The sequence below is a fragment of the Gastrolobium bilobum genome, unplaced genomic scaffold (genome assembly GCF_033153095.1).
Source record: "Gastrolobium bilobum isolate Gb01-03AN ecotype WA unplaced genomic scaffold, APGP_CSIRO_Gbil_v1 utg36856, whole genome shotgun sequence".
Lineage (NCBI taxonomy): Eukaryota > Viridiplantae > Streptophyta > Magnoliopsida > Fabales > Fabaceae > Gastrolobium > Gastrolobium bilobum.
Genome location: NW_026896491.1, coordinates 68486 through 131436, shown reverse-complemented (window position 1 = coordinate 131436; position 62951 = coordinate 68486). Strand labels below are relative to the sequence as shown.

Below are 62951 nucleotides of genomic sequence, written 5' to 3'. Positions count from 1 at the left end.
GCAGTGATTGCAAAAAGCAACACTTTACAACAGAGACAAGAATGGGCCTCAGCTTTTTTTTAAAAAAAAGAAAAAGAAATATGCTTTCATCAACTGTTGCTGCCAATGTAGTCAAAATTAAGTTTTTACATATAAATAAAAGGGGTAGTAGAAACATAATTCGTAAAAACGACACGAAACGTAAAATTTTTACTACTTAAGGTCAAGATACAAAATTATATATATATATATATATATATATATATATATATATATATATATATATATAGGAAAATTGTTTATCCTTTTAAATGACACAATTTTTATCTTTTCACTCTCACAAAGAGGTAAGACCCACACCTTTATTTTTTTTGTCAACTCTATCTCTTAAAATGACACAACTTTATATCATTTAAAATGACACACACTTTTTCCTATATATATATATATATATATATATATGCATGTAATTTTTTTCTCACATAAGTCACTATCAAAATTTAATAAATAACTTCATATTTAAAAGATATAAATTACATAACTATATAAGATATAAGTCCAAAAATATTAAAAGAAAAAATTGAATTTAAAAAAATTAAAATAGGATTTTTTTTAAAAAATTAAGTTTAAGTAAAAACGGTACAAAAACGTAAAAACCTGCATTTCTACCGTTTTTACGTTTCTACACAGCGTTTTTACCCGTTTCTACTAAGGATCATTTCTACTTACGTTTTAAAACATTTTTACACTGCGTTTCTACATTTTTAGATTAGTTCTTGACAACAGTGGTTGCTGCACGTGCAACAACATGAGAAGTTTTTTTGCCTAATTATTTTTTGACTATATTTGTTTAATATCAATTATAAAATAATAATAGTTATAGAATATACTTTTAGAAAGTGAACACCAATTTTTAAAACTAGTAAAAGCTTGTGGAAGAGATGATTGACAATGAGAACTATAATATCTCAATCCAAAGTATGATGGAAAAACTAAAATAGGGTGTGTGTATTTATAGCTCTAGTGGCGGACCCACTTGCGGGCAAATTCATAAAATTTTGGAGTTTTTTTTTTCCCTTCTTTCTTTTTTCTTGGTTGCATGTCTTTATTTGTCTTTTGGTTCTATATATATTAGGAGTAAATACCCTTATAAGTCCTTAGCAAAAAGCATGGTCCCCATTTTAGTCCCTTGCAAAAAAAAAATAGTCTCGAGGTCTCTAAAATATTTAAAGTGGATCAATTTAGTTAAAATCGTGATCCCTCTCAAATTCAAAAAAGACCTACATTAGTCTCTCAAAAAGACCAAAATGGGTCCACTTTGAATTTTGTAACACCCCGTGTATATCTGGAATATTAACATTACAACGTATTAAGCTGCACTTAATTAAAAATGCGGAATATTCTTTTTCTTTTCAATTATGACGTCATTATCAATTACCAACTTGATTACTTAATCAATTAAATATAAAACCAATGTCTGTATGTAAATTGCAAAACCACTAGCTGAAATACCTAAATATATAAATAAAGTGAGTATCTAAATCACGGAACTACAACTCGTAGTTCGGACAATATGTTGTTACATTATTACAACTCCGAATAAAACTAAGACATAACAAGTCTATGTGTTAAGGACAATCCCCATGCTCACCAAATCAACAGCGTCTCAACAAGATAATCATAAATCATAAATGAAGTTAAAAGCATAAAAGCAGCATGCATATCCAGCATCCAACATGTCAGCATAAATAACAGCAAATCTAACTCAGCTTCGGCCTCCTGCCGCCTGAGGTCTCAACCCCAACATTACCTGAACCTGAAATAAGCGCCCCAAACGTGGGGTGAGATCTCTAAACAGAAATCTCAGTAAGACAAGGGGTCCTCAAGGATCTTCCACCCCAAGCTCACTTACATGTGCAATATAAGTTCTAAAAGTAGTTATTCAATATAAGTTCCAAAACTATGCAGTGCAACAGATATCTATGACGTGTGTAATCACTATTCTACTGGCCAGAGAAATGCAGGAATATGTCTATACCTACATGTAATACAAGGAACACAGCTTGCACCTCACCCACAGCCTCACCATCTTGTATGTACTACATACTCAGGCTTACCGTATAGGTGGAACCCCACATGTATATCCAAAAGGCACTAGCATATAACAGCTCAACAACATTTCCAAAACATCACAAGCATGTAACACAGAATGCATATAACCATACCCCAATGGGACATGGTGGAACCACAACATGGCTAAACTGAGGACACGAAAGCTTACCTTGCAAGCTCACTATCCAGTGCCAAGAGTCCTCACAACTCAAGTCCAACACACAGCAGATCACAATCTTATTTAGGACCAACAAGTATATCAACATACATAGCTCAAAAGCATTAACATAAAGACTATGTTTTCCTTTTACGTTTTACATCTTAAGGCTTCCCACAAAGCCATAAGCCCTTAATCACATGATTCTGACTTAGTCCACAAACCCCCAATAGCCTACTGTTCACACAACACAACTACTATTCTACGAAATCCCATAATATTCGGATATTCCTCGGGCATATCCGGATATGCCATATCCGGATATCTCACTGACCATATCCGGATATACAATATCCAGATTCCCATATCCGGATATCCAATATCCGGATACCATATCCGGATATCAATATCCGGATATTTCACGGGCAAATATCCGGATATTTCGCAACAGAATGCAGTTTCTGCATTTCGCGAAGATATCCTTCCAAGGTTGGGTTTTTACCGATTAAAGACACTTAAACATGCATTTCTAGGTGTGTTTGACATTTCCCAACGTTAGGTTATCATCTTTTAACCATTACATGCATCAAGGTTCCACTTTTAAGCATAAAAACTTAAGTTCAAGTGTGATGATCATATCACAAGCTCAAAACAGAGGAAGAAGTGCTCTTGGAGCTCACCAATGGCTCCTCACGGTTCTGACTTCCAAGGTAAACGAAAATGATACTTAAGGTAGCTCTTTTACTCAACAATGAAGCTCCTTAAAGCTTCAAAACACCAAATAAAGACTCCCACCCCTCAAACACCAAACTCAGAAGCTCAAACACCCTTCATACAGGTTCTCTAACTCAGAAAGGTGACTCTTTTCTGCTCACAAGGCTCGCACCCTCAAGACCAAGTGTTTAGGAAGAGGTATCAAGGAGGTAGAAAGGTCACAAGGCTCACACAAGAGGGAAGAAAGCACTAAAACAGTGCAAAACTGATCAGCCTCCAAGGTATCCGCGCATAGAAGTCTTTTTTCTAGGGTTGTGTGCCTTTAATAAGAGTATTTATAGCCAAAACACACTTAAACACACAGTATTAACTTTAATTGCTACGCATATCATTTTAATCTCAAACTCATGATTCTTAACCTAATCAATTTTACAAGAATTATCATATTTTTATTATATTTTTTTGAGTACTTTTCCGGTACGCGCTTTTTCATAGCCAGTATCAGTTCTGGCACCATTTCTCATTATTTTAACTTGAAACTCATTTTACAAGTCCTATATATTATTCTAGTAATTATCATGCACTTATTATAATTTTCTGAGATACTTTTTTGGTACGCATTTATTCCGACTAGCAGAACCGGTATTTGCACTTTTCTTCCGAAAAGAGACTTTCAACATTCTTACTCACTTACTATAATTATTAGAGCCTCATAATAATTATTAGGGTCAATTATGGAATCATTTCCTATTTTATCATATTTAATTAATTAAATTCCTTAATTAACGGTGCAGGTTCTTACAAATTTCATAGAGACCAGGTGACTAATTTTTTTTTATAATGGGCTAAAGTGGGGACCAAATTTTTTGCTAGGGGGAAATAATTGGTCAAACTATTGCCTGCAACTTGTTATGGAAGCAACTAGATTATGAGCGGGTTTAAGCGTTGATTTAAATTTTTTTTACAAAAAAAATTTCAGGGGCAGCCCCCGCCACTAAATGTGCGGACATAAATTTTTTATCCTAAGTCCGCTACTGTATAGCCCCATGGATTAGTTATTGTGAAGGAAAGTGACCCTAAAGCAATTATCTCACAGGTGATAACCGTGAATGTAGAAGAGAACTATAGAATCGTGGGCTGTAGATCCACATTCTGAATTGGTGGGCGCATGCCTTGGCCGATTGGGCTTCCTCAAATACGAAGCCCAATTCAGTCTTAGGTTCACCAACGACATTTGAAATCATCCCAAAATATTTACAATCTTAATTATTATTTATAATGCTAATTAATATTTATGAACTTGAGAAAAAAGAATGAAATTTCAACAAGACAATCAAGTTGCATGACTCGATAAATATATTCTCAGATTTAGCATGGTATTTATTAGGTGCTGCAACGTGGACTTGTTACCGTGTTTTATCTCCGTTAAATTAGCAATTAAGTTGCAAATCTATTGAAATTTATTTTCTATTAATTTTTTTCACTTGAAAGATCAAATAAAAATAAATACTATTTGTAGCCTTGCTAACAATTATGCAAGTATACGCGAAAACAAGTAATATAGGACTTTTGTGAGTCCCAGTTATCGTTCCCACAATGATCTTTGGCGTTTTTGACTTTGAATAAAATTGTAATTGCTAATCAGAACCTAAAATAAAATAAAATGCTACTGATATTCTAAACTAAATGCAAGGAAAATATTTTTGAGAGGATTTTCTTTTTCAAATAGAGACTCATTGGTGAAAGACTTTTGAACTATTGACTAGAAAATTAATTAAATGGAAAACTTGTAAATTTTTTTATGATTTTCTCTTAAAGTTTTAAAACAGAAGCTTTAACTTGTGGTTTGACAAAAATACCAAGTGACAAAAATTGATTTAAAAACAGGGTTTGAGAACAAGTTGGGTATTAATTTCTCCTTCCCTCATTTGCTATTAAGTTGCTTTGACAGAAAAAATAAATGTTGCTTTTCTAACGAAAATATGAATATAATCATTGTTTCCCAACAACAGTTTTTTACCATAAATAACAAATGACACATCCCTGTATATCTGTTATTACAAGACCTTGAAGCACCATTTCCTTAAGTTACATGGGAGTAACTTCATCCCTGGAGCCATACCCATTGAGAGATCTCTCTCTCAACTTTCCATGTGCTTACAGTGAGGTCTAGTGTGAGTTATTTCCCAATAATCTCACACCACTAGGAGTAGCCTATGTGTGGCCATCACATAATAAACTCAGAATGAAAAACACACAGTAAACAAACTGGGAATTAACCTTTAAGCATCAAAACAACAACTAATAACAGATGAGTTCCGGGTACTCTTTCAACCCAACTCTAAGAAAATTAGCTCATCACCACATGTTGATGAGCATACAAACAACAAATAAAATGAAAATTAAAGGGAAAATAAATTGCAGAAAACATAAAACACAGCCTGAGTCATATTCACCAGAATAGCCTCGGTACTGTGCTGACAGGTTCTAATCAAAACAAAGTAACATCTATTTACAGTACCAGAAACAGAAACGTAAAAGAAAAAATGGAAAAAGAGAAATGAAAAAGAAGAAGAAGTCGCTCCTAAAGCTTTTACCCATAGCTTCTTTATATCTTCTACCCTTGCAAGCAGCAGTGACATGAGCCCTTAGATCAGAATCCATGTGTCTCTCTCTTCTCATAACTTGATTAGTCTTCCTTTGCATGTGCCTCACCAAGAGATCAACACCCTTAATCCGCTCCACACATGCTCGTCCTTCATACTAATGACAACTAGGATTTTGTCTCTTTGCAAGTGTGGGTTGGTTTGGTTCTCAATGAACCGTCGGTGAGGCTAAGGTTCGATGGTTTTCGACCGCAAACAAGGGACAATCTGGCTTGGGGGTTCGATTGTAGAAAGATTAGTCTAGAGGGATGGTGTGGGATAAGGATTGGATGGTAGAGATTTTGTGCACACGGTAGGTGTTAGGGTTTGCACGTTTTGCCTCTTTTGGTTTTTGTGTTTTCGATTCTTTTTTTTTTCTTTCCTTCTTTGCTTTGCTTTTCTTCAAGTTGGGCTTCTGATCAGCCTTCTCAAAGGATCAGCCCATTCTTTCTTTTCTTCTTTTATTCTTTTCTTTTCCTTCTTTGCTCTGGGCTCTTCTGATTTATGTTGTAAAGGTTCCAACCCAATTCTTTGTTCTTTTTTTCTTTCTATTCTTTGCTTGGACAAAATCAATAATTAGGCCTAAAAAATACAAATACCAGCCCATTAGCACTTACAATCAGAATCATTCATTTTTTTATGCAATTTTGGGGTTTATCTTATACACAAAATATTCTTTTCATTTCCATTTTAACATTAAACCACATGTTCCAAGTCACATATCATGGAATTATCACTATTATTTATATAGACAAGAGAAAAAATATAATATAAATATTATTGGTATCATTATTTTAATGTAAAAAAATATTTTGAATAGAGATAGCAAAAATCACTTTGGGGCAGGATAGATGCAATGCAACCATGATATTTTAGTTTTAGCTTTTTGAAGTGGTATTTTAAATTTAATTTCCCACCCTTCAACATCGAGAAGAATGCAAACATCAAACTCACATGAGTTAATAAAATCTTAAAAGCCAAAAAAGACAAAAAAAAAGCTGTTTGAATGAGCCATGTGATAGCCAATCTTCACAAATCCCACAAAAAGATGATATTTCTGCCATCAATAAATGAAAAAAAAAAAAAAAAAACCTTGGCTTCTCTCTCTCTCTGCTTTGCCTTCAAAGTTGGGTTGGTTTGACCCATGAACTGCAACGCATTTATTAAAGAGGACCATCATCACAAGCTATGTGTCCTCTAATGACAGTTATACACAATTTTTTATTAAATTTCTCAAATTCACTGAATTCAATTAACATTAAAAAAAAAGACATAAATTTTCTCATATCCCCAGGAAAGACAATCACACAATTTTTGTGAAGAAAAGCTTGTGGGTTCTCAACGAAAGGTGCAGGTGGAGAGTGACAGAGGTGAACCTCGCGACTCCTTGTTCTTCTATTAACTTGTCATTTGCGAATGACCCATTTCTCTATTTGCCCTTCTTTTGCAGTTTCCGAGGTAAAAATTCAAGCTTTTTTCTTCTACTTACTGGATCGGATTCCAATAATTGAATGCTAGGTTCAAAAGGGGTTATGTTGATCTGCACCAAGATGCTAAATTTGCGTTGAAAAAACCATTTCGTATTCTAGACTAAGCTTTGGAGATGAACCAGTTAGTTGAAAGCTCTGCAAATGCTCAAAGGGTCTCTAGAGTTCAAGCTCCACTGGTGAGTCCAATTTTTAAAGCGCATTTGTTTTGTTTTCACTTTTCATGTTCAATGCATTTGAGACATATCCAGATGATTTCTTGTTCCATTTTTTAAGTTTCCGCTTTTTGTGTTTTATAAAAGGTTAAATTTGCCAGCGTTGTCCTTGAGGGTTTTGGCAAACCCGAATTCCTATCATTCTCTGGTTGTGTTTGGAACATAAGTCAATAGTTATAAACCTTATACTTCTAAAATGGGAAGAATCTCTCTTTTACTTTTTAGGGCTCTTGGCTCTGACTAAGTCAAAATTTGATCTTATAAGTTCATTTGGGGATGTCAACACCCATCGTCCATACTCAACACTTTCCAACTGAAAAATCTACCATTTTTTTTTTTTGGTAACTAAAGGTTTAGGAGGAGGGAGATTGCCCCATTCCAAGGTATATTATCACAAGTCTCTGTGAGGACTTACTGTGGTTCTTACAAATGACCTTACATTGCAAGTTCATCAACGGGAATCAAACTAAAGATCTTTTTGTTGGCGCTCTTCAATTTTGTTTTACTAAGCTAGCATTTTAAATTTGGGGGATCTCAAATCCGTATTCCATACTCCACACCCCCTTGACAGAGAATGCTACCAAAGTATTTTATGGGATAACAATGAGGATTTTCTTTGTTTTCCTTTTCAGTTCATTGAAGTAGTGGAATATGTATTGGGTTTGACGGTTAGACTTAAAGAGAAAAGGGAGAAAAAAGAGGGGGGGTTGGGGGTTAGAATACTTTTCTTGGCATCATGTTTCTTTAGACTTAAATGCTCTCCTTTTGTTTTTTAGTTTTGGCTTGGCTGATTCTCATCCTCCTTCTATATACTTCCATTCCTTGCCATAATAAACTTTTTATGGAATTTTTTTGAAACTATTTTCCAGATTCTGGGAATATAGAAGTGTAATCTTAGTACAAAAAATCTGCTATGCTTATGTTTCTCCTGCCTTTATTTTTTGTTATTTTCTATTTTGATCAAATAGTGAGGCCACCCCACCCTCGCTAGTCGGGGTTTAATGAGGAGTGGTTTTGGTGGATCAAATAGTGAGGCCGGGACCTTATGCTTTTATCTGTCACTTTGAAATAGTATATGGATTTCTTTTTCGTTATTCCTTTTACTTTGTTCCCATGATTATCCATTTTAAGCTATCAGGTGGCTTACATGCATAAGACACAAATTAAATTCATCTTGGTTTATAAGTCAACCTGTTTCTTGGGCATTCTATCCTGCAAATTCGTCCTCTCAGCAACATATTAGCAGGGATCCTTTTGATTAAGGATTTTGAAAATGAACGGTTATCACAATTCTTGTATACAATACAGTTCTTTTTAACTACTCTCCGCCTCCTTATAAGTTCCTTGAGTGTTTTTATGTTTCTCCTTTTTTTTTGTTATATACCAACTGATATCCAAAACCCTAATGGATCCGCCTAATTCGGTTTCGGTTTTGAGCCTCTTGACCATTCCCATGAGTTACGACTTTCAAGAATCGAACCCACTATCTTTTGGACAGGTCAAATCCTGGGTTGCCACTAGACCAACAACTCTTGGGTTTCTCCTTCTTTTTTTTTGTTACCTTGTCTCTACCCCGTATGATCTAATTAATATTAGTACTTTCCATGTATCCTGACTAAAACAGTGGTCCTCATGACACTTACCTGATTCTTCCTTTTCTTTTGTCTTAGTTAAGAAAAATTCACGGGAGAGGGAAGTATCTTCATCAACACTCTTTCACAATCCCACCGTCACCACCTATTATGATGCTTGAAAGTTATTGCTTGTCACTATCCTTCCTCATTCTGGAAGTAACTTTTATGAAATGTATTACCAAATAGAGAATAGTGGGATTTTCCATTGATTTCCTTTTTTATACTAGGGAGTAATTATTCAGTGACCGTTTCTATATATTCACAATCAAACTCCTGCTAAATATCTCTCTGATTACACCCACATGCTCCTTGTTTTCCCTTGATATTTTTTAACCATCCCTGCTAGATTCTGGACAATGGTAAACCTTCGTTTAAGCCTCAAACAGAAATCGAGATATTTGATATTGTCTTCTGTTTGCATGATACTCTGAGCATCATTTGCTTGTAATTCAATTCCAAAATTTTTTTGTGTCTCCCTTATTTATTTTCATTTTTATGATTTGAAGATTATTGGACCTAAGGATTTGAATAGAAACTTTTAGCATGGTATGATTGCCTGTCAGATGCTGAGGATAGCTGAAGTGTGATGACATTTGTTTAATATTTTCAACAAAAAGTATGATGAAAAGAGATATTTTGTCTATCAGGGTACCTATGCATCTGGTATCTAATAGTTTTTCCTGACAACCTTCATCTAAATTTTTTCACTGATCATCTTATACATTCTTGGTGGTAATTTTAAGAAGGAAATAACGGTCACTTTAAAAGAATTTGGCTGGGTCTGGTGATGCATAAAGCAAATTCTGAATATATGATGAAATTTGCTTGGTACATCAGACCACAAATATGTACAGGCTTCGATATCGTAACTGACTTAGGAAAACCAGAAAGAAAGAGTTTCAAGGTTTATTTGGGGTCAACATGAGTTGCAATGGGAATCAAGGTTTATAGGGACGTCTGGAAGGAAGGGCTTAAAATTAGGATACAAGAGGCAATAAAGCTATAACTTGTTTGAAACAAATTAAAAGCATTTTTCACTTTTTGAAAACAATATCCTTGATCCTGAAAGTGGGTGTGAAATTTTCAGAAATTGGAATGAAGAATCCTTTGTGGAAGACATCTTTCTGATAAGATCAAATACATGTAATTTTCCTCAGAGTATAATACAAACATAATAGGCCTAACAATGGATTTTTAAAAACATTTTATAGCCATGGAAGATGCTTTTATAATTTTAGGTGCCAAGCATCATTTAGGATAAACAATGAACTTCTATTTCTGTAGGAAATTCTGAAACTGAATTGTGGAAAGAGCTTTTTTATTTCACACGCCATCTTGCCTGTCTTGGTTTAATTATTTTCTTCTGACTTTGAACAGAGTGTCATCTTATATAAGCTTGTGATTGCAAATGGATATTCTTACCCATCAGCATGAAGAGAAATCACTTCCCATTAAACTCCGACTAGCAAGGGTAGGGGTGAGGGCAACCCTTTGTACGCAGCCTTACCCTTGCATATTTGCAAAGAAGCTTATTCCCGAAAAGGAATAAAAATCTTTGCAAAAATAAAATGCATGTTCTTCTTTTGTCTTTTGCTTTCTTTCTTTCTTTTTCGGTATTTTTCATTAGTTAAAAATTGCTTTATTTGGCATCCTCTTTTTTCATCTTTTGATATATAATAATATTTTAAGAGGGCGAGCCTGGAGCAGCGGTAAAGTTGCTTCTTGGTGACCTAAAGGTCATGGTTTCGAATTTGGGAAACAACCTTTTTGTAAAAATGTTAAGGTAAGGTTGCGTACAAGGATTTTCCTCATCTCTACCCTTGCAAGTCAGGGTTTCGTGGGGAGTGGTTGGATATATAATAATATTTTCTTTAAAATAATCAAACTACTATTTCATTGCTGAATTTTTATTTTACCTGGGAATGTTTGTGTTTCTTAATGTCGCCATCTTTTTGGTATGTCAAAAATTAAACCTGTGATATCTATTCAAGTCCCCACTGCCCTGACCATCCAGGCTTTGGATATGAATGAATCATTCTTCACTTATTATATGCTTTAGAAACTGAGAATAGGAAGCATAATCCATATGCTTTTTGTTTTCAAAGATGTCGAGATTTGTTAGAAAGGAATGGTACACAATGTACCCTGTCTTGTCTTCTCCAAGGTGATATCTTCCAAGCTTTATAGTCAAGGGATATGAAGCTGTGAAACTTGGTACTGTGGTTGTAACAATTTGGGAAACATCATTGTTGACCTCAGCACCTTCCAATCTTTCTGAATCTCATTACGGTTCTGTTACGGTCCTGAATTCTTTAGATCTAGGTACTTGCGAAATAATAGGGAAGAATGAAAGAAAAGAGTGGAAATGGAGGAAAAATCTGTTTATTGACAAGGAAATGGAATGTACACTCAAGAGACGCTTCTCTTGCCAAGGGGGCATTCCCCTTTAACTGAGCACTCTCGGCCTAACAAAATACTTTTCAAAAAGCTATCATTAAAGGGGAGCCAACTTCCTTGTATACAGTATCTAAGCTGTCAAAAGTCAATAACTCTCTAACCACCTAACTAACAAGTTTAACTGTCAATCTATCACATGCCCTAATAAAGCCCCTATACTCCAAGCACAAGTCGTAACAGGTTCTTCTGTCGAGCTCTTCTTACTGATGCACAGTATGTGTTGGTAACCTGTAACTTTCTTCCCTTGCACCTGCCTTTTTTTTCCTGATATTCTTCTGACTCTTTGACAATACTCTCCCTCAGCCTAAGCATCCATTGCAGCGTTCATATGGGATTTATGACATTCTTTGCTCAAGGATGACATCATGTCGATGGTGATTGGGTTCTATCTGATCACTTGTAATGATCTGTTTGTATTTTTAGTGTTACAACTTACAACTTACTCCCTCTGCATATTTCTGTTAAATATTGTTTAAAACCGTGATATGAACTCAACCTCTTGGGCTTCTTCACAAATCTGAGATTGTGAAAGCAAATTGTGGTACATGTATGTATCAGCAGCTCCTTTCTTTTTTTTAAAATTGTATTTCAGTTAAAGATGAAACTAATATTACCTTAGTTGGTCTAATGATCTTATGATGCATGTGATGGAATGACTTATCAAGCTAAAATTGTTTGATAAAATAAATTCCAATTATAAAACTGTTTTATCAAACGATAAAATTTCGTTAATAGATCTCACTACTGCCCCACCTGCAGCATTGAAAATTCCTGGCTACGTTCATATATTATAATGTTCAAACTGAGTGACCTTTCTAAAGAAACTAAAATTTCCATCTTGATAAAATGATTTATTGTTTGGTAACTCAATTTGTGAAGTTATTCGTCTGGAACTTCATTTTCTTTTTCTTGCAGAAAACACCAGTATCAAAACGAAGTTAGAAAGGAGATAATATGTAAACCTTACTGTGTGGATGTGTATATGCTCTTGGACATTATGCATGTACATATTTTTAGTGAAATCTTTTTGGTGCTTTGATACTTTGAACATACTAACATGAAAAGTTACACAGGTTGACTCTGTTTCTTGCTATTGTAAAGTAGATTCAGGCCTGAAAACCGTTGCTGGGGCAAGGAAATTTGTTCCAGGATCAAAGCTATGTATCCAACCTGACATAAACCCGAATGCACATAAGAGCAAAAACTCACGTAGAGAGAAGACAAGATTTCAGCCTCCTCTCCTACCTGGTCTTCCTGATGATCTTGCAATTGCTTGTTTGATTCGTGTGCCTCGAGTTGAGCACAGGAAACTGCGTTTGGTTTGCAAGAGATGGTATCGCCTTCTGGCTGGAAACTTCTTTTATTCACTCAGGAAAAGTCTGGGGATGGCAGAAGAATGGGTATATGTCATCAAAAGAGATCGTGATGGAAGAATTTCATTGCATGCTTTCGATCCAATCTACCAACTATGGCAATCCCTTCCACCTGTTCCTGGGGAATATTCTGAAGCATTGGGATTTGGCTGTGCAGTTCTTAGTGGTTGCCACCTATACTTATTTGGTGGAAGAGATCCACTGAAGGGATCTATGAGACGTGTCATTTTCTACAGTGCACGTACAAATAAATGGCATAGAGCACCGGATATGCTTCGGAAACGTCATCTGTTTGGTTCTTGTGTAATAAATAATTGTCTCTATGTTGCTGGTGGGGAATGTGAAGGTATTCAAAGAACACTTCGATCTGCTGAAGTTTACGACCCGAACCGGAACAGGTGGAACTTTATCTCTGAGATGACCACAGCCATGGTGCCCTTTATTGGTGTTGTTCACAATGGAACATGGTTTTTGAAGGGACTTGGGTCGAATCGCAATGTTATCTGCGAAGCTTATTCACATGAAACTGATACATGGACCCCAGTGAGTAATGGAATGGTCAATGGTTGGCGTAATCCTAGTATTTCGCTGAATGGACAACTCTTTGCACTTGATTGCCAGGATGGGTGCAAGCTCAAAGTATATGATGGAGCAACAGATTCATGGAAGAAGTTTATTGATAGCAAGCTTCATTTAGGTAGCTCCCGCACTTTAGATGCTGCTGCTCTTGTTCCCCTTAATGGAAAGCTATGCATTATCCGCAACAATATGAGCATCAGTCTAGTTGATGTTTCAAGTCCAAACAAACGTGTGGAAAGCAATCCTCACCTTTGGGAAAATATTGCTGGAAAGGGTCATGCCAGGTCTTTAGTTAGAAATTTATGGTCAACTATCGCCGGGCGTGGTGGTTTGAAGAGTCACATTGTTCACTGTCAGGTTCTTCAAGCCTGAGATCCAAAATTTATCTGATAATCTTGGTTATATACAGTTAGGGAAATTGTTGCCTTTTTTTTTTGGAAAATCAATTGGGACAGGTTTATGGGAAAGAGACTATGCTTTTCTTGTAAAGATGTGGTTAGTTGTTGACTTTGGCAATAGAATGAGGTCATTCCTTTACAATCATGAATAGGGAGCAGATGTTGTAAATGTTGTGCAAAAGCTGTTCCAGTGCATGTTTTTGAAGACTAGAGAAGCTGTGAACTTTGAATTAGTGAAGAGTTTCCCGTGAATCTCAAAATTATATTAATCACTGTTGTATTGTTCTCAATCTTAAGAAATGATTGCACTTTTTATTGGTTTAAGTAATAATTACATTTTTATTTAGCCATTGCGGTAATTCCCTCCCTGCTCATTTTATTCATGTACCTTGTTTATCTTATCCCGTAAGTAAACGTTTGGATGATTTTTCTCTCTCAATCTTCAGTTGTTTGCGGAAGTCGTTATGAATGTGTCAGCCATTTTGTTGATGTCTTCTTTCTCATTCTTCAAAACTATTCCTCTGCTCACCAATATTTTCTTCCTATTAGAACCTTCGTTGCTACTCCACGTGTTGGTGCCACTGCCAGAAAAGTCATTTCCACAATTCATTGCGGAAGGTAAGGTAAACAAAAAAGCTAAGAAGAGAAAAAAATATTTTGCTAGACTGTCTTCTAGCTAAAATTATATATGCTAAAATTCAGTAATTTTTTTTCCTAATAAATTTGTGTAATTACAATAGAATGTTTTGATAATTTAATATATCATTTTTTTTTAAATTAGCTAAAATTATTTTCTAGCTCCGCCGTTGGCTGGTTAGATTTCAGCCCAAACATGGGATGCTTTTGGTTGCAGTTTCAGAAAATATGATCAATATATTTGAAACAATCACTTGCGAAATCTTGAAGAAAATAAATTTTTCTTTGTCATGAAATGTGTTCTGACTATTTGTTACTATTTCTCCTTCTGACCAAACATTCCTTTTAGTTCAAGATGTGCACAAGTATATATTGTTATGCTGTGATTTTGTTTTATATTATCGAAGTTTAAAAATCTGTCATGTATAATAAAAAAGAACCTTTATAAAATATAAAAATTAGATGATAGGAAGAAAAGGAAAGTAAATGATTTTACATACTCAAATTTCCTTTTTATTTCATTGAATATTTATATTTATTGATTGATTTGACTTTTATAACTTAGATTAAGATACTTCTATTATTATTGTTAGCTATTTGTATTAGAGTTGTCAAAATTAGCTGAAGCTCGTTAGGTAGTCCACAAAATTCTATATGACCCTAACTTATTAGGAACTTTTGATGGTAGGATATTTTTTAGTTCTAATTCTTAAAGTCCTATAATTTAGCGGGCTGAGTTGGAACTCGCCTATAGGTCAAAAAAAATTTCATTAAAATTTTTATTACTTAAAAAATTAAAATTATTTAAAAAAAAAATATTAAATAAAGTTCTCTAAAAATATTTTTAAAAAATACATACCTTTAAGTAAACTTTATCTTTTTAGGACAGAACCTATCTGGCCGAACCTATTTGATAGTTACGCCCCTATCAGTCGGCAGTTGCACACCATATTTGCAAATAGTAATACAATATTTGTACTATTGTTGGTACCGGGACCATCTCAATTAAATGCAAAATTGCATTTTCCTTTTCAAAGTGTTAAGTTTTTTTATTTAACATTTTTTATTTTTACCTTTTGGGTGTTGCTGCTGATGCTGACTAGTAACCGCCACCAATCATCCATCAAGGTCGGAAATTACGCACTTGCTTCACGTTTAGGTTTTTATAACCAAGGTTAACTTAACGGTATAAAAATAATAAATTTTATATTAAATTTTAACTATTGAATCCCATAATTATAATTTATTAAATTATATTAATTAATTATTAATTTTCAATAAATTATAATTATTAGATACACAAAAATTAACAATTAAAATTTAAAATAAGACTTATTAGTCTTATAGATACACAAAAATTAATTGATCCTATCTCTATTCTAAATGTACAAGAGTTTTAAGTTTACAAAATATCATATTTTAGATAACCACGCTATTAGTAGATAATAGTGTGCAAGAAATTAGCGTGGTTATCCAAAATATCATATTATATAAAGCTAATTTGACGACACTAAATAAATCACACATCATAAATTCTTTATAAATATCATTTGAAAAAACAATTGTATACAAAAAAGAAAAAAGAAAAAAGAAAAACACTAGGCATTAATTTTCATTCATTCAGATAGGATAAACAAGGGATCCTTTACTAGCCTTGTTGCGAGAGCAGCCAGGAACATTCTCGAACTGCTTCGCGGGTAGTTTCTGTGACAATGCTCCGACGAAGAATTCAAGCATGCCGGAATCGTGGTGGACCTTGATTCCGGTGACAGAGAGCCAGAGGAAGAGCTTCTTGGCTTGGATCCCCGACACATCGGAAACAGAGCCGTCACTGAGGTTGCCGGTGATTAGGGTTTGGTAGTAGACCAAATGGTCAAAGTGGACGTAGCAGGGTTCTTCGAGTTGGATGCTGAAGAAGCCATCGGAGGAGAGAACGTAGGAGACCACGTTGTTTGGTATAAGACCCCTTGGAAAGCCATACTCAGGAAGCAGGTCGTGGATATCTGTGGGAGTTGTTAGCACAACATGTCCTTGAAATACGAATGTTGAGCATAACCACGAGAAGATCAAGATGCGTGGCGACATGGTATGATTATGAATTTGGTTGAATGTCAATTTTATTTTGTTTTTAACAATATACTCTAAACTCGTCATATTTAAGTTATTTAAAATCTCGGGGCTTTTGCCCCTCTTTATTACAAAAAAAAAAAAAAAAATTATTTAAAATCTTAAATACATAACTTCTGTAAGCGGGTTCTGTCTGACTAAGGAACAGACTGAAATGGGTGACAACATCCCAAATTAAAAAGAAAAAAAAATCTTAAATATGTAATTTGAGCTGCGGATTACTTTTATATTGTTTTAAGAATAAAAAGTCATGTACCAAAATGGCAAAATTTACCTCTAAGTTTTTTTTTTTTTTTTTTGGTAAACACCTCTAACAGTTTAAATATATAATAAAGAAGAGGTTATATTTACCATTGTTTTTTGTTACTAGTTTCTAACATCAAATCCTAATGGTTGATTTTTGTTAATCTATTGATTATAATTTATTGGGTTATATTAATTAATTAATTATTAATTTTAATAAATTATAATTATTATAGTAATGAAAATTAACGGTTAAAATTTAGTGATAATAAATGAAAAAAAATGATGATAAATATAACTTATCCCATACAATAAATCAAAATCATTAAATATAAATAAAATTAAGAAGATGTCTATAGATATGTGAAGAATTCTTTCCCAGATTTTTTAAAAAAGATGATTTGTTTTTGTTGAGATAGGATATTGTTACTACCAATTAATGTTACTATTAATGTCACTACCAGTTTGTTTTACCGTTAGACCTACTATATTGATCCAATTGTTCTGATTTAACTTTCTAAAAAATCTTTCTTCTCCCTATTTTTAGTATTTTATATTTATTTTCACTTTGAATGATTATGATTCACTATATTTAATGTTTTCACTTTAAATATGGGGAATTATAATTATACAAATGTAGAAATAAATATAATTGTTGGATCAACATAATCAATCTAAAAGTGAAACAAACTTGTAGTGATATTGGTAGTAACACTAATTGATAGTAACAATATCTTATCTCTTGTTTTTTTAACATATTTAGACTTTAACTCTCTCACATGATAACATAATAAATAAAAATAAAGAAAATATATTTCTTATTTTGCATGAAATAATTTTATTTTACATAATATACAAACAAATGAATGGAATCCAATAAAAAAAAGGAGAGAAAAAATAATGGATTCCATCTTTATATATATATATATATATAGAGGGACAACATTGTCTCATAACAAATACATTTTTCAAAAATAAATTTAAATATTCTCAACTACCTTATACCTCTTCCGTATCCTCCACTTCATTTCATTTATATAAAAATTAGGTTTAAAATTTTTCAATGTTATAAAAAATAAAATTATTTTATATATATATATATATATAATTATGTAGTATCTATTTTTTTTTCTCCTGCTCGCGTGACTATATAAATTTCGTACATTTTTGTACGTATAGGAGATGAAAATATCATATCTTATAAGAAATTTTTTATCATGTAACGATAAATTAAAATAATAAATTTTAAAAAGGTATTTTTTAATATTTTTTTATTTTGTTATGATTAATTTATTTTTATATGATTATAATTGTTTCCTTTCGTATGACATAGGGTTTTATAAGAGTTATATTGTAGGAAAAGTGATTGTGTAATATTATAGAGATTCGTTTTGCGTGTCATAATTTCTTTTTTTTCTTGTTTCTTCTAAAAGTATGAGCCCCACCAAATATTGTGTGTATAGAAAAATTTGTTGTGTCATATCAAATAAGATCAGTTTTCTTGCAAACCCCTCTGACGTAGCACCGAACCAAATATTTTAAGAACAGTACGCAATAGAAAACTGAGTTTGTCGTTTACGAAAAAAAAGAAAACTGAGTTTGTCATCGGTAAGGTCGCGCGAGTCCCACGAGTTTGCGTATAAAATTACCCTTTCATAAAAAGATAATTTATTATATATTTAATAAAGCATTATTTATTTGACCAAAAATACATAACACGCACTAAAAATACCTACCACGGTGCTAATCCACATTTTTCTTTATTTTTATTTAACAGTGATTTAAGTTTGGGCATTATAAGCAATTTTTCTTGTTGATAGAAACAAGTTGGGTCTCATCAGCTTTTTGAAAAAAAAGAGTTGGGCACGTTTTAAGAGTGACAGGAGATGGTTAAAATTACTGTATTTTGCCTTTAAGTTTTTATTGCAATTGAGCAGACCGAGGATGTGATACATAGTAATAGATATTAACTAAATTCAATAAATAATGCAGATTAACATAAAAATCCCTGATCTTGTCCTTTAGCTAATATTATTGATTTAACGGATATGGCGTCCTTGTAAAGAGAAAAACAACATTGCATCTGCACGTTGAAAAAAATAAAATAAAAAGTTAATAATTTGTTTGTGTTATAAACTATTTATTAATTGTCCAATTCATTATATAACTCTTAGAGACGTTATGACTGTCGGAGACATTACAGCTGTTGAAGACAGTATAACCGTTGAAGAATAATTTTTCGAGCCTATAAATAAGATATTAATGTGACAATATAACAAGTTCTATCTCTCTTACCTTTATTCTTCTTCTCATCCTTAATAATTTTACAACAGTTTGCAGTGCTCATTTTTAATAAAAAAAATTAAAAAAGTATTTTTAAATTGGCACCGCCACTGAGAGACTCATAGATAGCATCGTTAGCGTTAACTGGAAATTGGCATCGCTACTTTCTCTGTTGATTGCAGAAGCCATGGCAACAAGAACCCCAAAAAGATCTCACGTGTTTGCTGCGGTCATCTTCACTCTGTTTTATGTCTCTGTTTCAACCAAAGAAAGCGTGTACGAACTTCTCCCAAAATACGGGCTCCCGAGTGGTCTGTTACCGGACACCGTCACCGACTACACCCTCTCAGAGGACGGTCAATTCGCCGTCGTTTTGGAGAAGCCGTGCTACGTGAAGTTCGACTACGAGGTCTACTACGCAACCACCATCACCGGCAAGCTCAGCTATGGCTCTATCACAAACCTCAAGGGCATCCAGGTCCAGCGCCTTTTCCTCTGGTTCAACGTCGATGAGATCAAGGTCGATTTGCCCCCTTCCAATAACATCTACTTCCAGGTTGGCATCATCAACAAGAGGCTCAACGTTGACCAGTTCAAAACCGTTCATTCCTGCCGCAAATCCCTCACTTCCTCTCCTTGCCATGGAAATGGAATTCGATCGTTCTTATCATCCAAGGTGTTTTTTTGTTTCTCTTTTCCTTTTTTTTTATTGTTTAAATAGTTAATCTTAAATTTAATTGGTGTTTTGCTTGTGAATTTTAGGTTTTAACTTTTTTGGAACACTTGATTAGGTTTTGTTACTTATGTGTGAGATTAAGATGGAGTAAATATAGCTGTTATAAATTATGATTGAATTTTTTTATTTTATTTTTCCTTTAAAAGAAGGGATTCCGAGGTGATATGGAACGTATACTTCTCAGATAACAAGATTAGGTCATGAGAAATTTCAACCGTCTAATGTATAAATCAAAGGTGATCAAGAGAAGAGAGCATTAGGATAGAGAATATGGACGGTTGAGATCATGTTAAACGAGACGTGTGAGGATCCATTGCGGAAGTGATAAGACTCATATGTTAGATGTCATGGTGAGGATGTCTTTGGATACCCTGTTTGGGAATGGTTTTTTTGGCCCGAATATGTTTATTTAATCGTTGAAGCCAAGTATGGGAAATAATCGATGAGATTTTTGTCTCTTCATATGAATTTTGACAGGAATGTTTAAACTTATACATGTGTTTCAATTTGATATAGCTTGCATAATATGCAATTGGTTTCATGAAAGGTGTGATTTATCCTATCAGATTCAGGGTTTATACATATGAATGGGTGTGTATGTTATGAGGTTTAGAACTATAGATCAATTTAGTGAATATGGGCAACAAGTGAAAAAGTCAAATAAACTACTTTTTTAGAGAAGTTGAAGGCAGTTAATATGTACGGATGTAATTGGTACAGCATAAAATAATATAGTTGGGTTTAGCCATTATGATAAGGTTCCAGTTGCCTCACAGTTCCTTGGTTTTAAGCAGTTTCTACTTGGATTGGATGTCCCTTATTAAAATTGACTTGCAGCCAAGCTGAAATTATGTTATAGCTTATAACCTTATAGAATTCACTCTCCCTGGGGTCAACTGTGATTCTGTGTATAACTGATTGCATATTAGGACTCCTCAACCTCCCCTGATATGTGTTTTTGTGTCTGCAATGTGGTGTGAGCATGTGAGTGGTTGCTTTCCAATTATCTGTTACCCATGTTATTGTGCAAAATTTATCAAAAAATACAGGCTCTCCTCAAATTAGAAGCATACACTTATTGAGTTTGACGATGATCATATAAGTCAATATAATCTGCAACCTTTTTCGCTTTCTATCCTCTGTCTTGGTACTTTTTGCTTGGACAGTTCTTATAAAATCAGAGAATAACTGACTGATACAATTCTTTTGCAACTTGCAGCTTCCTGCACCAGTGGATGACATTCCTATGCTACTCACGGAGTAGATGCCGTTTTATACTAGGTGTTGTATGGGATAATGTAATGACGTTGTAATCTGTCAGTGTACCTCTATTGCTAGCATATCTATCAAGCGTCAGGACTCACAAATCTCGAGTCTGGTTGCGTTATATTATGTCCTCACGAGAACTTTATGAACATATTATGTACATATTTAAGTTCTGAGTCTTCAACATCAAGTGTGCAACTTTCTGGTAACATTTAAACGTGCTTAATTTTGAATGGCAAAGCCGGATCTTGCCAAAACAACAGCCTTGCATACTGCCCTATCCTCAATTTTCCCACCTCCCTCCCCCCCTCTTATATACTAGGATGATTAGTTTTCTGACTTACTGGGGATTGAATATTACTCCATACAACTATAATGATACAGACTTTGGGAAAGTCTCGTTAGCTCGTAAGATAAGAGAGTCCAAAGTCTATATAAATTTTATTTTAGTTACCCATATAATTAATGTGGGACGTAAATCTCATATCTTGCAATTGGATTATAATATATAACCTTTTAAACTATACAAGTGCTTCCTTAAAGTTAATACTTTAGATCTTACAATAATCGTGATTTGTTTGACAACATGTAGTTAAACTTCTAATGAAACCTGACCGTACTATCAACTTGTAAGACTTCCACCATTCAAGTTTTTAACCATTTTAATTGAGTAAACAAAGAGGTCAAATCAGGTGACCTAATTAAAATGATTTACATTCAATAATATAAATGAGATCACTTTTATTTTACGTTAGTATAAATTATTTTTTCAATTTTGATTGTTGATATTATATCTTATTGTTTTAACTTTTTAGTTATTTGAATTTTTATATCGTTATAAAAATAATTTATTTCACAAATATATATAGGAAAAAGTGTATGTCATTTTAAAGGATGTAGAGTTATGTCATTTTAAGAGAGAGAAAGAGATAGATAAAGGAGTAGAGAAAGTTGACAACAAAAGTAAAGGTGTGGGTCTCACCTTTTTGTGAGAGAGTAAAATGATATAAGTTGGGTCATTTAAAAGAATAAACACTTTTCTCACATATATATATATATATATATATATATAGGATTCGCTTTTTCTGCCTTTACTGCAGAAAAATTATCTGCAGTAAGTCTAATACGATATCGTTTTGGGGCGAAAATCATGGTGTTTTTGTAATTTTAATTTATTTCAGGGTTATTATAGTTTTCAAATTTTTCAATTAAAAAACGACGTCATTTTAAGAATAAATGCAGATAACTTATCTGCAGTAATTGCATAAATATTATTCTGATATATATATATATAGGGGATATCTTTTCTGCAGCGATTACATAGAGCTGCTATTTGCAGCTGACCCAGAAAAGTGGGTCCCACTGCTTTTCTTTTAAAAAAAACCAAGATATGGAACTGTCTCCTATGATTTGGAACCGTATACTTGCTTGCTGTATGTGTAGCGGCTGCAGAAATGATTTTGCCATACATATATATATATATATATATAATTTTATGAAAAATCTAAATATTAATTTCTATATAAAATATATTAATGGTTTATTTCTTGCATTATTTGAGTTTTATGAATAATTATATTTTTTTAAAAATTTAAATTTGAAAACATAATTAGTTGAAAGAGAATTTAAATTTGAAAATTTTAAAAATGAATTAGAGACAACAGCTATTATTTTAAGGAAAAAATAATAAGAATTTATCCCTATGTATTTATTTAATAAATGAGACTAAACTAAATATTGATTGGTTTTAATAGGATAAATTGAATGCTTTTGGATCACTCATATTATTGTCAATGAGATTTGTTACAAGTGAGAGATTTGAATAACCTTATATAAACTACTTAAGGGGGCGTTTGGTAGAAGAAATTTTTTATTTATCTGAGAAATAATTATTACTGGAATGTAGGAGAAAATATATTTTTACTGAAATGTTAGTAAAAGGTTTTTGGTATGACCAAATTTTCCTAGGAATTTTAGGGTTTTTGACCCTTTTGCCCCTAATTAAATAATTAATAACCAATTTGCCCCTCCCCCAGAACTATCCACCATCCTGCCCCCATGGGCTAAACTCAGAAATCATGAAACGCGAATTTTAGTCGACTAAAAACTCACCTTAATCGACTACATTGTTTGCACTTTTAGTCGACTAAGCACATTATTTAGTCGACTAAATATCGCGAAAAACCCTATATCCAGACCTCTCTTGGTCTCATTTTCATTATATTCGAAATCAAAACTCCTCTCTTGGTCTCTTTCTCTTGTTTGTCAGCTGTGAACCTTCCAATCACCCTTCCATTTCATCCCACCACCTCTAAGGCATAGTAATTGTGAAATCATTGTCACGCTAATACTAGTTCAGGAAACTTGAGTTCCCAGGTTATGCCACCGCTCCGTGTTGACCCTGTTAGCAGTGGTAAGATTGTAAATTAAAGTTTTAATTTTGCATATATATATATTTGTGTTTTGTTTCGTACTGACGGATAAGTTTAAATTTGGACGTAGGTTCTGAGATTGAGCCATTTTGGAACGACAGCCCACACTATTCGTTCATTAATTGGGCTCACCCTAATGATGAGACAGAGATATTGTATGGCGACAATGACATCCACGGTGGCTGGCATTTAGGGGATCCATTATATTTGTACCAGGAGTTTCGAACTAAATCTGAAATGCAACATGCAGTCAAATTATATTGTATGAAGTCTCATCGTACTGCTGTGGTGGCAAAAAGTGATGACCATAGATTTGTGATGAAGTGTCGACACCATAATGATGGTTGTCCCTGGTACGTGCGGGCTATGTTGCCCAAGAATGGAAATAGTTGGGTTGTTAGTAAGTGGGGTAAAAAACACACTTGCCTAAACCAAGGCCTTACTCGGGACCATAGACAGCTGGATTCTGATGTAATCTGTGCACCCTCATCATCATCGTCATCATCATCCTCCACCTCGGGCTCAACCATGTCTACAACTGGAGCAACATCAGGAACCTCAACATCAGCCGCACCTGTGAACTGCCACACTCCTGTTTGGGGGTTCTTTGTCATCTTGCACTGCTCCAGTAGACGTTTTCCAAACTTATGATTATACCCTGTGGTCTTCTTCAAGGTCACATTACCCATGGGAACATCAAAATGCTCCAATATCCTCTGAACAAGACAAGCAAATGGAAGTGCACCCTTGTGTTTGGCCTTATACATCATCCAACAGATGTAGTGCCTCCAGTTCATCGAAGTACCATGTCGGATAGCCCACATGATGGGAATGTCATGCTCCAACACCCTGGAATGATTGAACGCTCGCGGAAACAGAATGTGGGTGATGACATAGTGTAGTATGCGGGACTCCACAGTAAGCAACCCCACCGTATAGGCAATGTGTTGCCCACGGACTCTTCTCTGCTCCTGCACGGCATCACCGCGTGTATATCCTTGAAGTATGGTCCCGCTGTCTGCGTCATATTCCACAGTCTGCGCAGAATTAAAGTCATACCCCAGTAACTCCAACCATACCGGAGCCGTCATGATGATCTCCACCCCGCAGACCCTAGACCTCAGCTCACCCTGATGGTAGCTGAGGTTATGGTAGAAGGCCCGTACATGCAGCTCAGAATATGAACACGACAGTTCAGCCAAGGTCCTAAGATGTGATTCCTCCAACCACCTCACAATGTTAAAACCTTCTTGTTCAAAAAAGGTTGTATCAAGTGATTTGGCCCCACAAATCGGTCGGTTAACAAAGTCACGGACAAAAGATTCATGAACCACCAGGTCATTCTCGAACAAGTATCCGAATGGGAGGTCGACAGCAGCGGGGTCTTCCTCTTGTGGCCTTGACGAAGACGGACGGTCTTGTCGTAGCTTCTGTCGTCTCTCATTTCCAGTGCTAGACGATCTTCTACGGCCAGCCATGGGAACAACTGTACCTACAATGCAAGTGGAAACAAAAATCAATGAACAATAACAATATTAAAAAATTTAAAATTCACTATAAAAAACAAAACCTAATCCTAAAATAAAACAGAAAACAGAAACCCTAACCCTAAAACAGAAACCCTAACCCTAACCCTAACCCTAGCACATCACAAAAACCCATTCCTTGCCCTAACACTACAACCCAAACAAAACAGCAACATAAACCCTAACCCTAACCCTATCATAACCCTAACCCAAAGCCTAAGGCACCACATCAACCCTAACCCTAACCCTCACCCTCACAACAAACTTAGCACCCTATCCCTAACCTAAATCCACAAAACCGCAAACAGAAATCAAATGCATGGAGAAAAAAAAAAACTAAACTTAAAACCAAATGCAAGTCAGAATACGTTACCTAAATGTCGATTTCGCAAGTGTGAACCAAGGAAGCTTCAATCGCACCTTCAAGGGTTGAGATTCGGACTTGGTTGGAGAAAGGGGACAGAATGGAGCGATTTAGTCGATTAGGGTTTGAAATTAACCCCCTTTGCGAAATGGGGGTTTTTTAAAAAACCTGATCTGCGACATTTAGTCGACTAAATAATGTGCTTAGTCGACTAAAAGTGCAACGAATGTAGTCGATTAAGTTGAGTTTTTAGTCAACTAAAATTCGCGTTTCATGATTTCTGAGTTTAGCCCATTTAGTCGATTAAAAGTGCAACTTAATCGACTAAATGGGGGCAGGATGGTGGATAGTTCTGGGGGAGGGGCAAATTGGTTATTAATTATTTAATTAGGGGCAAAAGGGTCAAAAAACCGGAATTTTATGATTAAATTTACTAGTGTGTGTTTGGTTGATTATTAAATATTAGTGGGAAAATGAGGTTACTTTACGAAAATAATCCCACTATATCACTTCATCCAACTCCGTATCTTCTCACATTGTACAATCAGACAACGTCATTTTGGTCATCTCATTCGCTTTTGCTTTTCACATCCTCAGGCTAAAAAGTATTTCACATATTCAATGGGCAAAAGGTTGCCGTTGCCGTACCTAACTTTGCATACAAAACCAAAGAACAGGGAGCATTTTTATACAGGAAACTTGCCTTTTTTTTTATATACCTAACATGCCATACGACTTTTTTCAAATTTACAATCCGTTTAACAAACGCCTCCTAAATTTCTTGTTATTAAACCAATTCTAACGGCTTCCACCTCATTTATCTTTGGTGCTATTGGAATCACTCGTCCCACTGTTTTTTTCCCGTGATATGGTACACGTTCCTTGAGAAAATGATCAAACTAATGGAAATTTTTTTTTGAAAAAAATATTTCTCAAATAATGCAATTTTCAAAGATAATACCGAAGGCAAGCCCATTTATCGCTTCCACAAAGGCTGAACAAGAAGAAAAGTGAGACCCAATTTGACTAGAGGTGTTCAAATATTTAATTTGGTTTGGGATCTCATATTCTAAACAAATTGTTCTTTTCTGGTTCATAAATTTTAAAAGCCAACCAAATCATGGAAATTCATATAACCCATCAAACCAAATCATATGCAACAGCTTAAAGCAACACAATTATATAATTTTATTTTAACCCAAAATCGTGGTACATAACAAAGCTTTTGGAGGAGGTACTATAGGTGCTTAAGTATAGCCGAGAGAGGAGAACGTAAAAGGGTATAGGGATCATGATTTTGTCAGAATAACAACTCATAAAATATAGAAATATAAAATATCTCTTTAGTGGGTGAAGAGAGGTTTATACAAATGAGAAATATTTCCCAGTGATATGAGAAAATAGTCATAACATTTTGTCCATTAGCTCCTGTGTGTAACTTTGTAAGGAATTGCTCCACCAATGTGTAAGAATGATGAGCTATGCAAAGGAACGAGGGATGCTCGATAATGATATTTATGTACTTATCATGGAAATAAGTCTTTATATGTCTACCCTTATATATTGAGCTGTAAATGTCGATCTAGAGCAAATAGTTAATTGCATTTGAATCTAATGTAATTTAATTAGAACTTAGTGCAACATACTATGATGTAAAAGGGTGTTAGAGGAAACGAATATCAATTGCCTAAAAATCACCACGCTTCCACTGCATATAAATTGCTTATATATTTGCTTTGTACCTACCATAGATATATATATATACTGTTTCTTGAGAGTGAGTTGACCAGACTCAGTATTAATAATTCAAAATATTGTATTTTATATGACAAAATTTCAAGCAACATATGATTTAAGATTCCAAATATGTTGACCAAACTCTTATCACGTAGAATAAAATCTTCAAAGTTTTCAAGATCAGTTGCACAAAATTCCAAACGAAATTTTATCATGAATTTTAGGTTTTATATGCAAATTTAAAATTATTTTAATAATTAAAAATTGGGTCTTATAGTCATATATGCATAACTTTGGTACCAAATAAAGAAGATTGGTCAAACCCAAGAGCAGGAATGAGAAAATGCTAGTGCATGGAGGATTAGTATAACTTTAGATATGTGAAAAGCTATTATTTAATAATTTTGAATGTTTGTTAAAAATTATATTATGATTCACTGATTGAGAAAATTATATTAGGTTTTACTTTTTTTTTTTATTAATTTCATTGCATTTCTTTGTTATTTTTTTATGGGAAATGTTATACTTATAACTACAACCATATCTTAACTGTTGATTTTCGTCAATCAACGGTTATTACTTTCACAAATCAAACTTTTTAATTAATATTTAATTCATAACGAATGATAACCGTTGATTGATGAAAATCAATTGTTAAGATATGATTGTAAACAAAAATAATTTGTAAGTATAACCTTTCATTTTTTGTATTTACTCTTGTAATTTTAAAAATTTAAAATATGATTTTTTAAAATCTTATAAACCGATATTATCTTTTCAAATCTCTTAAAATCCTTTAAAAGCCAGTCAAATCTTGATGGTAAGAAAAGTCTTTTAATTTTTTTTTTTTAAATCACTCTAATTCTATATAATCTTTTAAAATCTATAAATTTTTTTATCTCAAATAAAATCTTTTAAAATCCTACTAGAATACACTTCCTTTCCTTCCAAATTTCATATCTCTCTTTCTCCCTCTCTTCCATTAACATCGCGACTCACAGTCTCCGGCGTTCATCGAGTCTTCAAGTAAGCGAGAATCCAAAGGTATCAGGAGAATTTTTGTTTGGGTTAAAAGGACTTATGTTCTTTGTGTTTCCCCGTGTCAATTTGAATTTCGGGGGCTAAATCTATTCATCACTTCAGCAGCTATATCTATGTAAATTGATGGTCTCTGTATCTAAAATGAGGATTTACTTGTTTCTCTGGTTTATTTTGAATTCGTCTGTACCGGACTCTTATGTGAACCCATTTTGCCTATGAACTGATTGGAACATGTCTTATCTACAGACTAGGGTTTTGATTTATTGGAAAGTTTTATGCCTGACGATTTTAGATTAGGTTCAAGATTAATGCATGATATTTAACATTCCTGGAACGTTTTCCTTTAGTTTTTGTAGTTGTTGTCTTTTTTCTCCCTTTAAATGAACATGTCTTCTGGCGGACTTTTGTGAATTGTTCAAGTAGTTGCACGATCTTTCTTTTTTCTTTTTTCTTTTTTCTTCTTTGTTGTTCTGGCGTTTGTTTTCCATTGATTTTCCTAATTATAGAAAGGTCTCCATGACCTTCCAAAAAGGAAAAAAGATAGATGAATTTGAGAGTATAAAAGAAAATATAAAGAGAGAAAAAAAAAGGGAAGGAAAAACATTGATAAAAGGAGAGAAGAATGAAGACATATGGGTGTGTTAGAATGCTAGAGGGGTTAAAGGTGTGTTTGGATAAGTTTTTTTTTTTAACAAGTGCTTTTATGGTATAGCTTTTTTTAGAGTTTTTTTTTCTTTCCCAAAAGCTACTCTTTTCAGCTTCTAAGAAAAGCACTAAAACTGCATTTTTGTGGGGTTTTTGTTTTATTTTTGAAAAATTTATCTAATTATGATAAAAATTTAAAACATGTTTTCTAATGAAAAAACACTTTTTTCTTAAAAAAAGGCTCAAACAAACAGGTCCTGAGTTTCCATTCTTCATCCTTCCCTGCAGAAAATTTGACTCTCGGACTTAATCTGGCTCACATGCCGCTCAAAGAAAACGAATTTTCTAGTATTTTTCCTTTCTCCAATAAATTTGGTTATAATTCTAATTTTTATTCTTTTGACGCTATCATTGTGGCTCCCTCCAGAGTGTTCATGACAATACCTATAACCAATGTTCTTATACATGTGCTAAAAGAATCTCATGCATGATATTTAAATTTGTACAACAGCTCCATATAATTTGCATTTAAGGAAAGCGTAGGTCATCTCCAGGCTACCTAGCATTGCTCTTAGCCTGTGCTATTGTTAGTTTTTTGCATTTTGGATTGAACATTTTCAATAAATTTTCTGTTTATAGAAAAATACAAATGGATTCATCACAAAGTGCAGCTGCGGGGGGAAATGGGATATTGATCTCTCAAACTAATGACACAGCAGCTTCTGCAGCAGGAGCTGATGATTCTATGCAGAAGCTGAACCAGGTCAGCAACTCCATTCAGAAAACCTTGGGCCTTATCCATCAGCTTTACCTTACAGTGTCTACCTTCAATGCTGCCTTTCAAATGCCTCTCCTCCAACGCATGTATCTCTCTCCAATCCTTTTCCTGTAATACATTTTTTTTCTTTGATTTTTTTCCATGCTCAAAATTGATCATATTTTACTTTAATTTTCCAGCAATGGTCTTGTTGTGGAGCTTGACAACATGGTTAAATTGGCAGAGAAGTGCAACATTCAGGTTCCTATGGAGGTTGTGAAGTGAGTCTTCTTTGTGCTTCTATAGTTTTTTGATAACCTAGTATAAGGTTTTTTATTTTTTTCATTGGAACTTAATTGTTGATTTGTTGCTGGTTTAGTTTAATTGATGATGGGAAGAATCCAGATGAATTTACCAGAGATGTTATAAACAGCTGTATAGCAAAGAATCAGATCACTAAAGGAAAAACTGATGCTTTGAAGGTTGATTCTAATTCTTTATTTTATTAGCTATGGGTGCTTTTTTTGTTTTTATTTTATGTCTTCCCATTTATTTCATTTGCTTCTTTAGTCCAACTTAGCATTTATGTTTGTGGTAGAATTTGCGCAAGCATCATTTGGAGGAATTGGAGCAGAACTTCCCTGATGAGGTTGAAACTTTTAGAGAAAGTCGTGCTGCTTCTGCTGCTGTAAGTATTTCTTATCTGATCCTTTACTTCAGTGTAGAAAATAACTTTAGAAAGACCTTCGTCGTTGGTTTGTTCTAAGTTTATCACTAATACCTTGTTAAGATGAATATGTCTGCTATGCTTAGAGTAAGGAAGAAAAAGAGGGGGAGGGGGAAGAGGGGGGGTTGAAGTATGTCACTGCTCTATGCCGTGACAGCATACTTTGCAATTTCAGGTTCTTCTTTCTCCAATTCCTCACTTATCACCTCTGCCATCCTCTTCCGCTTTGGTTCGCTGTACTGTATATTTCTCATCACAATTGAAGCACAAGTCTTTTTCCTTGTGCTTCTGTGTTTCTTACCATATCAACTTCTTTACTGATGATTGGGGAGCGCCATTCTTCCCTTTCATTCCTCTTCCATGGATGTGCTCTTCCTTCTTGCTTCGTATCAAACATTCATACTCCATTCATGCCAGCTTGATGCAATTTCTGGTTTTTTTTATGCCAGCATCCTCACATCCTTGACATTTCTTTCTGAAGTAGTCCCTTAAATGCTCCTATTAATGTCTTTTGAGGCAAAATCTTCACCTTATTCACTAACTTCTCAACTTCCCCTTCTAAGAATATCAGAACTTCTGATACAATGATAGCTTTCTGGAACCAGTTTGTGTGATTCTTGAGAGTGGCTCATAATAATGCTCATATGCATTAAGCCAAACCATGTCAACAACTCATGCTCACAGGTTTCCTAGGAGAACTCCACACCTTTGTTTTGGTATGTACTTTGTAGCCATTGGTTGTCTCCATCTTCAAAGTGGAAAGAGAAGCCAGAGGTACCTTGAGGCACAGGTTTGTGTTGAAAGATCTATTCATCCTGGATAGGATAAAACCCCTCCTATCAGTAAAAAGGGAGTAAATTGTATATTAATTGAATGGAAACAACAATTATAGAATTTGCAGAAAATGAAAGAGCCGAAGCTCCCAGCTATGTAGGCCACTCCACTAGCCCTTCTACCCCTGTAGAAATAAACGTAAATAATGCCTACCTTCTCAAGAACCCTTCAGTCTACTATAAAGCAATGGAATAACAAACAAGCACTAATTCTCTCACCTTAACTGCCAATGCAATGCACCCATGCAACATACACACAACCAACTATTACACGTCACTAATTCTCTCTCCCTTATTCCTACCCTTCCTCTGATAAACTAAAATTGGGCCAGTCCACTTCTGTTTGGCCTGTGAGTCTGCATTAGGTACTGGTCCTGTTGCTGCTGCTGCTGTAATCCTATCAATCCCACTTAGCCACTTAGCCACTTAGTTGGCTTGTTTCCACCATTACAAAAGAAATCCATCTTGATGTGCTGAGGTGGTACATTTAAATTGACTTTATTAACCTTTCCACCATGGTTGTCCAAAACACGCTCCCACTTGTAGAATCACGTGATTTTACATGTTTCTCCAGCTTCAGTGATTCTGATTACAACTCTTAAAACACATTTTACTGGGATCTGTGGTGAATTGCGTGCAAAATCATTATAGGATCTGCATTTCTAGCGAGTCACCTGAACCCTGTGTGTAGATGGTTGTTTTATCTGGTGGCTGAAAAAAAAATCCTGTCTATCCCAAAACTTTCACCCTCCCATACTTGAACAACGTATTTTTACTGCATTCTTCTACCCAAACTGAAACCTAATCTCACCCATCAAAAATATTAGAACTAACCCTTTGAAGTTTTGCACCATTATTGATGTGCCTGTGTGAAATTGTGTATGGCCTTAAGCTGGACTGTGCAACTTTCCTAGGTTGTGTGATAGAAGCTGACTGAGAGTTGTACAACTTCGACCAGCCAACCTGGGCTATGGAGTCCTAGGTTAGATTTATGATTTTGAGAACCTTGTTTTCTGTGTTCTTCTGTCCTCAACCTTCATCAGTGGAATGATTGATGGCTTGGGCGATAGCCATCTCAGCAACCTCACTGCCTTCAAAGCTTTACGTACGTATTGAAGTCTCTCTCTGGCTCTGAAGATGCTCCGGCATCACCAGGTTTCTCTGTGGCTCCGCATATGCTCCTGCATCACCGTGAGTTCTGATATAGAACTAGAAATGGGAGTTGGTATTTTTGTATTTTAACTATACCACTCTTCTTTCCTTAACTGATGCTGGAGGCAAACAAGCAATATCAATCCAGGGAGAAGAAAACTACTGATATGACGCTAGGAACTGAAAAAGAAAGAAAATACAGAAAAAGAATAGTACCACTCACCACTTGGAGAGCGTTTGTGAACCTCCCACACTACGGCGCTCAATTTCTTCTTGCCTTTTGATAGGAACCCACCCCAATTTAAGGTGTACTGTAGGCAGCAATATAGGAGAACCTTGGATCACATGAGGGTGCATCAAGGGTAACCAACTGCTGACTCAGCAAAAGGGAGAAAACGTGAGAGCTGGAGGTAGTTAGGGGTGGAGAGGGAAATTCATACTATAAGAACAGATAATCTGTTGAAGGGAGAAATATCCTGGGTTAGTTTGAAATTGAGACACTTTGGTTAAGTGGCTTGAAGGTGAGAGCTGCATTCTCCACTTAGTATACATTATTTCTGAATGCTTTCTATTCCGACGAGGAACCACTTGTTATGCATTTAGATAACTCTTATTAGGAACCACTTACTAGCGCGTCCCACTCCACATCACATGGTTAATTTGGTACTGTATTGTAGATGGCAACTTGGCAAGGGTCTATTTTGTTACTAAAATTTGCAAAGGGCTTAGCAGGGAAAAGAAGAAACTCAGAGACTAAATTGAATCCTTGAGCGTATTACAAGAATTGTGATTTTTTCTTATGATTTTTTCTTCTGGTCAACGTAAATCTTTGCCTTCATGCATCTATGCAGGAGTTGAAACGTCTGCAACAGGCACAAAGTGTGCTACCAAATGGAGACGTGAGGGTTAAAGCAGAGCATTGAGTGATATATTTCTTATGCCTTTGCTTGTCTACAAATGGTACTCTCTCTGTGCGCGTGCGCGTGCGGTTTAGCACTGGCTCCTTCTTGCTGCATCTTGGTCATATGTTGTGAATTTGATGGCTCTTATATTTTTGCTTACTTTTTATTAATTGAATACCTTTTTGTGACTATCCTTTTGTGTGTGTATTACAACCAGCTTGAAGTGGAATTTTCTCAGTCGGTAAGCTTTGTCCTTTTGAAGGAGGGCTTGTGTGAGACTTCTGGCCGAAGGCAGCGCTACTCGCTACTCACACTCTAGCTCTGTGTGAAAATTACCGTCAACGTAATGTGATTCCTCGTTGGTTGTTCCAACGAAAACAAAGTATCTGAATTCTTATTACTCCAATGTGCTCCTTGGTATATTCTATAACATTAGTAACTTACCAAAAAAAAAAAAAAAGTCAATCCCATTCCAACATAAATGTTATGTTCTGATTTTGTAATTAGATATATTTGTGGAGATTTTTTTAGAACTTAATTGGGGAGTCTATTTCTTCAAATTGACCGAACCAAAGCTTTGTATCAATCAGAGGGTGACATATTGACAAACCAAATTGAGTTGGGCGTCGAAACTCATTCTGGAGCAACATTTTTGTTGGATTGTTGTTTATGAGATTTAACTTTTAAGAATCCAATCATTATTCTAATCCCTGATGCCGAAAATGCATAGAATAAATAGGGTAAGCATAAAATTAAGATATTAAGGAATCAACCTTTATCTAAAGGGTTTTATTAATCTCTTTTTACGTAAGATAGATATTTTGTGTTGTAGAGAGAAATTAGGTGGGTTCTACTATTACAAGAAAAAAGAAAAAAGAAAAAAAAGTGAGGTGTGGAAATTGAAGTGAGAGAAAATGAGATAAGCTACCTCATGTAAAAGGAGACTAATATTTTCCTTATCTAAATTAGTTGAATTCCATTGTTAATAAAGTAAAGAGAATTGAATTTGAATAAAATAAGTCACAACAAAGAAATATTTAGGAATATCGATATTCTAGCCATTTTTATTATTAATAAATATTTGTCTATTATTTTCTATTTTGTCTTTAGTATAAGGGTTTTATAAGAGTTATGTTGTAGGAAAGATAATTGTGTTATGTTATAGAGATTCGTTTTGCGTGTCGTAATTTTTTTTTTCAAAACATGCGGGTCCTACAAAATGTTGTGTGTGTAGGAAATTTTTTGTGATTATGTTAAATGATAGATGTAAACCCCTCAGTATAATTCTTAGATTGATTGATTTTATTTATTTTCAAGTGAACACATTCATCTTAAGTTGTACAGTTTATCCAAATATAGTGAATTTAACCAATTAGTGCTTGAAATAGTTAATTTTCATGGGTACTCATCTCCTACTTTACTACTTAAATAACCCTGCATGTGCTGAAATGGCAATAATCTCTTTGTATTGAACAAAAATCTCGTAGTTAACAAGGTTGTCAAATAGCTCATCAAATAATGCTGGGATGGTAAGCGAATTAGGAATCTTTGGTCTGGTTCGTGAAGGTCTGAGTTTACATGTCTAAAATAATAAAATTGGTTGTTGGAATCAGACTTGAATTTATATATGAGCTCGTTTAATAAAAATGTCTCAGGCTCCAATTCAAAAGTCTGGTCTTAGAGCCTCTCAGGCTGGCTTGCTTAGTATACTGACTTTTATTTTTATTTTATATTTTTTATACTCCTCTAAACATTCCCAAGGTTATTATATGAATATTGACATTGGATATTAATCATACGAAAGGAACAATTTTTGGACAATAATTTCCTTGCAGCCATAGATTCCCAATCTTTGACAACATTCAAATTGATTGGAGGTATACAATTTTTATTTATTTTGTTTAACGTCTTTTGTTACCATTCCAGCTATGCAATTATACCAAAACAACATCATACAGACATTCACATAAAACAAAACTAAAATCATACAAAATATAAAGGATCATGGGAAAATTTAAATAAATCAGTAACCATTGTTCACAACAACCTTGTGAGCCGTATACAATAAATCGGCGCACAATAAAATTGCACAAAACATAAATAAAAACATTTGGAAAACATAGTTATAAGCCATTTTCAAAAATTCTTCACGAATTGTCCAGATATCCTTTCCGCATCAAAACTGTTTCAAAAGAAAAAGTATTGGTCTAGTTAGTATACTGTATAACAACACGAATTTTTTTTTTGAAACAAAAATCTGATTACTTAACTCCTTCTCCAATTTAATCTTCTTAAGAGGACGCACAGATGAATCATTAGATTTATCCTCAATGGATTCCGCAAGATTAACAGTAGGAGTCAACAAAGAATTAGAAATATCAGCATTACCGGTACTCTCATAGGTCTGACTCTCAACATCCTAGCGAGAAATTAAAATTACATGGATTTAAAAATAAGTTTGATATCATAACTGTTGGTGAACGGTGATATTAATAACAACTTTAATACATACCGCAACTTTTCCTGTGGCAGGCGATAAAATATCACTGTCGAAAGCATGATCGAAGTTTGCTTCGTCCTGTATTTATTTGTCAAGATACAATCAATATGACAAATACTGCACATATGTAACAATATAAAAAACACAGGATGACAAATTATTATAAAAAACAAAATACATTCGGATTAACCGAAGACTTAAGGAAGGAGGTGACAATGGCTTCGTTGCTACAAACTCTTGAAACTTGGTATCTTGGCTCATTCTGTGATTCCAAATTGTTTTTTTTTAATGTTTACCTTAAATAACATTGACCTCTCATAAAGAACATCAAGTTCCACTGGATAATGTTCCATATCAGCACCATACATTAAGAAGTGATTTAAATTTAATCGTATGAACAAATTAATAAGGAGCAAAAAACACAAATCAAGTCAAACGTCAAACAATAAGATTCAAACCCGCTTGAAATGCTGCTCACGCAATTCCGCAACGCTCATTCCCAACAGAGCAGCACAATCTCTATCAAACAACAGGAAAGATGCAGAATCTGTGTTATAAACGACTCTTACTTGAACACTGAACCTGTGGCAATAAAACGTCATACATAAATGACTCACAACTTTATATTGATACATATATATAAATACATAAAACAGACAAAACAACTTACTTTGGATAATAATCATCCCAATGTTTTTGGCAGTTTTTACAATACCATTTTTTCAAAATCTTCACACACTGAGTATGGACATTTCTTACATGATTTATACCACCAATTGTATCTACTTTCAATCGATTTTATGGTTCCATACGTAATGCATGTTGTGACCTCGCTGCAATTCTTAATATCACTTATACATTTTCATTCTGTGTCTTTTAGAAAATAATTTTCAAAAGAAAATGACGATTGGCTGGACAACTGACTCAACTTCATATTACTGTCTATCAGATCAGACGAAAGCCTGAACATAAAATTATAGAGAAAAAATGTCAATTCATATAATAATAATAATCGGTACAACAGCTCGAATAACACAGACAAATCACAGAAGGATGTCCTAAACTACATCAGCTCGAATAGCAAATCACACCTTTTTTTGAAGTCCACAACAGTTGGCACACTGGGGTAAAAAAAAAAAATCTTTGTTGTATATTTGGTTTTTGTTATTCCAATTTTACCTTTACAAAAAAAAACACAAAAGAATTAAAAGAGGAAGATGCACATGTAGAATAACAGTTTAAAAAAAAAACCTTTGAAACACTTTATCTTTGCAAGCTAGACTACTATCACATTCTGGGGAGACTGATTATTAGCCAAGAAATTTTGCACTTCGTCCACAAAATGTTCCCGTAAAGTACACTCCAATTTGTGCCCCCTATTTCGAAGAGGTTGCATGAAGTAATCCGATATTAAAAGATTACACATAACAAAATACGAATATTCAACAATTAATGATGGTGGGTCATTAATCATCCACTTTGATTTTCATTTTTCTATAAAAAGTCATTATTATGAATTTTCTTTAATTTTTTTAATATTAATGCAAGTGTGAACACACAGCTGAAACTGAATCAGAGCGTGACACATCATCATTTGTTAGGGATGCAAGTGTGAACACAAAGGGGTTTCTTTGGTTCTCTTTAAGTATATAATAGATTACAACTGGTAAGTGTTTTAAAACTTGGATTAGTTATTAACTCGATCGAGGTATTGGATTACTGAGTCATTGGTTCAACCAGATTTACTGTTCACATACTAAAAAAGGGAAAAAGTTTAGCAATGTCTTTGTGGTTTACTCCAGAATCATCTATGTCTATGTGATTTTTTTTATCACGTATATCCCTGTGGTTTGCAAAAGGGTATTTTTTTTATCATATATGCCCATGTGATTTTTTATTTTTTACAAACTACAGGGGCATATGTGATAAACAAAAAACCACAGGGGCATTAGTGAACTTTTCCCTTAAAAATAATATAAACATATTACTTAAATTAAAAATTCACATAAAAAAACTATCAATGAGCTTCAAAAAATAAATTGGTTCTTAATGATATCAAATATTATATACTTCTAGGCTCCTAGTTCTAGACCATATCCTAACATTGGATTAAAATTGCAATGTAAGCTAAATTATGATAAGAAATGGTAGGCATAAAATATACACCAAGAAGAAAGTGTCCACCGTTGGAAAGAGACCATCAATGTTTATCTCCACTTAACTTATTGAGATCATTATAAGATGCAACTAAATTATATAAATGAACTGTATTAATCGAAAATACCTTCTTATTTTCATCTTACTTTTTAATCATATTTACCACAAAATATGAGCATGATTTAATTTAAGAGTTTTCAACAACCACAAAACAAAAAAAAGATTTACCAATACCCATAAAAAAAAGAGGGTCAATCGGTCTAAATCAAGTTAACTGCTGAACTGGTTCAAATGACCGCTCGAATCAAAAAACCCACCAAGTCATCAAGATCCGGATCGACCCGACTCGTCGGAGTCGAGTTTTAAAACATTGATTACGTAGATAAAATTTCTTTATAAGCTTCAACAATATCTAAAGAATCGAGTTAATTCAGAAATCCCCCCGTGTGAATTATGCAAAGATTGGAGGAGAATTTTGACCTGTCCATAGAGTATAAGTATTTTTCAATTTGATTTTCTTAAAATATTTCGTGATATCTATTAATTTTCCTTTTCCAATCACAAAATCCTATTGGCCCTCAACCAAAATCTTTAATTTAAAGTAAGATTTTCATTCATACAATTGGAGACGAATTTTTCTCGATCAGCTATTTGCCAAATACAGATTAATTTACTTTCTTAAGATTATTTTTTTATTAAAAATATAAAAAAGGTTTGTTTTTTCTGCTATCAATGTAGATAAGTTATCTATATTGAGTCCAAAACGATGTCGTTTTGAGGCGAAAATAAAGGTATTTTTGTAGGGTTTGCTTTTTCTGCAGTTACTGCAGATAAGTTATCTGCAATAAGCTCAATACGACGTCGTTTTGGGACAGAAATCATGGTATTTTTATAATTTTAATTTATTTCAGGATTATATTAATTTTTATATTTTAATACTAAAACAACGTCATTTTGATAATAAATGCAGATAACTTATCTGCAGAAACTCCTGAAACATTTTTCTCATTTTTATAATCATAATTTATTTCAGGGTTATAATGGTCTTTTTTATTATAATTTTTTAATTTTTCAACTTAAAACGATGTTATTTTGAGAGTGAATATAAATAACTTATCTACATTCACTACAGAAACGTTAGGGCTATAAAAAAAATATATTAGTATAATCTTTTTTAATGTCAGAATTCTATGATTTAATTATTTACTCAACCTTTTAATTCGGTTAACCTCCAATTGAGGTTATAAATATAAATATCATTATTAACATATAGTCAGGGTTTTTCGGAAAAGAAAGAAGCAAGAGATAGGGTTCTAGCGGCTGGGGAGGGAGAGAGAGAGAGAGAGAGAGGAAGAAGAGTTTGATCAATGGGGAAGAAGAGAAAAGAGAGGATTCAGAATCCGGAACCGTTCCTTCTAGATGCCACCGAGTTCGTGAAGTCGAGGAAGCGTTCCAAAGCTCCCAGGCAACACCAAAAGAAAGGAAAATTGATCGATGGAAGCATTAGCTCGAAGATCATGAAGGAAGCCTTGATTCAGCAGAAGGAGGAGGAGGCCGAGGAGAACCAGAATGCTAACAGTTCCTTCCAAGGAATCGAAGAGCCGACCAATTTCGAGGAAGGTGATGACGATATCGATGACTTTGCCGGATTCTCCGAAACTCAGAGTCATTTCAATGGACACGAAGTGAGTGAATTCTCTCTTCAATGCTTTTTTTTTTTTTTAATATTGAGTGAGCGAGCGAGTTTTTTTTTGTTATTCATCGTTTCATTCTTTGAAATTCAGGAGGAGATTAACGAGGATGACGAGAGATTAATTGAAGCATTCTTAGCGAAGGAGCAGGGTGGGCAGAAAACACTTGCAGACCTCATTGTTGAAAGAATAAAAGAAAAGGATGCTTCCGTTGATGCTTCCGTTGTTTCAGGTAATATTGAAATTCATTTTATTTTCTTATGTTTGTCATGTTTTGTTGTTTTAAGTTTTGATCTTCAGTCTTGTTATTTATGATATCTTCTATGTGCTGAAGATCGACCAGTACTTGAAGTGGGTAAACCAGTAATTGACTATTACAAAAGGTATATTTAATTTATCAATTCAAATTATTTTGATTAACATGTAGGTTAGATAATAAATTCGGGTTGTTATGTGTTATCATATGATGCAAGTGTCATCTTTAATGCTGCAGGGTTGGACTTTATCTTAGCAGATATGAAAGCGGTAAATTACCCAAGGCATTCAAACACATCACTTCCTTGCTACCTTGGGAGGAGGTTCTGAATGCAACTGAACCTCAGAACTGGTCACCAAATGCTATGTACCAAGCCACTAGATTTTTTGCGTCTAATTTTGGTGTCAGAAAGGCTGAACGTTTCTACAGGTTTGTCTTGCTTCCAAGAGTGAGAGAAGATATAAGAAAGAACAAACGACTGCATTTTGCTCTATATCAGTCACTGAAGAAGGCATTGTATAAACCCGCCGCATTCTTTGAGGGAATTCTACTTGCATTATGTGAGGTACTCAATAATTTTTAAATTTGTTTTAAATTTTTGAGTTCCTAATTCATCATTAGTGGGTGCTTTTTTAGGTTCTTTCTGTGACATTCTATTAATGCTTAAGTTAATTGAATAGACTCTTTTGTCTGTTTAATTTCATATTCTTTAAGCTTTTGGCTCATGTTAAATAATGTTTGATTTCATGTTTAACATTCTGCAATATTTAAAGGACTCATGAAATTGGGTTTTGAGAATTTTGTGTATCATTTATCCTTGAGAGTGACATGTGCCCTATGTTCTTTGTCATAATTTTCAGAAAAAAAGAGAGACAAAATCCAACAATGACCTTTTTTGGAAAAGATGGAATAACATAATGAACGGGAAATAAACTAGACAAGGCAATTTTTTACATCATTATGATGGATTGTGAATGACTTATCTGTTGTAGTACTTGACAGATAGAGTTCTACTGTGATTCTGACTTCTGAGTAATATTGCATCTTTAAATATTAGTTTGCACCCATCGTAGGGAATTGGATCCCCACCATTTTTTGTTGCCTTTTCTGTTAAGTTGCTTTAACAATTACTTTCAAATTGCTTTTGAAAGTTGGTAAATCACTTCCACCTCCTCTTATGTTTTGTAGAATGACAAACAGATTTCCATTTATTTTAGAAATTATAAGGTTTTCTCCGTTAATGATATCATAATTATTAATCGTCGAAGGAGAATATTACAATTTTATTTTAGTTTACATAAACCATATGGTTCTAAAAAAAACCTAAAATCCACTTGTTCATTCATTATCATTGTGGAGTTTGACGCTATTCTTCATCTACAGTCACGCACATGCACCTGCAGGGAAGCAGTCATTATTGGCAGCATTATAGAAAAGGTTTCTATTCCTCAACATTATTCAGGGTATGTAAACTTGGTCAATAATGACTTGAAATTATAAAAATTGGATGCATGATAAATGTTTGGTTTTATCATGTAGAGTTCGCTGGGATGTGTGCCATAGTAGTTGAGAGTTGGTTTCTCAGATTTTAGCTGAAGGGACTTAGCATTTAGTTTTGGAGAAAGGATACAGGGATGGGTTTCTTTAGTAAGCAGTGCAGATTTATTTGAATATATCTCCTTATTGCCATTAACCAGGAAAAATTGCTTTTCTTCTTTTTCATTTTCAATGTTTTAGTTGCGTGCTTGGATTTCCACACTTTTTCCTGCAGAAAAGAACTATTTTCTTGAACTACGTCATTTGTTTATATTCTATATTGCTGTGTTCTAATTTGGTGGTAAGTCTATCTGTTGGCATTTGTTGGTGCTTAAAGTTCAAGAGTTACTGTCAGATATGGGTAGTTAGTGCACTCTTGGTTCATGTTGCGTCTGAAATCAAAAGTTTGAATTACTTGAGTTTGAGTCATATCCAATATCTGATGGACCCAAACATCTGGATGTGTATGCAGTGCTGCGCTAGTGATGCTTGCTGAGATGGAATATTGTGGCTCCACAAGGTACTTAGTGTTGTAACCATTCCATGTTTGATGAGCATAATTTGTACAAAGCTTAGGTGAAAAAAAAAATAACAGTGAATAGGGTGTTAAACATTACTGTCAAATTGTGAATTGGAATTTGGAAGTTTTGAAAGGGGAATTCAAAGTTAAAATTTGCTAAAATTTATGTTGCAAATAATAAATCATAATCTAACCATTGTCTTATATATATATATAAGACCTGGTTAATTGTTATAAAAAATAGTAAGTGATGTACCAAGTCTTCTGTAATATGGGAGTGCCAAAGATATTTTCATTCAATCCGATATGTTTTGCTTGACTATCTTGATGAAACACATTTCCCCCCCTCAGAATGTGATAGAAACTAATTGTGATAATAATTGCAGCTACTTCATAAAGCTTCTTTTGGAGAAAAAGTATGCTTTGGACTATGATGCGGTTGATGCAGTTGTCGCTCATTTTATGAGATTTCATAATGAAACTAGGATAATGCCTGTTATATGGCACCAGTCACTTCTTGCATTTGTACAGGGGTCAGTGATTCACCATTTTCCTAATTCTTTGATATATGTGTCTTTCCTTGCTTGATTAATGTTTAATATACAGATTTATTTTTCAATGAGTTTGTGTTGTCTTGCACAATCTTAATGCCCAACAATCTTGTTCTAATTATTTTATGCTTCTATAGTGTGTAACCTGGTCTTGCTTATATATGTATCATGCTATCCTAAGCCGTCCAAAGTTGTAGCTATCATTGATTTCCCTGTAGGCATTTGAATTTTAAGCTGTTATCATTTGATATTTCTTTCAGATACAAAAATGAACTGCAGAAGGAAGATAAGGATAACTTAAGGTTTCTACTGGACAAGCAACATCATAAATTAGTGAGAGCACTGTCTTTGATGGGCTACTTTGCTTGTGCTTTAAATTTCTGGAGCACTGTCTTTGATGGGCTACTTTGCTTGTGCTTTAAATTTCTGGTTGTAATTGTTATTAATTTCTCTTACTGCAGGTTACACCTGAAATTATTAGAGAGCTTAACCACAGTCGCAATCGAGGTGAAAAGGAGGAGGAATTTATATCAATATATATCCTTTTCTTTTTATTTTCTTCATTACCCTACTTTTCTTTCCTAATATGGCTAGGTATCTGTAGTACACCTTATGTTTGAGGATCAGGGGAGACTTAAGGTAAAAAATCAGATTTGAATTTAAGCTTCTAAATGTTGAGATTGCAAGGAAAGAAGAATTCAGATTATATAAATAATTAATCCTGTGAAACGTCTTCTTTGAATTTCTTCTCAAAAAACTGTGAAAAGTCTTTGTTACTACATTAATAATGGGTATGAGGGCTCAACAAACCTAATCAACAAAACATTATTTTCCTTTAGTTTTTTATTTAAATTTATATAAGTAAAGATAAATTATCCAAAGTATGAAAATACATTTGCAATTCTAGGATATTATGGCAGGTGGACTGTCCTGTGTATTTGGTGGTGTTCCCATTATGGTGGCATGTCTTGTGTATTTGGTCGTTGTCTCTTTTGATTAAAGAGATCTGTATATTGAAGTTCAAGTGTTGATTTGAACTAAGATCTCGTTTTAATTGATCATATGTCTAACTCTAACTTACATGGAATTAGTTTGATTATGTCTGTCCGTTTTTGCGTTCCGTACTGTTTCCTTGACCACCCAATACCGTCTTCAGCATCTGTGATTATTAAGACTATTGAAGAAGATAGATTTGACATTCCAGGTGTGCCGATGGAGGAGGACTAATTTATTTTGTGGTATGGTTCTGATTTTGTCTTTAGATTGTGCTACTTTTAATTGTGGTCCATTTCTATCTTTGATCCTGTTAATATGTTACACATTCATCTTGTGTGGAAAAATCTGTGGTATCTTGTTAAGTTGACACTGATTGAAAATTGGATGACTGTTGATTGAATCTTGATGCCAAATCCAATGGTCAATGCTGTAAGGGGGGCCAAAATAAAAGGTATCATAGAAACCTCGTTCTTTTATTCACCAATGGGCGGCATAATTGGTTTTTTCATTACTGAATAAGATAATAGGCGGTGTGTAATTTTTTTCAATCAGCAGTGAACTCATGACTTGACTACTGATCCGAAGGTGATGATGGGAAGCAAGGAAGTTGAATGAATCAAACTGAATTTATTTTTTCTTACACATCCCATATCACTTGTTTGTATATGAAAAAAAAAAACGTTTATATCTAAGCAATCTAATTTGGCTGGAAGCTGAAGAACTGTTACTTACCATTTCGAATTTGATATTGTAATAGGTGGTTTTCTATTTTTTGTTGTCTGGCTCCTATTTTTATTTATTTTTTAAACCTTTTGGTGAATGGTGAATGGTGAATGGTGCTGGAGTTCTGTTTGATGTTCTATCGTTTTAACAGTTTTCCAAGTCCTGTAACGTTAGTTTTCTATTGCAGGTTTTTTATAGGGTTTCCCAAGGGGGGAAATGTTCGGGACATGCTCTTCATCTTCATGCTGAGTGTAGTTTCGCGGTGTTACTTAAGCAACATTCTTTTAGCACTTTTGAGGGTTTCAGATTTTTGTTATATAGTATATGATATTGGATTTTGTAGCAATTGCCACATGGTAGGGAGTTTTTGCTGTGAATTTATGGAATCTCAGTGGTATTTCCTTTTCTAAAGTTTTTTTTCCATCGGGGCAGTAAAATACAATTCTCTAATTTAAGGTGATTTTTATGCTGTTTATGGTTTTGACTTTTAATTTTTCTGTTCCATTTAATTTTATTTAAAGAAATTTGTTCTCTGAAAAAAAGTAAGACGTATGTATAAAATCAAATTAAAAGATAAAATAAAATAATGTCATTAAAAGTATATATAAATTTATGGTTTAACTGAAACTAATTTTTTGTTTGTTTTAGTCGACTAAAATTCGGATATTTATGTATGTGAGCGATTTGGATAAAGATTTATTATTAAGACATTCTTATATTATTGAAAAATATCTAGAATTGTGAAAATTTAATTGAAATTAACCAAATGTAATAAATCAAATTAAAATCTTAAGAAATAAGATTGCGTTTGAGTTTGGATCGTGTCATTGAGCCATATGTAATGAAATAAGAGAGTTTTTAATATTAAATAACGAGAAAAATCAATGGTATACCGTATATGTTAGCAGGAAATTTTATTAGAATTTTTAACTTGAATTTAATAAGACCATAATAAAATAAGTTAATGCTATTATCAAGATGAATACGAATCAAGATAAATAAAATTAATTAATCAAGTAGATAAAAAAAAAGACTACATAATGAAGGATAACGACAATAAAGTTAAGAGCTATAATTTAATAATAAGAAATAAAAAATAAAGTACAATAATAATATTTAATTATAAATTATTATTAAATTATGATATACCATATATCATACTTTAATAATAATTACCCAAAAAAAAGTATGATAAACTTCCACACCAAAAAAAAAAGTATGATAAACTTACCCAAAAAAAGAGAGTATGATAATTTGTTCCAGACTTCCAACAAAAAAAAGTATGATAATTTAATGATTCAAATGGAGTTATGACACTCGTACGCTTAAATTCAATTAAAATTTAGATACTTATATATTTGAATTATAAAAAGGGAAAAACTAATATTATGTTGTAGGAAAGTTCTTAGGTCATGTCATAGAGACAAGAGATTGTGGGGTCCACTATTTTTAAAATAAAAGAAAAATAAAAGAATTGATGGGCCCACTTTTATGTTTGTGTAGGAAGATTGCTTGTGTCATGTAAAAAGAGGAAAACATTACCCTTATAAAAATGAGTTGAGAAGCGTTAACATAAGCCAAAATTAATATATTCACTTAACAGTAAAATTCTCCCACATTTGAATAAGACAAATTCTTCAATAGAAGCGTCAATTTAGGAGGCGTTATCTCTTCTGGCTATGATTACGGATTGCGTGAGCATCCTAATTAAAAGATGTCTACATCCAACATCCAACCAATCACGCAGATACCAGATGTAAACATTGGACATATTTTATTTAAGTGGCAAGGAGAGATTCTTCATTAATTAGAGATCTTGATTTCCAATACTGTGTTAGGAGAATTGCCCCCAATCTGAATCAGACACACACTATATATATGAACCAAATTAAATCGTTTTTTTTTTAAATAAAATAAAAAATAAAAAATAAAAAATGGAGCACGACTTTTCGAGAACAAAGTTCTTTAAAGCATACAACCTTAATGTTTAAATAAGGGGGTCCCTTGAGTAATTCCATTAGTTGGGAAATTAATTACACATACCACATAGGATGGGCACACTGAGGAAATAAGTAAATGATAGACAGAGACAACACTATAAGTCTATATAACCTAGTAACCGACTTTACCAAAGACTAGATACATATATATCTTCTCTTCAAAAAACTCTTTTTGGGACAAATATTATAGGGAATTGAATTATCATCACACAGATACAACAACCACAATATGTCATATTCTTTGAATCTTGACCTCTCTGTCATGGGTTCAAACTAGGAAGAAGCAGAAGTAAGATATGAAAACAAATGGTAAAATCCCACAGAGCACCTCTGCCACCAGCCTCCTCTTTCCCCACCCACCACCGCTCTTGTCCTGAGTGCTTGTTCCCTTTCCAGCACCACTAGTGACATTACTAGCTGCAGTGAATTTTCAAATTACAAAGTTAACCAAATTCACAGATAGTACAAAAACAGAACAGATGATCATAAACAAAGTGAGATTCTTAATAATAACTAAAAAATACTTACCGACAGTGGAATTAACTTTTGCCAAGGACTTATCAAATCCTTCAAATACCTTAGCTTCTGGAGAGTTAGGTGCCAAATGCAAAAGATCTGAACACAATTAATATATACATATTAAAAATACAAATATAAAAAAATCATTCACAATATTACCGAGTTTCTTAATTATTGAAAAAATAAAAGTTAAATTACATAGCTTTAGTACAAGAGGAACAAAGGGTCGACATAGATTACAGATAGATAGATAGATAGATAGATAGATATACTCACCAACGCACTGAGTAATATTAGTGGGTGCGTGACAAGCAGCTGGTAAGTTAAGAGCGAGGGTAACGTTGATCTTGAGGCCAAGGTTGGGGTCGTCACGATCTTTGATGAGGATACAGAGACATTTTTTACTCTTGTCAACAACCTCTTTGAGGCCAGTGCAGCAATCTATGGTGGGGGCTTTGGCGTCACCACTGGCATAAGGAAGACAGGCAGCTAAACCAAGTAGTTTGTCACTACATTCTGCTTTGTCTTGGTTTAAATCTGAGCTTCCAAAACCAACCAAAAGGAGCACCAAGGTTGAGGAGAAGAGTGTTAGATACGTTTCCCTTTTGGAACCCATTTGGAGAAGATGCCAAAAGAAAAGCCACAAGAAAAAAGTTAGCAGTGATGGGATGGAACTTCTCTCTTTCGAATGCTTTACTCTCGCTTATGAGTTGTAACTTTATTAAGTGTATCTCTATCTACATTTGTTTGCACACCTTTTTTATTAGTTGTGAATTTATACTACTTTAATTCGATTCATGCAAAATACATGTGATCTGTTTTTTTTTTGCTTTTGTTAAAAAAGAAAAAAGAAAATGGTAGTAATAATTTACGTAGCATCGATACCAACACGGAACATGACATTTCGATACGTTAATTCTAAAAAATGTTAGATTTCGATACGTTAGGACACATTTTGATATTAACTAATATTTTTAATTTATATTGCGTATATTATATTTAATAATCAATAATTTAACAAAAAAATAAAGCTAAATTTATCATACCCATTAATTTTGTAAAGAAACATAATATATCACAAATATTTATATTAAATTTAATAAAATGGTAATAGTAATCCAACGAATCAAATAGTTATAACTAAAAATGCGACACAACCTTTAAACTTTTTTTAAGTTTCTACGACACACGTTGGAGTATCGGAGAATGTCAGATACAATACGTCGAATTTTTTGAAATGTCAGTGCTTCATGACAATAATAACTAAAATTCGATCTTTTTCTTTGCTTTAATATTTGAGAAAATTGTGTATCATTTTAAAGGATGTAAAGTTGTGTCATTGTAAGTGAAATAAATAGATAGATAAAGGAGGAGAGAGACTGAACAAAAAAATATAAAGGTGTGGGTCCCACCTCTTTGTGAGAGTGAAAGGATATAAGTTGTGTCATTTAAAAGGACAAACATTTTTTCTTTAATATTTTCATATTTTTTAAAGGGTATGATGTTTGTCATTTTAAATGATATAAGTTATGTCATTTTAGGAGAGAGATAAACACAAAAAAATAAAAATTATGGAAGAGAAAAAGTGGGTGGTTTTTTTTTAATTTAAAATTTTAATAATAATTTTTTTGTGTGTCAATCTCTCTCCTAAAATAACATAACTTTATATCTTTTAAAATAACAAACACTTTTCTCTCTTTAAAACGTGAGACGAGTCTCACAGTGACTTACACGTTGCAAAACAGAGATTATTGACAAAGGAATCCGAACCTATATAAACCATTCAAATTAAACCCTTCTATGTAAAAGCTAATCATTTATGTTAAAAAGTATTATTATAATGAAAAAATACAAGTGAAGATAAGTACAAATATTAACTTCCTTAAAAATTAGGAGGAGAATATTAATAAGGAGGCCACCTTAGACAAAAACTTTAATTTAAGTATTAAGTAGTTAAACTTAAATTTAATGATTTATTTTATTTTATTTTTTAAAATATACCCATCATAATTATCTTTTTAAGATGAGTCGCATGTGATATTATGAGATTAGTCCTGAAATTTAGTCACAATTAAAATTCTTGTCCTTTTCTAAAAATATATTTGATAAGAATTTAATTCAAGTTTTCTTTTCACCTACTAAGATTATGTTGCCAGCTGAGTTATACCAGGCTATGATTAAATTTTTAAAATAACGTTAGGAATGTGAGTTCCATGAAATTTTTTTGAAAGAAAAGTTATATTGTTTTTTTTTTTTTTGATAACAAGTTATATTGTTTTAAACAAAAAACTAATTTGACATTCAAAGAGTATCAAAGATCCCTTATAAGGAAAAGAAAAAAGAAAAAAAAAAAGCGCAGCATTAGAGAAGCGGAACCCAAATTAATTTACAATATTTCTTTCGAGTTTTACTGAAATGATCTGACTCTTATTAAGGGACCTGAATTATGATAATATTATTAATTTTTTCCCTAAGTTTTTTAAATGTCTATCTCACACATTTAATCGTCCAACTTGAACCTTATAATAATGAGCATTCCAAAATGGTAGAAATTTGAGTAAGATGAATGGTCCATATTGTTTTGCGTCTTTTCCAGGTTGACTGGGTTGACTGGGGGATGCTTTGTTGATGGCGACAACGTGCTTAATATTCAACAGCTGTTCACTTGTACAGATGTAAATTAGCTTGCAAAAGCAATCAATTAATATCACCATTTTAATCTGAAAAATTTGTTTGGTAGTTGATTTTAAGAGGAAAAAAAAAAAAAAAAGAGAATTTTAGTAAGTTCTTGCTTTGTTTGTGAGTTAAAAAAAAGAGAGGAAGAAATTGAGAATTTTTACTAAATTTACCAAAATTCTTCTTCTAAAAGTTAAAGTTCCTCCAATTTGAGAGGTTTGAGGGAAAAAATATTAAAAATTACTTATTTACCATTAGGATTAAAATATAAAAACTACATAAATGTGAATCATTTTTAAATGTGACATTATTAGAAAAGTCTCAGATACTGATAGAACTTATCGCCGAAAAATATTTCGTCAAAAATAATGATGAAATATATGTCAAAAAATTTCCGTCAAAACTAAAGAAAAAATTAGAGACGGAACCAGATTTTGCCATAATCACTCACATAAATTTTTTACAGATAAAAAATAAGTCAACATTATTGATAGAATCCAAATTTCAACGTTTGACAAAATACATTTCCATATAAATTTTTTGATCTAAAACAATTACGTCAAATTTTTTACGGAAAACATCTTCATCAAAATTTTCAACGAAAAATATTTCCATCAAAATTTGTAACTAAAAAAATTTTGGTAAAAAAATTTGACTGGAATTTTATTTTTGTCAAATTTTTTTATAGAATCTAAATTTTGTCAAAATATTTCACAAAAACACATATTCATCAAAAAATTTGACGAAAAATATTTCCAACAAAATTTTCAAACGAAACACATTTCCATCGAAATTTTTTTACGAAAAAAAATCAAAATTATTTACAGAATTTAAATTTCGTTGAAAGTTTTCATCAGAAACATTTTCATTAAACTTTTTGATAAAAAAAATTTCCGTCGAATTTTTAACGAAACACATTTCCAACAAAAATTTTCGACGGAAAATATTTCCATCAAGTTTTTTCAACGGAACATATTTCTGTCAAAAATTTCCGACAAGAAATATTTTCGTAAAAATTTTTGACGAAAAATATTTCCATAAAATTTTTGGCAGAAAAAATATTTTGTCAAAATTCGTTACTGAATCTAAATATCGTCAAAAGTTCCGAATGAAACATCTCCCTCAAAAATTTTGACGGAATATTTTCCATTCAAAATTTTGATATTTTGGACGAAATTCTTTTTTCGTTTTAACATTTGATGGAGGAAATTATTATCGTCAAAACTTTTGACGGAAACTAAATTATGTCGAAAATTTCGATAGAAAATTTATTTTGTAAAAATTTTCATCGGAGAAGAAATTTCGTCGCTTTTCGACGAAAAAATAATTTTGTGACAAATTTTTTGTCGTTTGCAGCATAGAAATTTCGTCGAAAATATGATCTTTTTTAGTATTGTCAAAAGTGCATAAATAATTTTGTTAGAAATTTTAAATTTAACTTAATTTGTAAAATATAATAATTATATTAATTTTTAAAAAATGGTAAAATGATAAAATTATCTCATGAACCTTCTATTTTTCTCCCTTACCATTTTTTTAACTCCCAAGGAAAGAGAATATCTTTCAATTTTCTTCTCTTCCTTCCCCTCCCTCCCCTTAGATGCCCTTCCTTCCCTTCTCCTTCCCTCCAAACTCACAAACAAAGCCTTAGGGCGTTTGGTAGAGGAGATATTTTTTTTAACCAGGTAAATGTAATAATTAGGAATATGATAAGAAAGATAGGAAAGTGAGTTTGGTAGGAAACTTAAAAAAAAAATATTTGATTTGACAAAATTTTACCAGAAAAATTGGGTTAAATAAGTCATATTTTTGGTTTACCTTTTTCTATTTCCCTAATTTTCTTGAAATACCACCTCATAAATGGTAAACCTCAAGAGTGCATTCTCTCCTTTTTTGCATGCAATTCACAAAGGATGGGGAAAACAGATCGGTGGATAAGTTTGTGTTTCTGCTACTAAACGTTGGCAACATGGAATACCAATATCAGATGGATTGGAATCCAAAAATAAAACCTCAACCAAACACTACCTTAATTTTTTTCTTATGGAATATCTTTAAAAAAAAATATATTTAATTTTGCAAAACTAATATCAATTTAACCGTAAATATTTTTACCCTAATTTATTTTCACTGTAATATCATATTTACTATGATTGATTCTTGTTTTATTAATACAATTGTTACTTTATATTAAGAAGGTAAAAGTGTTCTGATTTTTCTGTTTATGCACTAGCTAGGAATAGAATATGATATTATAAGTTGATAGGATAAGATATGGTAAAAAGATATTTGTACTTATACCATGCATAATGTTTAGAGCATAACTAAATGTATAGTTAATAACATACACACAAATATTATTATTTTTACAAAAAAAAAATCAATATTCTTCAACTCAACTTGGTAGAGTGATGCAGTTGGCAGAGTGGTGGTGATTGTGGCTTGACTTCACAACAACGGGAATGGGTGATTGGGTGGTGGTGTAAGTATAGTAGTGGGGATATTAGTAGAGTAGCTAGTGCTGTTCGCCGTGTTCACATTATCACGTAAGTGGTATTGTTGGAAACCATATTATTGGGTTAAAAAGAGAGAGGGTAAGAACACTTTTAACTTCTTATTCCATTTGACCATATACTCCTAGACTGGCTAGAGTTACCATAAAGTAGTAAGCTATCATCCACGGACACTGACATGGAACACGAAACACGACACAACACGTCGACACGTTAATTCTAAAAAATGACATATTTCGACACGTTGGAACACGTTTTGATATTAAATAATATAATTTATATTTAATTGATATAACAGTCTATAATAAGTCATATAACCGATCAAATATTCAAATTTCATAACATAAATATAAACAAAAATAATTTTTCGTACATTGTTAATTTTTCATGTCAAATTTCATAACAGAAAAAAATTGATTTATAAATATTTTTTTTAATTTTAGTTAATAAAATAAAATTAAGACTAAAAAAGAAAACGTGTCCGAGCGTTGACTACGTGTCCAAAAAAGTTGACTGCGTGTCGGAAAAACGTGTCGGAGCGTGTCGGAGAGTTGACCACGTGTCCCAAAATATTGACTACGTGTCGGACGCGTGTCCGAACGTGTTCATGTCAGACATGTGTCCTGTTGAGATATATAGTCTCACATTGGTTGTATGAACAACTATTGTGGAGTTTTTTTTTTTTTCGTAACAAAACTATTGTGGAGTTTATACGGCCTTGGGCACTCCCACCATTTGAGCTAGCTTTTGGAGTGGTGTATCTCAAGGTTCTTTAAATGGTATCAGAGCTTGAGTGGCTATAAGGTCACAAGTTCGATCCTCACCGCCTCACTTTAAAGTGAAATTAAAATAAAAGCACAAAAAGGTAAACCAAAAAATTGGGTCTATGCATAATCCACGCTTCAAGCCCAGTGGGCTCTCGTGCGAGGGGGCGTGTTGAGATATATAGTCTCACATTGGTTGTATGAGCAACTAATGTAGAGTTTATAAGACCTTGGGCACTCCCACCCTTTGAACTAACTTTTGAGGTGGTGTATCCCAAGGTTCTTTAAAGGCAAAAACAATATCATTTAGATATGCTCAAATTATAAATGATATTTATGTTCTAAATATATTATTATTCAAAAAAAGTTATTAGTATTTAGACTTTGCCCCAAAAATTACATAAAACCGAATAGAACAGGCCATTCTATCTTTTCCTTTAAGAGGAACATAAAAGAAAAAGGATTGACAACATTTCATAAAGTGACTTGTTTTCATGTTTTCGGGATTGTTTCCCCCCCTTAAAAAGTAAGTTTTCCATTCCATATGCATACAAATAAAAATGTTGCCTTTAATATTTCTGGCCACTCCCTGGCCATTCTCTAGATCATCAAGAAGGTACATAAACCTTTTAGTTGGGGATGGGGACGGTCCTGCAATGGCTTGTAAGCTGTAAATGTTTCATAATTCTTAATATTATCATAAAGAGAAAGAAATAAGGGTACAACTACACGTTAGGATCTTAATGAATTGCCCTGTGTATTATTGAGAATTAAACCAAGTTGATTAGCCAATAAAAATATTGCCTTTTTTTATTGATTAACCAAGCTGATTATAACTTGCAACTTTAATTCTCAATTTAGTGGTAATGCGCTGAGAAAGGGACTCTGTCTTTCAGTTATAGACTCTTAAGCAACTAAAGAAAGCGTCTAGTTCAAAGAACAGGTAAAAATTATTTTTTGGTAAATGGCTAAAATTGTTTAAAAAAATGTTGTGTATAAATTACAAAATATAAAGGCTGGATACAAAGGAAAGATATATAGAAAATTGTATAGTGCTTGAAATAAAAGCTAAAAGAAAAAGATAACATATAGAAAATAAGTGAATTGCTTGTTGATTAATTGAGTTATTTTGAATATGTCTACACTACACAATGGCTACTTATAGAGCATAAACTAGCCTTTGACCTGACTAATATTATTTGTAATGTTTATAAGCTTTCTTTCCAGGTTTATAATAATTGAATATCATGACATATAGTCAAAATGTAGATTATCACGTCAGTTAAGTTCCTTTAGTCTCTTGAGACCAAAAAATCAAAGCACGAGTTAGCTGAATAATGGTTATCATGTATATTCTAGTGATTAATTGAATATTTATTGACTTGGTCAAACTCTCAATATTATAAAAATTCAGATTACACCAGCCAATCCAACTATTTTACAGTCCAACCAACGAATACAATTGGTGAGACTTGAACTCGAGATTTGTCAGAGGAAATAAGTGATAATAACATACTATTATGCCATTGGTTCATGTATATTATTTTATAAGTACTATTATATTTATTGTATATTTTTTATATAAAATTCAAATCGAGTGATTCAATCCGTAACACACCAATTGAACTAAATGATTTATGATTCAATATTCTAACCGAATGGATCCGATTATGTCTCAACTCTCATGAGTTTAATAATATTGATATAAAACTTATACTTTAGATTATTAGCTCCAAACAGCCCAATTAATGACCCAAGTATTCCCTCATTGCTAGATTTGTTATCTTTTAGGCCTATTTTTAACTAGGCCCGTCGTTACTATAGTTTGCAATCTTGACTGATACAGCCCAAAATACATTCGTCCGGCCTCTTCTCAATTTTATTTATATATTTTATTTGAATAATTCATAATTTGACAAAATGTGATAAATTGAAATTAGTTTGTTAGCATACTTGGATAGGATTTTTCTCAACGCACGCAACGATGAAAAAAATAGGATTTACGATTCATGGTTTGCGAAAAGAGTTATTGGTTTTGTTCTGTCCTTGGGACAAAGATGTCTAGCCCAGTTAGGTTAGTACGTTTATATTGGATCTGATGCCCTTTCCAAGGTATCTATGAGAGAGATACCCTTGAGTTAAGGAGATCACTGTGCACAGAATATTATGGTGGCGTTAGCCAATGGGGTGTGTGTGCACAGTGACAGCATAACAATGAGAGAGAGAATGTGTGTACCTTTAGGATTTGCCCTGATATTTATAGAGATTACCTGCAGATAGTTTGGATAGCTATGCTGACACATCAGGTGGATAGTTGTGCTGACACATTAAGTGAGTGGCTGTGTGGACTCGTCAGGTTTGGATTGTCCCTTGTTGGGCTTATTACTTAATGGGCCCATCATATGGGTCCATAAAAGGTTTCTTTTTGTCCAACACCCGTTTTTAATTGCTTACACTTAAAACGATCGAGAGGGGTGGATTGCATATGGATTGTTTAGTGGGTTTGTTCATGGTCGGAGGAGTGGTTCGAAAGTCACTGTTCGATATTTTTGTTGTTGTTGATTGTGAAACTTTGACAGAAAAAATATACGGAACCGAATAAGTGATTAGAAACCTTATTTTTATTTTTATTTTTAGTACAGAGAAACCTTACCTTTGCTGTTGAATTAAAGAACATAAACCCTTCATAACTTGCTTATATCAGTTAAAGTTATAAAATATTAATGTGATGTTAGATACGAAAACTCACAATAAGTGTTTCTTATAAAGTATTATGATATTATTCTAGTTAAGATTACATGTCCAAAGTAATGTAACTCATACATTATTTAGAGCAAAGTAAAGTAACTCTTATACATTATTTAGAGGAAAGGAATCCATGATCCATATTTTTATTTTTATTTTTATTTTTGTATAGAGGCCAGTTAAGTGGTGTCTAGTTCATCTTAGGTAAGATTTGGCCTAAGGCGCATCTTGACTAGTTTGAGTTGTTCATTGTTGTACTTGCTTCTCCATCAGTCCTAAACATTATTAAAAAATCAAATTATCAAGAAGTATATAGTAACATATACTAAAATCAACAAAATATTAAAGTTAAATAAATAAAATTAAGGAAGAGGCTATATATATATATACCTTAGAGAACCTGGGTACCTGCAAGCTCCAAAGCCTATAAAAGACAAGAAGAAAAAATAAAGATGAGATCACATTGATACACAATTAATTAATGTTATTAATTAAATCAACAACATATAAATTAATATATAGAAAATTAAGAAGATGGGGTGAGGTCATATATATACTGGGATCTGTTATGGCAATGGTGGCAGTGCCACCAAAATCACAAGTTCCAGGGGCTTTGCCATGGCGCTGATAGTAGCTGTCGTAGGCATAGGAAGCATGATTTTGAATGGTGTTTGGATTAAAGCATGATCCTCCAGGCCTAATAGGACCGCAGTCAGCACCACTTGCACATGCATAATTCATTCCTTGCTGCAGGTTCTGGTAGCTAGCCCCGCTCCTCACCACGCACCAAGGTCCAGCTTCTACAGTTATCACAATATTCACTATCGTGGCTGTCAATAACACTAGACAAACCAGCTTTGGTGATGCTGCCATATTGAACAAAGTTTGTTATATTCTGAGATAGATATATGGGATGTTGTTGTTTTGGTTTGCTAGTAAAGAAGGACATAGACAGATAGGAAAAATGTTCACAGACATAGGAATTTATAGTGAATGCGAGCGAGCATGGAATAGAAAGCATTTTCTCTTTATTTTATGTTATTTTCCCCTTGGGGGTCGGTTTGGTAGAGGGAAAATTTTTTTTTTACCGGAAAAATGTAATTATTATGGATATGGTGGGAAATGAAGTTTGGCAGGAAAATTAAAAAAAAATTGTTTGGTTAGCCAAAATTTTACCGAAAAATTTGGGTAGAATTTTATAAGTCTATGTTTGATTGAAGGTAAAATATAGGTGGGAAAATATGGTTAAATTACCACAACAACTCTTGACTAAAATAAAATGGGAAAATATGGTTTTAGTTGTAGTTTTCTCAAACATCCGGGTCATTTTGTCTCCTTGCTTGGAATCCTTTTTGGATTTTTCCATCTATCAGCAAATACTACCTTGTAGGTGGTATTATTTAACAGTATTTTTTACACACAAAAAGCAAATACTATGCAAATGAGTTCACTGCCAAATTTTTTTAAAACATGATACCAAACATGAACATCCAAAAATACCACTTTCATTTGCCTATCTATCCTTAACAAAATTATCTACCAAACACACCCTTATTTTTAACTGCAGGGCAGATTCTTGATTAATTAATAAAATAAATGAGGTCAAAGAACATTATTATTATTATTATTGAATGACACCGACTTTTTTATAATCAAGTTCACTTACAATAGTCTTTTTTTTAACTCTTTTAAACAGTTAAATATGTCTGGTTAACTTTTTTTGCTTTTTTTATAAGAGTAAATATCCTTTTTGGTCCTCAGAAAATTTTACGATGCTCCTTTCAGCCCTAACAAATAAAAAGATTCATCGTGGTCCCTAAGAAATTTAAAATAGATCTATTTAGTTGAAATCGTGATCCCTTACAAATTCAAAAAAGACCCATGTTAATCCTCAAAAGGACTAAAATGGGTCCATTTTGAATTTGTTAAGGACCACGATAGACCTTTTTATTTGTTAGGGACTAAAACGGATCTCGTGAAATTTGCTGAAGACCAAAAAAAGGTATTTACTCTTTTTATAATGTTCACGTACGAGGTCAACCAAATCCTAGTTGTTTCTTCTAGCCACCTCTGCATTTTACCAATGAAGCAGTTATGGTTGAATGAGGCAGTTATGGTTGAATATACTTGAATACCCAACTTTAATTACCTCTTTGAGGCGAGTTGGCTCCTTCTGGTATCTCCACAAGCTTCGACTCTTTGAGCCGGCTATGAGACTAATCCGGAGTGCGGGGGTCAGTGATGGCTAAAAGTTCAGCCCCCTCCCCAAGAATGCATTCAGCGAGAATCGAACACATGTCTAACTCCACTAACTCAACACCAAAGAACCAACTGAGCTGCACCCATTGAGTTCCTTACCTTCTTTGAACAAGGTTGAATGAGACACTTCTTTATGTGTTACGTTACATCACAATTAAATGGGCACATACTTCTGTATACACATGTTCAGTTATAATTGTTTTTTTTTTTTTTGGGTACATTATAATTGTTTTTTTAACCATGTGAAACTGCTATGTTGACCATCTCATTTTTATTTCATATAATATTCATCAACTCAACCAAATCCTATCTATTCTATTTACTTATCTAAGTATTTTTAGGAAAATTATACGTATAATCTCTTTTGTCTTACAACCTTGTTCAAAGAAGGTAAGGAATTCAAGTATTCAACCATAAGTGCCTCATTCAACCGTAACTGCTTCATTGGTAAAATGCAGAGGTGGCTAGAAGAAACAACTAAGATTTGGTTGAACTCGTGAATAATATAAAAACTGTAAAATAACTTTTGGTATTCAATAAATATCACATAACATAATTTAATTTCTTAGAAGAAAAAAAGTTAATTTATATTCTCTCTGAAATTTAATATAGACCCATATTAATCATTTTGAGATAGTAATATAGGTCTTTTTTTTTTGGGTACAATATATAGGTCTTTTTTGAATTTTAAAGAAATTATGATTTTGACTAATTAGATCTATTTTAAATTTTAAATCGACTACAAGTAAATTTTTTTCCTAAGAAATTAAAATGAACCCCATAAAAGACCAGACATATGTAACCGTTTAAAACAGTTAAAAAAAAAGACTATTGTAAGTGGATTTGGATCCCCTCATATGAAAAAATGACCACGTGGTTATGTTATTTAATCATAACAACTCATTTAAAAATTATATATATTTTTCTCTCTAATCTCATTATCAATGAGTGGTTGTGATCAAGTAACATGACCATATGACCAATAAGTGAACTTGATTATAAAAAAGTCGGTGTCATTCAATTATAATAAAAAATAAGAATAATAAAGATTAAAAAAAAAAATAAGAATAATAATGTACTTTGACCTCATGTATTTTATTAATTTAAAAATCAAGAATCTGCCCTGCAGTTAAGATTAAGGGGAAAATAACATAAAATAAAGAGAAAATGCTTTCTATTCCATGCTCGCTCGCATTCACTATAAATTCCTATGTCTATCTGTGTGTGTCCTTCTTTACTAGCAAACCAAAAAAACAACATCCCATATATCTATCTCAGAATATAACAAACTTTGTTCAATATGGCAGCATCAACAAAACTGGTTTGTCTAGTGTTATTGACAGCCATGATAGTGAATATTGTGATAACTGTAGAAGCTGGACCTTGGTGTGTTGTGAGGAGCGGGGCTAGCTACCAGAACCTGCAGCAAGGAATGAATTATGCATGTGCAAGTGGTGCTGACTGCGGTCCTATTAGGCCAGGAGGATCATGCTTTAATCCAAACACCATTCAAAATCATGCTTCCTATGCCTACGACAGCTACTATCAGCGCCATGGCAAAGCCCCTGGAACTTGTGATTTTGGTGGCACTGCCACCATTGCCATAACAGATCCCAGTATATATATATATGACCTCACCCCATCTTCTTAATTTTCTATATATTAATTTATATATATTGTTGATTTAATTAATAACATTAATCAATTGTGTATCAATGTTGTGATCTCATCTTCTTTATTTTTTCTTGTCTTTATAGGCTTTGGAGCTTGCAGGTACCCAGGTTCTCTAAGGTATATATAGCCTCTCCCTTAATTTTATTTATTTAACTTTAATATTTTGTTGATTTTAGTATATGTTACTATATACTTCTTGATAATTTGATTTTTTTTTTATAATGTTCAGGACTGATGGAGAAGCAAGTACAACAATGAACAACTCGAACTAGTCAAGATGTTCGTGCGTTAGGCCAGACATTACCTAAGATGGACTAGACATCTCCTAGCCTCTCCATATCAAAAAAAAATAAAAATAAAATAAGGATTTATCAATTGATCGATCATATGGCTTTTCTTTCCTCTAGTTAATGTATAAGAGTTGCACTACTTTAGCGATGTACTCTTATGAGAATATATAATAATAGTTTATGGAAAAAATGTGTATCATTTTAAAGGATATAAAATTCTGTTATTTTAAACGAGAGAAAAAGATAGATAAAGGAGGAGCGATAGTGGACAAAAAAATATAAAGATGTGAATCTCACCTCTTTGTGAGAGTGAAATGACATAAGTTATGTCATTTAAAAGGATAAATATTTTTCCCATAATTTATAATTAAGAAAAACTTTTTGTGAGTTTCATATCAAAGATCACATCAATATTTTATGAGGTTTGCATTTGTCATTTAACATGACACAACAAACTTTTCTACACACAACGTTTTGTGAAGCCCACACTTTTTGAAGAAAAAAGAAAAAAAGAAAATTAGGGCACGCAAAACGAATCTCTATAACATTACACAATCATTTTTCCTACAACATAACTCTTGTAAAACTCATATTTTATAAATGTAACTGATATTTTGAAACACACCTTGCTACTGTGAGCCATGAAGGCTACACTAAAATCTTACATAAGAAGCGGAGCAATACCTCATTAATGCAATAGAATAACATGACCAAGAGCGTTAGCGGAATGTAAGCAAGATTTGAGTTGAGAGGGCCATCCTTGTTTATTAATTGTGAAATATTTTTCTTATTTCGTTGGAGATAACTATTTCATGTTATACACTCATCAAATTTTGTGCCATCTTTTTTCATTTCTTTTTTCATTTTATTTTAAAGTGTGGACCCCACATATTTATCTCACATACACGAGAGAACTATCTCAAGCAACATGAGATTAGTAACTCCCTTATTAATTTATCGGAAATTTTGAACTGGTACCTTCGGGACGAATCCTTGGGTTTTTATTTTTATAAGAACACAATCAAAAGAAAAAGTAAATTAAACAAACATCAAAATGAATCCGGGGTAAAACAAATACGTACATATACTTTCATAAAAACTTAATTAAGGAGCTTCATGCAAGCATTGTGGTGTATAAAATTAGGCTTTAATAGCTTTTCTGTCGCTGCAGATCAGAAAATTTACAATAACACTTATTTTCACCAGGATGCGGTTCTTTATCTTAGAAATTTTTTTATTCTAGGATTCGGCTCCGTATCCTAGTGTTAGATTTATTGCAACTTTTCTCATCTACAACGATAACAAAAACGAGAAACCCGTAAAATTATGCGTGCAATCAAGTATAAGTGAGACTTCCTTTGTTAGATAAAAATTATTTCTCCGACCGCGGATAAGTGAGACTAAATTTCAAAGCAAATGCATCAAATAAGTCATCAAATTTACTTTTTCGGGTAACAAACAACTAAGGAGCTCCCATCATAGTGATAATAGGGGGAAAGATTACGCCAGTAAGTTTCAAACTTTTGACCACTTGATTATAAATGTGGATACCTTGAAGAAAATTATTAAACCCTAATGTGGCTAAGATCATTCAGTTTATTGCTGATATAAAATACGTCTTTGTGTGGCTAAGATCATTCAGTTTATTGCTGATATAAAATGCTGACAGTCAGGGCTGGCCCATCGCGCTCGCCAACACATTTTTTTCTTCTTATAATTATTGTCTAAAAAACCCATCTTTGTGTGGCTAAGATTATTGAATTTATTGTTGTAAATATTTCAGAAATAAGCATCTAAACAAAATGAACAATCATATTGAGACAAGCTAATACAAAATGAACAATCCATCTAAGAAATATTGAAAGAAGCTGAGTCAAACTACGTAATTTATGAATGACTACAGGATAAGATAATACAATGGCATCTACTAACTCAAATATTTGCCAACTCTACATGTACAAAAAGCTGGAGTTAGACACCTCATACTGTTGATTTTTAAATAAAATGCAGCAGTATACTTTTACGATTTGCGTTAACTTTTACGAGACAAACAAACTAATTTCTTTTTGCCTTCTGTATCCCAGACACAAGGAATGAAAATCACACAGGAAATGACATATTTAGTAAGTGTTGAACTAATCTCTCCAATGATTGCTATGAAATGACACTGAATGAATAGCATTTTCATATTATAGGTAAAAGCTGATCTTTTAACTCCATATTTGCTTGTTGTGATTGTTACCTTGATTTTGTTGACGGATGTTATAGTTAGCAATAAGTGTTGAGATATATAATCCCACATTGATTGTGTGGGCAACTATTGTTACCTTGATTTTGTTGACGGATGTTATAGTTAGCAATAAGTGTCGAGATATATAGTCCTACATTGATTGTTGGGCAACTAATGTGGCCTTTATAAGGTCTTGGGCACTCCCACCCTTTGAGCTAGCTTTTGGGGTGGTGTATCCCAAGATTCTCACACAAGAGCCCATTGGGCTTGAAGAGTGGACAATGCAACAGGCCCAACCTACCCGTGCTAAGAAATGCCACAAGAGAAAGTGGGGGGCGGCAAGGCTCTGATACCATGTAAAGAACCTTGGGATACACCACCCCAAAAGCTAGCTCAAAGGGTGGGAGTGCCCAAGACCTTATAAACTCCACATTAGTTGCACATACAACCAATGTGGGACTATATATCTCAACATACCATGTAAAGAATCTTGGGATACACCACCCCAAAAGCTAGCTCAAAGGGTGGGAATGCTCAAGACCTTATAAAGACCACATTAGTTGCCCACACAATCAATGTGGGACTATATATCTCAACACGCCCCCTCACGCAAGAGCCCTTTAGGCTAGAAGCGTGGAATTGCACAGGCCCAATTTTTGGTTTACGTGCTTTTTATTTTTAATTCCACTTTAAAGTGAGGGGCCGTGAAGATCGAACTCGTAAACTTATGGTCACTCAAGCTCTGATACCATGTAAAGAACCTTAGGATACACCACCCCAAAAGCTAGCTCAAAGGGTGGGAGTGCCAAAGACCTTATAAAGGCCACATTAGTTGTCCACACAATCAATGTGGGACTATATATCTCAACAATGAGTTGTATGCATTTTTCTTTTTATATCCCTTCCTCATGCTAACATGGTGTATTATAACGTATTATGGTGTATTATGACGTAGTTGTAGCAAAATTAATTATCTCTCTCAATAGCAAAATTCTTTGTTTGTGTTTGATATTTGCAAAATTCTTTGTCAATATTGTAGTTTTTTTCACCTGAAATATAGAACAAAATAGCAACACAATTTTATTTTTATAAGTATAAAATTTGCAGTGCTATTAACTAACCACGGACTACAAAATTTTTGATATTTTCCCTCGGGTGCACGGGTAATATACCAGTATTATACGAGGATAAAAC

General features: G+C 33.2%; 7 protein-coding genes across 9 annotated transcripts; 4 read left to right on the top strand and 3 right to left on the bottom strand.

The window, feature by feature from the left end:
- The first annotated feature begins 6798 nt into the window (after window positions 1-6798).
- Window positions 6799-14080, top strand: LOC133300015 (F-box/kelch-repeat protein At1g55270). Of its 2 annotated transcripts, none has more exons than XM_061499502.1 (3): window positions 6799-6977; window positions 7126-7273; window positions 12474-14080. In XM_061499502.1, exons 2-3 carry the CDS (start codon window positions 7211-7213, stop codon window positions 13722-13724), a joined length of 1314 nt encoding a protein of 437 aa, XP_061355486.1. In that variant the 5' UTR covers window positions 6799-6977; window positions 7126-7210; the 3' UTR covers window positions 13725-14080. The 2 variants fall into 2 exon arrangements, with proteins under 2 accessions (XP_061355486.1, XP_061355485.1); XM_061499501.1 differs by having other exon boundaries at window positions 7058-7273.
- Window positions 14081-15990: 1910 nt separating this feature from the next.
- Window positions 15991-16522, bottom strand: LOC133300001 (uncharacterized). The gene has a single exon (XM_061499492.1). The coding sequence runs from the start codon at window positions 16469-16471 to the stop codon at window positions 16007-16009; it is 465 nt and encodes a 154-aa protein (XP_061355476.1). The 5' UTR covers window positions 16472-16522; the 3' UTR covers window positions 15991-16006.
- Window positions 16523-19060: 2538 nt separating this feature from the next.
- On the top strand, window positions 19061-21301 carry LOC133300017 (uncharacterized). Its single transcript, XM_061499504.1, has 2 exons — window positions 19061-19715; window positions 20995-21301. The coding sequence occupies exons 1-2, from the start codon at window positions 19227-19229 to the stop codon at window positions 21037-21039; spliced, it is 534 nt and encodes a 177-aa protein (XP_061355488.1). The 5' UTR covers window positions 19061-19226; the 3' UTR covers window positions 21040-21301.
- A 6707-nt stretch (window positions 21302-28008) lies between these two features.
- Window positions 28009-33796, top strand: LOC133300018 (mediator of RNA polymerase II transcription subunit 10b-like). 2 transcript variants are annotated; one of them, XM_061499506.1, is made up of 7 exons: window positions 28009-28144; window positions 29426-29650; window positions 29744-29824; window positions 29923-30025; window positions 30142-30231; window positions 33107-33215; window positions 33375-33796. In XM_061499506.1, exons 2-6 carry the CDS (start codon window positions 29436-29438, stop codon window positions 33176-33178), a joined length of 561 nt encoding a protein of 186 aa, XP_061355490.1. In that variant the 5' UTR covers window positions 28009-28144; window positions 29426-29435; the 3' UTR covers window positions 33179-33215; window positions 33375-33796. The 2 variants fall into 2 exon arrangements, with proteins under 2 accessions (XP_061355490.1, XP_061355489.1); XM_061499505.1 differs by having other exon boundaries at window positions 33107-33796.
- A 5310-nt stretch (window positions 33797-39106) lies between these two features.
- Window positions 39107-44537, top strand: LOC133300014 (bystin). Its single transcript, XM_061499500.1, has 11 exons — window positions 39107-39499; window positions 39599-39737; window positions 39840-39888; window positions 39999-40326; window positions 41145-41224; window positions 41770-41817; window positions 42204-42350; window positions 42629-42701; window positions 42830-42905; window positions 43516-43606; window positions 44275-44537. The coding sequence occupies exons 1-10, from the start codon at window positions 39182-39184 to the stop codon at window positions 43593-43595; spliced, it is 1338 nt and encodes a 445-aa protein (XP_061355484.1). The 5' UTR covers window positions 39107-39181; the 3' UTR covers window positions 43596-43606; window positions 44275-44537.
- Window positions 44538-46071: 1534 nt separating this feature from the next.
- LOC133300016 (non-specific lipid transfer protein GPI-anchored 6-like) lies at window positions 46072-47339 on the bottom strand. The gene is made up of 3 exons (XM_061499503.1): window positions 46883-47339; window positions 46616-46702; window positions 46072-46504 (listed from the first exon to the last, which is right to left on the bottom strand). Exons 1-3 carry the CDS (start codon window positions 47220-47222, stop codon window positions 46356-46358), a joined length of 576 nt encoding a protein of 191 aa, XP_061355487.1. The 5' UTR covers window positions 47223-47339; the 3' UTR covers window positions 46072-46355.
- An 8197-nt stretch (window positions 47340-55536) lies between these two features.
- LOC133300003 (PLASMODESMATA CALLOSE-BINDING PROTEIN 3-like) lies at window positions 55537-56177 on the bottom strand. Its single transcript, XM_061499494.1, has 3 exons — window positions 55862-56177; window positions 55695-55728; window positions 55537-55579 (listed from the first exon to the last, which is right to left on the bottom strand). Exons 1-3 carry the CDS (start codon window positions 56175-56177, stop codon window positions 55537-55539), a joined length of 393 nt encoding a protein of 130 aa, XP_061355478.1.
- Between the last annotated feature and the right edge of the window lie 6774 nt (window positions 56178-62951).

What these genes read in the sequence shown, in the direction of transcription:
- LOC133300015 (XM_061499502.1), top strand. Translation starts at nt 7,211, where the DNA reads ATGAACCAGTTAGTTGAAAGCTCTGCAAATGCTCAAAGGGTCTCTAGA. An exon ending in CTAGAGTTCAAGCTCCACTG is followed by an intron (nt 7,274 to 12,473) that starts GTGAGTCCAATT and finishes AAAGTTACACAG; the next exon opens with GTTGACTCTGTTTCTTGCTA.
- LOC133300001 (XM_061499492.1), bottom strand. Translation starts at nt 16,471, where the DNA reads ATGTCGCCACGCATCTTGATCTTCTCGTGGTTATGCTCAACATTCGTA.
- LOC133300017 (XM_061499504.1), top strand. Translation starts at nt 19,227, where the DNA reads ATGGCAACAAGAACCCCAAAAAGATCTCACGTGTTTGCTGCGGTCATC. An exon ending in GATCGTTCTTATCATCCAAG is followed by an intron (nt 19,716 to 20,994) that starts GTGTTTTTTTGT and finishes TGCAACTTGCAG; the next exon opens with CTTCCTGCACCAGTGGATGA.
- LOC133300018 (XM_061499506.1), top strand. Translation starts at nt 29,436, where the DNA reads ATGGATTCATCACAAAGTGCAGCTGCGGGGGGAAATGGGATATTGATC. An exon ending in ATGCCTCTCCTCCAACGCAT is followed by an intron (nt 29,651 to 29,743) that starts GTATCTCTCTCC and finishes TTAATTTTCCAG; the next exon opens with CAATGGTCTTGTTGTGGAGC. An exon ending in GTCGTGCTGCTTCTGCTGCT is followed by an intron (nt 30,232 to 33,106) that starts GTAAGTATTTCT and finishes GCATCTATGCAG; the next exon opens with GAGTTGAAACGTCTGCAACA.
- LOC133300014 (XM_061499500.1), top strand. Translation starts at nt 39,182, where the DNA reads ATGGGGAAGAAGAGAAAAGAGAGGATTCAGAATCCGGAACCGTTCCTT. An exon ending in TGATGCTTCCGTTGTTTCAG is followed by an intron (nt 39,738 to 39,839) that starts GTAATATTGAAA and finishes TATGTGCTGAAG; the next exon opens with ATCGACCAGTACTTGAAGTG. An exon ending in GTAATTGACTATTACAAAAG is followed by an intron (nt 39,889 to 39,998) that starts GTATATTTAATT and finishes TTAATGCTGCAG; the next exon opens with GGTTGGACTTTATCTTAGCA.
- LOC133300016 (XM_061499503.1), bottom strand. Translation starts at nt 47,222, where the DNA reads ATGGGTTCCAAAAGGGAAACGTATCTAACACTCTTCTCCTCAACCTTG. An exon ending in TAATATTACTCAGTGCGTTG is followed by an intron (nt 46,703 to 46,882) that starts GTGAGTATATCT and finishes AATTGTGTTCAG; the next exon opens with ATCTTTTGCATTTGGCACCT. An exon ending in AAAAGTTAATTCCACTGTCG is followed by an intron (nt 46,505 to 46,615) that starts GTAAGTATTTTT and finishes AATTCACTGCAG; the next exon opens with CTAGTAATGTCACTAGTGGT.
- LOC133300003 (XM_061499494.1), bottom strand. Translation starts at nt 56,177, where the DNA reads ATGGCAGCATCACCAAAGCTGGTTTGTCTAGTGTTATTGACAGCCACG. An exon ending in CATTGCCATAACAGATCCCA is followed by an intron (nt 55,729 to 55,861) that starts GTATATATATGA and finishes TGTCTTTTATAG; the next exon opens with GCTTTGGAGCTTGCAGGTAC. An exon ending in AGGTACCCAGGTTCTCTAAG is followed by an intron (nt 55,580 to 55,694) that starts GTATATATATAT and finishes AATAATGTTTAG; the next exon opens with GACTGATGGAGAAGCAAGTA.